Consider the following 60,948-nt stretch of genomic DNA (forward strand, 5'->3'; position numbering starts at 1 on the left):
AAGAAGGTAGGACCATTTAATTCGAAATGTTTATGGATTTTCTTGGGGTAAAGTGGGTGAATCCAAAAAAAAGAGTAATTAATTGATCAATGAAAAAGAGAAAGAAATTTTTGTTGAATTGTATAAAACTTATACGTTCTTTTAAATTTAGAACCGTAAATGAATTAAACATGAACGAACAAACATATTTTTGTGATTTGTTTGTTTATTTTTAGAGTTGTTCGAGCTTAGTTCATGTTTGATAAGAAATTTATTAATTGTGTTCGAGCTCAGTTTGTTTAAATAATAGAAGATTTGCATTTATTTATGTTCGATTCATTTAAATTAAATGAGCTTATTCATGAATAATAAACGAATATATTTAAGGTATTTTTAATCAAAAATGCTTTGAATAATCTTTTTTAATTTTTATAAGGGAATCATTTAAGGTATTTTGGTCAAAGACACATTGAATAATTGCTTTCTATGTTTTTGGGGATTATTCAAGGCATTTTTAACTGAAAAATGCCTTGAATAATCCCTTACAAAAAATTGAATGGGGTTATTTAAGACGTTTTTTTTAATAATTTCCTTCAATTTTTATGAGAAGATTATTCAAGTTATTTTTTGCCAAAAACACCTTCAATAATCCCCTCCCATTTTTTGTGGGATTATTCAAAATATTTTTTGTCAAAAAAAGTCTTGAATAATTTTTTACAAAAAATTAAATGAGGCTATTTAAAGTGTTTCTAATAAAAAAAGCCTTCAATAATCCCTTCTATTTTTTTTTTTTTTGGGATTATTCAAAGCATTTTGGGACAAAAACACTTTTAATAATCCTATTTAATTTTTTATAAAAGATTATTTAATGTGTTTTTTTTTGTAAAAAATACATTTAATAATCCTCTCATAAAAATAAAAAAGGATTAATCAAAATATTTTTTGTTAGAAATATTTTGAGTAATCTCATTTAATTTTTTGTAAGGGATTAGTCAAAACGTTTTTTGGCTAAAAACGCCTTAAATAATCTCTTAATTAAAATTGAAGATCATATTATTCAAGACGTTTTTGGCTAGAAACATTTTAAACATGTTCGTTTAATATTCACGAATAAGCTAGTTTAATTTTTTTGGAGATTATTCAAGGTTTTTTTGCCCATAAACCCTTTTGATAAAAATTGAAAATGATTATTTAAGGTATTTTTGTTAGAAATGTCTTTAATAACAAAAAAAAAAAACACATTGAGTAATCCCCTCATAAAAATTGAAAGGGATTATTCAAGGTATTTTTGGTCAAAAACGCCTTCAATAACCCATTCAATTTTTTGTAAAGGATTATCGAAAGCGTTTTTATGCTAAATGTCATATATAAACCAATTTTTTTATCAATAGAAACTTATAACTGACTTGTATTTATTTTTAGACATGCTTTTCAAAATGATAACAACTATTTTATAATATTTTAGTTAGGTCAAATTTAAAAATAATGCTACTTTTTCCTCCGGAATCCTAACATACCACAAGTATAAGTGAATTTTTTATTCCGAGACTTTGAGTATTGTTAGGAATCATCAGTTTTTCTTAGAATCAAATTATCTTGAACCAAATGTTGAAATAAAATACCTAACAATAAGATTCCGGAGAAAAATATTTAGATTCTCTTGAATCAAACGTCCGTTTATTTTTATCAAACAAACGAATAATAAATGAACAAGTGTTAAACGAACCTTAAACGAGTTTATTCGTGAACGTAAATGAACGAACAAATAGTTATTCATGTTTGGTTCATTTAATAAACGAATATACAAATGATATTCAAGATCATTTGTTAAGTTTAATAAACAAACAAAAATCAAATATGTTCACGAACGGTTCATCAAAAACTCTGTTCACTTATACCTCTACTTTTAATGAAAAACGTATAAAATATTAAATATGTATAAGTATTAAATGGACAACATTTGGATGAGGTTTTTTAGATGAAGTTTATGAAATTTTTTTTAAAAAATGATTTGAGAAAAACTTTAATAAAAAATTCAAACCAATAGACTGATAAAATTCAATGTGAATATCAATCATATGTAAAAAAATTATTTAAAATATCGTTTATAATTCAAATTTAACTGGTATTTATTTAACTATAAAATTTTATCAAAATTTTTACTAAAAGTATCTATCTAAAAATATATCAAAAATATTAAAATTTTTTTAAAAATTTATACACTTAATCAATATAATAGGATCTTTTAATTTATTAATTTTAATTTAATTATTTTTAATATGAAACTTCGTAAAATTCATCTAAAAAACTTCATTCATATAAATATTTTCTTGTATTAAATAATATGCATCTAACATTACAACAAAATTATGATGGATAAAAGTTTGTCTATAAAAGCGGAAAATCATGTGGCAACTAGCACGTCTTAGGTTCAATACTCTCTTAAATTAATAAGACAAAGTCAAGCATATGAAACCATAAGGAAGAGTGGTCTAAATAAGTTCTAAGGTACGTCATTTGTACGCTATTTGTCCTAACCAAGCCTCATTCAAAAGTGAAGAAGATAGACATGTATTATTCCTGACACTAGCCATACAATTGTGTCTTAAAGTATAAGAACTAGAAGGTAAAGGGCTAAGAGAACGGGTCCACTTGCCTTACTCTCACTCATAGCATTTTTCCCTTACATAGTTATTGATTTGAGCGTTGAAACGAGTTCTTAAATCTTAACTTAGGCGTTCTTAATTTTGACTGTCTTCTCTTGTTTGACAGGTTGAGCGATCCCTCTTTCTTAAGCTTTCTACGAATTTTATCTTGCAAATCCAAAAACATCTCAGCAATATATCTCCAGTCAGAATCGTTGAACAAAATTTTTTTATTGCTTGTAAAACGTATCGACGGGATTAAGACAATGTAAGAACCATATTTAGCAAGCATCTTCCTTAATTCCTTCAAAACCGTCCCTCCTTAAACTGATCGAAATATTTTTCCATTTTAGAGCTTGTCTTACCTCAGTCAGTATAATTTGCTTTGGTTCTAATCATGCAGTTCTTGTTATTGTTAAAGATGTGAATTTGACTCAACAACTCAGGTATAAAATACCAAACTAAACTTATTACAGTAAAAATCAAGGTTTTTTTTTTTTAAAAAAAAGGAAAAATTTGTTGTATGATCGCTGATGATCAGTTAAATTTGCATGACATTGTTAGGTTTTTATAGTAGCTTAAGTGTTTGATCTTGTTTTACTATATTATTACGTTAACAGGAATGTTGAAAGAAGATTTTCAAACATGGATTTTCCTTAAAATCAAACGCTACAGATCACTGGGATTCAGACATTTAAACTGAGCCAACCGGAAGCGAGATTCCGTAAATATAAGGGAACATACGAAGGTTCACCTTCTTAAGGTTAGGTCACATGATTGCCCGAACCCGAAAATGGTCAGGTGGATTATCAAATGTCTCTCCACTTCTCCTCTCGACACGTAGCACTGTTCCTAGCACTTTGCACTCATTGATTAAGGTTTCCAAATTCTTCGTCTTTGCTCTTCCTTCTTAATTCCCCACTTTAAATTCTTTTCTATTTCATCATTTCCTTTTCACCTTCTCATTTCCACCGTTGGATCACCCATCCAACCACTAACATTAAGTAAACTTAAAAATTAGAATGAAATTGATTTAACAATTTTAGTTATGATATGTCAGTGATATTATATGAATATAATATAAAAGTGATACGTTTAAAAGTTTAATAAAAATTATATATATAATTAATAAAAATAAAAAAAATTATTTTATATTTGATATATAAAGATTAATTATAATATGATGATTTTATATTTTACATATATTAAACACTAATAGATGTATATGAATTGAAAGCTATCCGAGAGATATAAACTTTGCCTTTGCTACGTCTTTTTTTAGGCTGTCTTATCATTTTGTTAGTGTGTTAAACAAAGCAAAAGATTTTTAGAGTTTAGAAGTAGTAGTACATTGTTTTTCCATAATTATTTCTGAATGGTTTTATTAGATCATCCGAGATTCTAATGAAGTTCTTAGCCGAGACTATCTAAAAAACTAAGAGTATAAATATAGAAAGGGTTATTAAAGATCAACAAGAAGAAGAACAGCTACACCCCTTTCTTTGGTTTTCTGGGAGCGATCGGAGGGAAGATTTTTAGTTTTGGGGTTTGGTTGAGTTAGCGGAAAGGAAAAAAAATTAGGAGAGGAAGGAGAAAAACAAATGGGGAGAGGTAGGGTTGAGTTGAAGAGGATTGAGAACAAGATCAACAGGCAAGTAACTTTTGCTAAGAGAAGGAATGGGCTTTTGAAGAAAGCTTATGAGCTTTCCGTTCTGTGTGATGCCGAGGTTGCCCTCATCATCTTCTCCAATAGAGGAAAGCTGTACGAGTTTTGCAGTAGTTCAAGGTATCACCAAAACAACTAAAGCTTCTTTGTACCCTCTTTCAAAAGCAAAACCAAAGAAAAACAAATACCACTTCTACACTTCAGAAATAACAAAGTTTTTTTTTTCCTTCATAAAACAAAGCAAGCTCTCTCCTTTTTTTTCTCTCTCTTTTCTTTAATTTCTTCTCTCTTTTTTTTTTCTCTTGAATATTTTATTTTCTTTCTTTCTTTTTTCTTGCTTTGAATTCTGACGTTAGATCTTGAAAGGTTGAAGAAGTGGATTTTTTTGCTGTTTTGAGTGATTGGGTATTGAAGCTTTGAGAGAAATTTTGAGAAAAAAGAGTAAAAGTCTAAGCTTGTGTTTCAGTTTTGCCGTTTTGGTGAATGTCTCGGCGTTTATAGCAGGGCCTGAGTGTTTATCCTGTTCTTATAGATGTTAGATCTGCAACTGAAAACCTTAAAAGAAGATCACTGTTATATTGACTCTAATTTCATGTCTTTCTTTCCCTTTTTTTTTTTTTGGGTTTTCCCAAAGCCCTTTCTTTCCTTTTTTCTGTTTTCTTCCTTGTTTGTTTTATCATCTGAATTTGTTTTCCTTTCTTTAGCTTAATCTTTTCTGCTTAAATTTTTATCTCTGATCTAAAGTTTTTCAAGTTTAACATAACTAAATTGAAGAAGCTCGGAGATCTGTTCACATATTTGGTTCATGAATGAGTTTTTTGTACTTTCTTCTTCCTCAAAGATTAAAAAAAAAAAAAGCTGAATACAGGCTTTTCTTTTCTACTTCTTTTTTTTTCTTGCTTTTCTCTCGTTCAAGCTTTCATTAGATCGTGTTTTCCTTCCATTTTTTCTGTTAATCACCATAAATCATGGTTATTAATTTCTTAGTGGCAGTGCCTTGGAGATCAGTAAATTTTGTGTTGAGCAATTCGGATAGATGTTCTGATTGTGAAAAGTGAAACATTTTTGAAAAGCAAAACAGAAAAGGAACCAATGGATCGTAGTTAAATGGCTTAATGCTCTATCTTCTGATCCATACGAGCAGTTTCAGATGTCACTAATCAGTAATCAATCAAGCAGCGAAGACAAATCAGATATTTTACAGTGTCGTATTTCTATTTATTCGGATGAGTCTTTTCTTTCATATACAAAAACGAACTTCCTTGTTTCCGGAGGATTATGTCTGCTTCTCTCTCTAATTTCTGGGAATTATTTCAATGATCAGTTAAAAGTAGATGGAGACATCTCCATGAATGCGTCTGAGTTTCTAGGGTTTCGATTTTCCCAAAGCTGCTTCCCAGGTTAGGGTTTCAACTTTCAATTCTTTAACCCCCTCTCTCTCTCTCTCATCCATAACACCCACAGTTTCCCCAATCTGAATCCGTAAGAAAAATTGACTCGATCCGCCCGTTTTAGTATGCAATGGTGTAAAACTTCAGGACATTTGTTTGGTATACTTTACCTATTTGAGGTATCTTGCATTGTGAAAAACTCACTCAACCAATGTAACAATTTCTTTTTTTTTTTTTTCCACTCAGTCTTTGTGCTTAATTTCTTGTTTTCTGGGATCCATCATTGTTCATTGAATATTAACTATATTCCTGTCATTATGTTTATTAATGGCTTGTATCCTTTTAACTAAAGTTTACCTTGACATGTAGCATGATCAAAACACTGGAGAGGTACCAGAAGTGCAACTATGGAGCTCCAGAGACAAATGTTTCAACTAGGGAGGCTCTGGTAATGCATATACTGCCTTCTCCTTGCTTTTTGTTCTTTAGAGTTTAGACTGCTTCTCTATATTACATAAATAAACTTGACTTGGAAACAATTTAGGTATAATTTATGGACATAATTTATTACCTTCTTTTTTGAGAAGGGTTGTAATTTTGAACTAAATAAAATTACTCATCGAACTCAGGACTTAGCTCTGTTGGTCTATGTAGCTAATTTAAGAGGTGACATCCAATAGATTTAGGTTTCAAATCTCAATACTTGCAATTGTTTCCCCTATTCCTAATTAGCTACAGCCTTCATTGCACCAAAAAATTTAAAATTATTCATGTTACTCTTTGCAATCTAAGAACTAATTTTGTTTATCTTAGAAATGGAGACGTGTAGTTAGAAATAGATATTTTCTCATAAATGTTAGCGAGAAACATATGCCTTTGCTACAACTGAGTGCAGTTTGGATCTTGTTTTTCCCACTTTGCTTTTTACTGTTTGTGTTTGCTTTATATCTATCCTATATTTGTTGGTAAAAGGTTAAGCAAATAAAATAAATAACTATGATCTACACCCTTATTAAACTCTAATCAGTCAGTAGATGATAAAAAAGGGGAAGACAAAAAGAATTAACCAGAGAAAATGCAATATGGGAATACTTATTAAGATCAATTTTGGTGTCCTAATTAATGTCCTCTGAATGATAAAATTTGGTCGAGAATTAATTAACCCCATATTTCCATGAGTTATTAGGCTTAAGAGAACTGTCTACAAATTGAATCATTCTACCAAAGGCTAGCATTTGTTAACTTTTGCTAATTTTAGCTGAACCCTCACCTATTTATGTTAAATTTATTCGAGATTTAACAGCTAAATTAGACTGCAATGACAATTGATTCAGTTTGGATTGGGCAATGATACTATATTTCATCCTTAAAATGCCATGTCTAGCTAATCGAAGATGTTGCAAGTAGGGATAAGAATGAGCATAGTCTAAATGCAATGTTTTTATAAAACTTCCTTTGCTTTCAAAAAAAGAAAAAAAATGAAGTTTCATGACATCAAGTTCAATTTTTCATGTGTATCTCATATTGCAATTCCCATCCATGCTGTCTTTATAGGAGATAAGCAGTCAGCAGGAATATCTGAAGCTTAAAGCACGTTACGAAGCCCTACAGAGGTCCCAAAGGTGAGTCAGCAACCATTGAAATGACGAAAAGTCTTTGTAATAAATTTATGCTCACAGGCAAAGGATGTTTGGAGTATGGACATGATTCATTATTTCCTTGATTTGTTTTGTTAGGAATTTACTAGGAGAAGACCTGGGCCCTCTAAGCAGCAAAGAGCTTGAGTCGCTTGAGAGGCAGCTTGATTCATCATTGAAGCAGATCAGATCAACGCGGGTACTTTCACTCTAGAATCCACTACATAAATCTTCTATAATCTTCTATACATTAAAAAAAAAAAAAAAAAAAAGAGAGAAACTGCATTCATATATTAAAGCCATGCATCTCTTTTATTCTAAAAACTTATTTGGAGAGTGGCCAACCTCTGCGTTTATATATGCGAAATAGGCTGGATGTCCCAACCCTTTCTTACGGTGAAAACAGCACTTCTAACATATATAACATGTTCGATTGATATCACAAGCTGTTGGGCTAAAAGCCTTCAATCCAATCACACTAGCGGAAGCGAAATCAAACAATAAATCAAACACACAAGAGAAAACAATTTAACGTGGTTCGGTCCGACTGACCTACATCCACGGATGAGATACAAGATTCACTAGTTGTAGAGAATTACAAACATACATCATATCATCAACCCCACTCAACAATCAATACTCATAAGACACTCTCAATCTCCTCTAGTCCTATGAAGTATTCTCTACCCAAACAAACACAAACCCAAACTCTTGTGCACCTTTTCAACACAACCAAACACATACCCATATATTCCCATACATTATACTTATGTGAACCCTCTCAATCTCTTCTAGTCCACTCACAAACAAACATACACACCCATAAGACATAGAGCCCCAATACTACTACGAGGTGTCTATCCCACAAAACCCTACAACTCTCTTACATCTTTTTCTCATACCTAACCCTATAGAAACTTCACCTATTTATAACCATACAAACTTGCCCATTAAGAATCTCTCTCTCTTAGAATTCTTCTCCTGTAAGTCAAACTTACCTATTAAGAATCCCTTTCCTTTTAGAATTCTTCTCTTGCAAGTCAAACTTACCTATTAAGAATCCTCTTTCTCTTGGAATTCTTCTTTTGCAAGTCTTCTTGTCCATCAAGCAATATCTGACAAATCCCAAACAAATCTCTTATGGGATTTGAGTCAATATTCCCAACACAAGCATGCTTATAGAAATCATAACAACAGTATATACACGTGAAGAGCAGTTTTGAGAGATTTGTTCAATGTTCTTTGTTCTTGTTAGCATAGTATTAACTGAGGCTTCTTTGGTTCCTGAGTTCTTTAAAAATGTTATGAGAAAGAACAAAAAACTGTTAAATATTATCTACCAGACCTGGAGATACTACTACTAGTTAAGATTAGCTGCTGTCTTGGGAAAACACATAAGATTGAAGTTCAATTTTTGTACATGTTCTTTTTCTTTTCTTTTGTTCATGTGTTTCTAATAAACATTGGATATCTCATTTGACTATTTTCCTGTTGTAGACCCAATACATGCTGGATCAGCTCACTGATCTCCAACGAAAGGTCTGCCATTATCTTAATCTAGATTCTTAAATTTCAAAGTCAGATTCTTGTCTCTCTCACCAATGCAACATCTTCTATTCTCTTTAATGCAGGAACATCTGCTTAATGAAGCCAATAAGACCCTAAAACAAAGGGTAGGTTACTTTTACAAACTTTAAGGGCATACCAAATTAATCAGGAAGGGAATTGCCTTGTATGCTATATATGCTCAGTTACTCAACAGTAGTATGCTACGTATTTATGGATTTTAACGTGTCTATTTAAAATGGTGACATGCTCCAATTCTGGTTAAGATTTCCTCCTTTTTGCTCACCAATCTTAACTTATTCAACTTTATTTGTTGAGACAATCAATATCAAAAGTCCATATTTAATGACTTGTGAATCGGTGCTTTTGCAGTTGATGGAAGGCTACCAAGTAAATTCACTGCAGTTGAATCCAAATGCAGAAGATGTCGGCTATGGCCGACAACCAGCTCATCAGCCTCAGGGTGATGGCTTCTTTCATCCATTGGAGTGTGAGCCAACATTACAAATTGGGTACGACCTTCTGAATTTAAAACAAAAACATCAGTTCCCTTTTTTGCTCTCTTAAATTTGTAGTGATAAATTGAATGACATAATACTACTTCGCGGTAATATCATATTAAGTTACAAACTCCGGATTCTTGTTACCATGAACCTAACCAAATCATTGCAGATAAAACTACAATATATCTTACAATGCCGACTTTGTTGAATTACAGATATCAGCATGATCCCATATCAGTCGTCACCGCTGGCCCAAGTGTGAATAATTATATGACAGGATGGTTACCATGATATACATAAGAAGAGAGCATGGGCAGATCATTCATGTATGGTATGCATTCCCTCATAAGAATCTGTTCGTATGTTATTTGATGAAACAAAATATGTGTAATGGCATGGATTTAATATTATAAGTTTGTTGTGTCTTTAATTAGGATGCACTGTAACTCCTTGTATGAGTGCTCAAGCACTGCGCATCTTTCTTTGAGCAGTTTAATTTGTTTGAAATAATGTCTTGTTTGCTTTGTAAGAGGATTCAAACTGTGTTTTTGCTTAATTTGTTTTTGCATCAACAAACACATGCGTTCCCTTTTCTTATCTCATCAACCGTAAATTCAATCAGAAATCCAGATATAACATCTCAATAATAATTGTCGTTTTAACATGCATGGATCCCATTTTTTTTTTATAAATACAACCACATTATCATTATAAGCATATGAATTCATATGTATTGATATGGTAAAATTTTAAAGATATGATGCATTTTGATTGATTGGACAGAATTAAAATGATTATTATAAATATGTGGATCTATGCATGCTTATATAACAAGTTTTAATTACATATGTTGCATCTTGGTTAGTTGGACTCATACAATTAACATCATAGAAAAAGATGTTATGTAATATATAATTACTTCCTCTATAGCTCTTTTTCACCTGTTATATTAGATTTAGGGGAGATCCACCATGCGAGGATATCCTTGTGAATGTTGTAATGTAATGAAGTTTATTAAGCATAAATTTTTCATTGAAAATTTTTTTTCAATCACAACTATAATAATTTAGTTTTTTCAATTGCAGTTATAATAATTTTTATGATTGATTTCAATCTTATTAAAATTAATCTTACCATCTATCCAAATATAATCTTAGTTAAGGACATGCAAACCCAAAAGTTTTAGGTTGGAGGGCAAAAGCCTAGGTTTGTTGAAACCGCAGTTCCACTTGGGGGTGATGAAGACAAATGAGATATATTATTTTACAAAAAGAAATTAAATTATATTAAGATAACTTTAAAAAGTTTTTTTTTAATTTTCATGAAAACACATCATACATATCATATATAATATATAATATTATATTATATTATAAAATATATAAAAATATGATAAGGTATGTCACGTAAATGTTTATGTGAATAATTTATATTTTTGACACATAAGAAATTATTTAAAAAAATTTGCTTAGGTCTATACTTACTTAAATGACTTTTAAATTATTACCGACAAAATCTAATTTAGTTATATTATCTTTTTAAATTTTAAATAAATTTTCTAATAATCTAAACAATATCTATTTAAATTTAAAAATCTAAAACATAATGATATTTTATCATTTAAAATGGATTTTCTAATAATCTAAATATATATTTCTTTAAATTTAAAATTCTTATTATATCTTTTTAAATCAAAGTATAGGTATGTAAAATTAAGAGTATATCTTATTAAAAAGAAACATATATTTCAAATAGGATAATATCAATTATATATTATTCAAATTCAAATATCAAAAATTCCAATTGATTAACAAACAACAAAATTTGTTAATTAATATTTCGACCAATTTAGATTTTAGGCTATGAAATGGATAAAACGACCTATCTAGATTTAATATTGAATTCAGATGAATACTTAATAAAATTTGAATAGATTAAATTGTAATAAAAATTTAAAACTTAATATTCATTTTATTTGATTCAAATTTTACCTATTTAGAGATTTTTTTTACATTTCCATTTTTCAAAAAAAAAAATATTTACCTTCCTAAATTTCTCGACAATCCTTTAGTTTTATTATTGTAATTCAAAAACATAAATATCACTTATTATATTGTTTTTAAATTCCAAAGATATTTGTCACTTTAAAAGTTATCTAAATATCCTAATTATCATCCAACATCTATAAATGATTTGAGATACATAGTTTTTTTTTTATCTAATTTGCAACTTTTCATGATTTCGTTCTTATAAAAAAAAAATACAATTCTTTTTCATTAATTTTTTTCTTTTTCTCTTTCAAATATTGTTTAAAGATCACAAGTGAAGGCATGTAGATACTACTCTTATGGTCTAATTCATTATTCAACTACGTGTATTTATATTTTTTTAAAAAAGTAATAGCATTTTTTATTTTTTTTCATATATTTTAATATTTTAATATTTTGATCACAATCATAATAGTAAAGGTATGTATAACTTTTTTGTAATTTAATTAAATTTTTATTCAATTACTTTTAGAGAAAAGAAATTGAAATGATAATATATAGATTGTCCATATAATCCAATAGTCATATGATGTTAAAATTTTACATAATATTTACTATTTGATGTAAAATAAGTATTTCAGACGTGTCTTTAGTAGTATAATCCTATTAATATTTCAAACTAATAAAAAATTCTTAAATAATACATAATTGGTCCATAAATTATGAACATCACATTCTTTGGTTTCTTCTATTGGCTAGAAAACAAATGAAAACATCTTTATTTATTCTCATAATTTCTTTTTTTTTTGTCATTTTTATTTTGTAAAAAACATTTTTTCATTAATACACATGTTTCTTCTATCTTTTAGTATTTTTTTTCGTAACACATTGATTAAATGACAAGATTAAATTATAATAATGATATAAAATTTTTAAAATACTTTATATTTGATGAAGTTTAATTTATATATATACACACATTTAAATAAATAAAGTTAATCCGTACATTGCATAGGTTATAAAACTAGTTTTGTATAATTCAAAATCACATATATATAAGAACAAAACAAGCATTCATCTCAAGGGATCCAACAAAAGTGACTAAGACAAACAGAACACTGGAATAAGTAGCTTAAGTAGAGTATGTAAACAACAAAACAAACATGAGTTTAGGTGCAAGACATCAACAAATGTTAGAAATTAAAGTCACAATCCATAACCATCAAGCAAGACTTTGAAATCTAAAGCAAAACAAAGTAAAAAGCTCACACATATTTTAGAATTATACAATCCACCACCTGAAATCTAATGCAAACAAATAAAGTAAAAGCTTCCATGGCCTAAAAGCTTTTGCTGATTCATCCATCATGAGAATCTGCTGCATGCAATGGTTAAAAATTGTATGAGTACTTAACAAATAGAGCTGAAAATTAATTACTAAATAAATAGAATATCATAAAAAATAATATATAAATGTTTTATATCCAAAAAGATAATACTCCCTCTGTCTTATTTTTTATGTTCATTTTTTTTAGATATCATAAAATTATGTCCTATTTTCTTTTTTTTTTTTCCTTCAAGGGAGGGCATAGCCCCTATAAGGGGAAAAAAAAGAAGAGATCATGACTCGAAACCAGAACCTTTACATTCTTATAAAGCATTGTTGGTCACTAAACCAAGAGGTGTAGGATTTCTCTTTTGAATATATAAAACTCTTACTTTTATTTTTAAAAGTTATTTTTTATGATTTTTTTTAACTTTTTGATATTGAAAAACATGAAACTTTAATTTTATAAAAAAAAATTTAAAATTTAATATTAAAAACATTAAAGTTAATACTTTTTTTTTAAATTTCATAAAAGTCAATACATAACAAATATTTTGAGATGAAAAGAATAACTAATAACGATTCAGTTCTATTAGTTGACTTATACAATTTAAATGTAAATACATGTTTCATGACAAAATTAAAATGATTAAAAGTATATAGGTCCTTGAAAAAAAAATTATTACTCCATAAAATGAAAGTAAATAACAAAGAAAAATTATCTTGTTTGAAAATGTACTAAAGCTAAAGAAATTTTATATTCTTAATTTGTGTTCAAATATTACCATTTTTTGCCCTTTTGTTTTATCATTTCACAGAAATTCTAGGTGACAAAGGTTGCAATCAAATGTAAGTCTAAAAGAGTGATGGACTATATTTTTTAAATATTCTACTTAATCATTGAGTTTTGTTGGTGTACGTAGAAAGAAAAAAATTTGAAAAAAGATCGAAAGTTTCCGACAAAATTTGTCATATATATCTTAAAAGACATGTGACATTCTATTAACTCGCTTGCAAAATCTAAAACCTTAGCGGATGGAATAATTTCTCTAATTATAATAGTTAAAGTAGACTGTTATGGCAGTAAATGAAAGCTCACCTCCTTTTATTTTGAGTGAAAGCTAGCTCCAAATTATATACCTGCAGCGACTTGAATCATAAAAACTTTCCAATTAAAAGTAGTACATTTTAGAAGAGATTAAAAGAAAAAAAAGTTTTATATGACAACCTAAATAATGTAGGACACTCTAAATTAGACTTGATATTTTAAAATATGACATAATGACACGATACGAAAATGATACAAATAAAAGATATGAAAATAACATAACATAAAATTTTAAAAAAATCATAAATAGATTTAATAAAATTAAAAAATTATATTATATATTTTCGTATCGATATTAACTATAACACGTGGTTTTTGTATAAAATATTATACAAATATATATTTTACACGAAACAATAATTGTCAGGCCAACTCTAAATTCTTATTGTTGACATACAACAACTTTTTTGAAAAAAGAAAAGAAAAGGCCTCTCGGTAAGATTGAAAGATGCAAAACAAGAAAGAGAGATGTGAGCAAATAAAATCTGATAGAGAATTTCAAAATTTACTACATACCTTTAATTATCTATAATATCAACCTCTTGGACGTGTGCAATTTTGTGCCAATCTGCACCCCCATCTCGTCGGCATCTTTCACTCAAGACCGGACATCCTCTAATTTCTAGTTGTCTGAGTTCAGTAAGGCGATCCATTCCCTCCGGAAGAGATGACAAGTTTAGGCAATGACTGATCTCAAGTTTATGAAGTGAAGTGAGATTTTGTAGCCACTCTGGTAGTACCTCAAAGTTGTTGCACAAACCAATTTCTATATGCTGCAAAGTGGTAGAAGATCCTTCAAGAAGCAATCGTGGCAAATATGTCAAGGCACCTGACCTCCATACTGAGAAAGTTCTAAGGCTCAAGTGAAGGTCTTTATCTTTTTCCTCTTCTGGTTCCATTTGTAAATTGATTACACGGCAACCAAGTATGTAAAGGCCTTCTAATTTGGTTAGGAATTTCAGGCTTCGTGGCAATGAGACAAGTTTATAACAACGAAACAGACGAAGTGCTCGAAGTGATGTGAGGAACTGCATTCCTTCAGATAAACATTCTAGATTATCACAGGAAGACAAGGTTAAGTATTGAAGAGAACTCCAACATCCTGGTCGAATTTCTTTCAAATGCTTAGCTCTAATGGTTTTTTCCAGATATCTGAGCTCAATCAAGCTTTGCATGCTGTCAGGCAACTGCATCAAAGGAACACCCTCCATTGTTAACGTTAGCAAGCTCCGTAGCTTATAGAAAGAACGAGGAAGTTTTCTTATATTATAACATTGATTCAAGTTAAGATATCGTAAGTGCTTCAAGTTACCAATGGAATTTGGTAAGGCCCCCAACGATGAATTACTTATATTAAGTTCCCGTAGATACTTGAAATTTGAGACACAAAAACTGATAAAAGATTTATCAATAGTATTTAGTCCCTCTGAAGTCTCTGGCACAATTACAGTTCGAACATTTTTTAGTTTCTTCAAAATTTGCGGAACTTTTAGCGGCTTGTCCTCGCAAAATGATAAATGTCGAATTTTTTCCTCAACATTTTCTGTTTGGTAATTCACTGTTTTACACTCTTTTTGTGACACATCTAATGCAAGATCATGTATCAAATCATGCATTTTAAAGTTAAAACCGAAGCGGAAATCCCCAACCTTCTGGATGAGGCACCTCGACAGTAACTCATTCAAATAGCGCCTCCCAACATGCTCCCACTCTTGCTTTTGCTTTGAATACTCAAGCAGTCCATTTGCCATCCAAAATTGGATGACATCATAACTAGTATAGATTTGATCCTTTGGGTACAAGGACAAAAATGCAAAACATCGTTGCAAATGAGACGGCAAATGGTTGTAACTCAACTTCAACACTGGTAAAATATCATTTTCACTTTGCTCAAGTCTCCATATTTCATCATCTCTAACAGAGATCCAATCGAATTCATCAGTTTTTGAAAAAAGTAGGCTCCCCAATGTTCGCACTGCCAAAGGAACCCCTTTGCATTTTTTTACAATTTCTTCTCCGATTCTCATGAGATTTGGATGCTGTCTCTCATCACCATCATTAAATGCCCATTTCGCAAACAAAGTCAAGCATTGTTCAGGAGGGAGACCATCCAATTCGTAAGGGTGTATTGAACTCATTATTTTGGCAACCTTCCGACTCCTAGTAGTCACAATGATTTTACTTTGAGAAGAGTCACCCATTGACTTCAATAAATTTCTTAACTCAATCCATCTCCCACGATCTTCATTCCACACGTCATCTAGGATGAGCAAAAACTTCTTATCATTCAAAAGACTTCGCAAACAGGTTTGCAAGGCCTGAACTGTTGAAACATCACATTTTTCTTCTTTATTTATGGAGTGAATAATAAGCTTGAGCAATCTAGTAAGATTAAATTCCTCTGAAACACAGACCCATATTTTCGATGGGTAAAGTCTAGTAACCCGATCATCATCATATACGAATTGAGCGAGTGTGGTTTTCCCTAGACCCCCAATTCCAACTATGGGAATGACAAGGAGGTTTCCAGCCTCACTTGGATTTGTCAAAAGTTTGATAATGTTCTCTTTATCCACATCTCTACCAATGACATCAGAAGAATTCACAGAAGAATAAGTCTCCCTGTGAATAACATGTCGTTTATCCCCTCCCTGTCCTACATTAAAGCTGTTCCACTCAGTGGCAAGTTTGTCTAACGTCTGATGGATCTCTCTGATTTTATGACCCACTTTTAAAGAGAATGAAAGTGGGAAAGAGCAAGAAGCCAAAAATCGTACCTTTATGCTGATGCTTGGATGATTCACAACCTGTTTCCGTATAGCTTCACACTCGAATTCATCAAGCACATCTTCGGCATCACAAAAGATGTCTCTGAGCTCCCACATACAGAGGCGTAACTTTTCATTCTGCTGCTGCTGCCGCTCAGCATCCAAAAGCACAGCTTTAATGCTGCTCATGGTCTTCTTCAGCTTTCTCAAATCACATTTGACATTAAACGCCAAGTGAAGTTCATCTACAGCGAGTAGTTCTAGTTTCTGCAGAACCCTTTCTGCAATATCGAAGAGAAATGATGCCATGATTGAACTCCAAGAGCACTGCAAGGAAGGATAAATGAAAGGCGACCTGAAATTGTTTTAGGTAAACAAAGGTAATCAAGCGCTCAAAAGTATTTTTTTCTCAGCAATATATCGTGTGGTGCTCTTTATGGCTTTTTCTAATCCTGTTCACCAACTAATATATTTTTATTGGACAAAAGAAAAATATCTTTTTGATAGTTGATTTCCCGTCTTCGGGGACGCCAGTCTTTTTTGATATTGGACTTTTTTTTTCAGTAACTTCTATTCTATATTCGTACAAAACAATATCTTCTAGATTGTTGGATTTGTCGCCAGAGCAATATTTGTACATAATAATGCAGATATGAATCAAACATCCTTTCGATTGGACATTTTGCAGTCTTAATTCCATCTAATTTAGAGCTTTATAACAAAAGAATCTGATAATCCAAAGTTGATGCATTTCTCTGTCTCAGTCGGAATCAAAGAAACCACTGTCTTTCATCTGTGAGTAGTATGCATGTCTTCCTCCCACACAAATGTAAAAGATGAAATATTGTAAAGCTTTGCTAAAAATCAATTAACAAGATGGAATTATTACTATGAATCTGAAATAAAAACTACAAAGATTGGAGGGAGGGGAGGAGATCATAATGGTTGCAGATAATGATTACCTGGAAAAATTCTGCCAGAAAAGTTTTTTTACAGCAGAGAAAGGTACAAGGCATAGTCGCACACAATTGTGGCAGTATACAATTAGGTAAATAGCCTAAAAGAGAGAAAAAAAAAAAAAAACCCATTGAAATATTGATATCATATGATATAATGCATTGATACAAAAATGTAAACAAGAACTCAAAGTGGTAAAAAGACAAAAAGGAATAACATTATGTGTCTTTAAATTTTAGAAGATAAAAAAAGCTTAAGTATCTATATGAAATAATACTTCACATCTAGATTGCTAAAGAAGTCAAAGTATGTCACAATCTAAAAATAGCCGACATGGAATGAAGAATGTGCTATGGAATTATGAATACTAAAGTTCACTGGGGAAGACTGTCATGTCCTTCCATCTCCATCTTATTCGTGATGTACATGTAAAAATAAAGATGAGATTGATTTTGATAAAATTAAAAAATAATAATAAAAATTTTTATAATTATGATTGAAATAAAAAATTATTATAATTATGCTTAAAAAATTTATATAAAATAAATTTTATTAAAATTGATATTTAAATTTAAGTAATGATACGATAAATTCAATCATATCATATTAAAAATACGATGAAATCGAAACCTACCTATAATCAACAATAAATATTTTTATAATTCCAAAGAAGTGTCACATCTAATATATAATAACGTACATAAATAAATTTGTCACATAAATGCCTATGTAGATAACTCCCTTAAATGACACATGTGATAATTTTTTAAAAAAATAAGATTTTTTTTAATTACAAATTAGATAATTTTAAATTTATTCAAATATCAAAATTATTCAAATTATAATTACAAATTAAATTAATTTAGAGATATATTTTTTAAAATAAAAAATATGAAATATGTATTTTTTTTAATAAATATTTTAGTTGTTTACTAAATAACATTGCTTAAAAAAATTATTTAAATATCAAAATCTTTCAAACATGTTTAAAATTATAAAAATTAAGTTTATCTAAATCTTTCAATAATCTTTTTTATTTTGAATTAAAAATGATCTTTTTAAAAAATTTACGTAAGACATTAAAAATTCAAATAATTTTATGTAAGATTTTGAAAATTTAAAAAATTTTCATTTTAAATTTTTAAATAATATGATCATCAAAACCATTATATCCATTTGAACTCTAACTATCAAATTTATAGTTAAAATAAATGCAAAAAATTTAATATTATCTTTATAACTTATTATATCTATTTTAAATTTTAAAAAATTAATTTAAAATCTATCTATTTAATCCTAATTACCACTAAAAAATTCTTCTACAAATTTAAAACAACAAATATAATATGTTATACATCAAATTTTTTTATTTTTTCAATAACTTGTTTTAAGGTATATTCTATTACTATTGTACTTTTTTTTTGCTTATAACTTTTTTTCAAGATATATTTTATTGTTATTACAGTTTCATTCTTATAAAAAAAATATTTTTTTCAATTTATTTTTTTTACATATTTTCTAATATTCTTCATATTTTGCATAATAATTTAGTTAAAATTATTAAAGTAAAAATATGTTAATACTTCTTTTATTATTTAATTTATCATTTAATAATATATATTTTTATTTTTTTAAGAAAAGCATAAATTATTTTTATTTGATATAATCTTCCAGGTGTATAAATATTATTGTAAACAAAAATATCTAAAGGAAAGACATAATTTATTTTTGCTATTTTTAAAAAATTTATTTTTTAATAACAAATCAATATTTATAAATTTTATACATACTAAGTTTTAAATATTTAAATATAATTTTAAAAATATATATTTATATTAAATAAATAAATTTATTTAATGTATCGTACGGGTTATAATCTAATTTGAGAATAAAAAAAATACCTTCAAAAATAAGTCCAGATCAACAATTAGCCCCGAAATAACAAATGTTCATGTTAATGCTCCTAGTCTACTAGCATAATTTCCTTGAAGCAAAAATGCCACCAAGCTAACATCCAGGAACAACATCCAGAGCATTTGGCAAAAACTTGTCACGTCATATTTTATCAAAAGTTTATAATTAATACTATACATTTATTAGTATCAAATTAACATATGTTAATTTTTTTAATCGCATTTGTAAAATTAAAAAAATTTATTATAAAATCACCCAGTCATTTTGTTTGCTTCTTCTTCAAGAAGAAAGAAGAACTAAACATGAAATAGTGAATACTTTAGTCTTTTTCTCTTTCACTTATTTTTTTGGTATTTTCATGATTTCATCTCAAGGATTTGAATTATTGGTCAGCTCTAACAAATTCAAGCCCATGATTTTTCAGGCAGGGAATGGAGAATTTTAATTTCTTAGCTAGTATCCATTAAAATTTAAAACAAAATTTGTTTATTTTTATTTTTAAAGAAGGAATCTTTATATTAATAAATTTTGTTTTATTCATAATTTGTTCTTATATTAAGAAATTTTAAAATAGTATTAATCATTGTTTATTAAATTTAATAATTAGCATAAAAAATAAAATTTATATTTGTTCACGAATTATTTTTTTTAATGGTTTTGTTCACTTATACATCTATATCAATCAAATTACTTTAATCCAATAATTGCGTATATTATTATTATTATGAAAATTATTCTATGAAAATTATTCTAAGAAAATTCTTTAAAATTTTTAAAAGAGGGCAAATAAAATTAGCAAATAAACGTATTCATAAATTAGGTAGAGTCGAGTTTGAATTGATTTATTTTGGGTATTAATAATTTATTTATTTGTTTAAATCTAATTTGATTTAACATTTTGAATCTCAAAAAAAATTTTTAAATTCGATTCAAAGTAAAAAATAAATTTCAAATTCGCTCATTAATTTAATTTTTATAATAAAAAATTTTAAAAAATAAAAATTCATATATAAAGAATTATAATGTTTTAATTATATATAATTTATTTGAATTGAATCGAAATAAACTTGAGTTTTAATTTTTTATTTAAAATTTAAATAAATTTAAAAGTTATACACAAAATCATTTAATGAGTTTTAATTTATTATCTAAATCTTTTTAAAATTTAGATGAACTTTAGAACTTAAACAGGTAGCCCAACTTGAACAGATTTATTAGCAAACAACTAATTCGAGTTGAACCTAATTTAAGGTCAAAATTAGTTTCTTTAACAAATTAGAAAATCAAACAACCTTAATTAGCAAAAAAATAAAAAACAAAAGACATGAATCAAAGGATAAGGCCTACGTCAGCTGTCCCGACCTAAGACCTCCACGTCCGCTCTAATCCATTAAGCGTTTTCACCACACGCGCCCAAAATTCATAAAAAAAATAAGAGCTGCATAATAAAATTATAAAAAGGGAAATCTCCTTTAATTTTCTATCAATGCTAACTTCGAAACCTTTTTCTCCTTTTGGTTTCTGAAAATTCCAATTCATCGAAATAACAGCAACGCCGCTGCCCGCTTTACTTTCATTTTGGTTTCCCTCCAGAATTTCCTGAGAAACAGACAAAACTTTTCCTATCAGAGCTCCCCAGTTGTTAATTCTTCTCCAACCAAACAGCGATTTGGGTAACTGTCCCTGAGTTTATCCATTTGCCTCGTTGTTAGCAAAAGAAAACCTACTTAGTGTCTGAAATCCTTTAAAATTTTTCTTGGGATTATAGGGTTTAGAAAATTTTCATCTTCGAACTTTTAATCGGGTTTTGAGGAAAAATGATGAGAAGACAACAGCAAAATCATCGACATCAGGATCAGCTATCAAGGGTTTTCTACGAGCTGTCAGCGCTGGGGCTGAATCTTCTTCGATCGCCGCCGGTGCCGATGCCTTTCGCGGACCGACCACTGGATCCGGAGACGAGACCACATCCCCGATCGACATCGAGGACGATAACGCCGGCGGGATTCGCTTGGCTGATGCTAGGGATATCGGTTTCCTTAATGCTGTGTGGATCAGTTACTTTCTTTATAGGGTTCATGTTGATGCCTTGGGTTCTTGGTTTGCTCATGGTTTTTTACGTTGCTGGGATTGTCTCCACGGTTTCCGTGTTAGGTCGTTCAATTCTTTGTTACGTCATGGCCCCTCCGTCGCCGCGAAAAGATATTCCTGGTAATTTGTTATTTTTTTATTAATTCTTTTTAAAAGTATTCTTTTTTTAAAAAATTAATCAATGCTGCATACATAGGTTGATTTGTCTTTGACATTTAATTTTGTCTTATGTTAGGACTTTTAACCTTTTTATTTCTTGGTTCGGAGCTTTCAAATCTCTGAGATAAATATGTCTTGTTTTTCTCTGATTGTCTGCTTTGGGCTGTTGCTTTTCTTTTCCTTTTTTTTTTCTTCTCTATTTTAATCTCTTTAGTTGACATGTCGTGTTTGATTTTCGTAAAGAACTAGGGGAAAACGTGTTCCCTTTATTTTTAATTTTTTGGATTAATTGAAAAATTATTCATCTAAAAGAACAGAGAGAACATTACTTCTTAGGGTCACAGGAATTAAATCCCTTCAGTTCCTTTTTTTGCATTTTTATGGCAATACATATGATCTATTAGCCTTAGCTAAATGGTTTTTTACCTGTTCTGCTATGTGGCATTGGATATTTTAAAATGGAGGGTCGTTGCTTTTTTTTGTTTTTTTTTTAAACTGGAATAGTGGTTAACTGGTTTTAAGAGGTGAGCACCAAACTTAGGAAAAGAGAATTTGCAGATAACCTGTGGAAATTTAAGAAACAAGGGCACAGAGCTTAATCACAGCTCTCTTTCAGGTAGTTTCTTTTATTATCCTTAAAACAAGAGGTAACTAAACCTTTTATTGGCTGAAATAACGTGATTGGCTGGATTTTGGAAGCCTCCGGGAGATCAGATTATTCTCCTGCATGTTATATTTGGAATATTCAGAATTTTGAATTAAGTTGCTTAGTCTAAGCAAAAAATGCTTTCTGGTTTGTCCAATCTTTATTTAACTTTATCCATAGATCTTTGGTGCATGCTTCTTGAGAACCTTTTATGCAACCAAATGAAGAACTTTTTCTTCCTATGACACCAGAAAACTTTGTTAAGAGTAAAAATATGTTTAAGAATGAATTAATAGGTTCATATGTTTGAAATATCTCCATGTTTTCTTTACTTTGTTGGTTAGAAGTGTAATGGATGCCTTATCTTCGTTCTTTTTTCGGCATCCATTGACATTATGGGTTTCACAAGTTCAGTATATGACAAGTACTGGTTTGCGAGCTTCTTTGGCGAGTGGTGGAATAGACAATAATTAGTATTGACTTGTCTCGACATTTTTGGTTGATCAAATTTGGGTAAAGTTTGAAACAGACTGGCTCGGTTTGACTTTGTGTTTGAGCTTCAGATCTAACTCAAGAGATAAATTGAGCTTGAGGTTGAATGGTATGATGTTGGTTAAGGACTTAAGGTTGTAGTAGGTTCATGATTTCACATTGTTGACTGTTTTTGCAGTAAATGCAAATCGGCTTAATTGACTATGTTTTTATCTTACAACTCTGCTCTTCAGTATTCATTTGTTGTCAGTTATGTCTTGCACCGTACAAGAAGTTTTCAAATGCTTGTTAAGAAACAATAGATTTCTGTTTGTGCTGCTAATATATCCTTGTTTGCATGAGAGTAAACATCGTACTTTGATGGACAGACTGTTTTTTTGTTTTATTTTTCCCCCTCTTCGATCAATTAAATGTGTAACATTTATGAGGTTGCTGATAGATTCTTTTCATTCGAAACGATTTGGCATTGCAGCGTGGAAACTTTTGTGAAGAGAAAAGGTGGTTTAGACAGAGAGTTGGATAATACACTGGAGAATTAAGAGTTCTTGGGAGTGGTGAAGCATTTTGCTACATACCAGGAAAACAAATTTACCGGGTTTCTTCGAGTATTAATGCAGGAAATGTGGATAATTCTTGCTTCAAATGTTACTGAAATATGTGGATGTGGCTTCTTTGTCTAATAGAGGTAGTGACATCGAAGGATTTAACTGTCAATGTGTACTGTATTCTTATTTGCGAGGAGAAATGGGACCGCTGTTTCCAATTTCTTTTCTATATTCAGTTTCTATTGGGTAAGCCTCTGTTTTTTTCTTTCTTTTCTTTTGAACTGTTATATTGCCACAATATATATGATCTTAGATAAGGCTGGAGATAAAAGAAAAAGGAAACTTGGATGGAACACGGCATTCTTTCAGCTGAAAAGCAGTCGAGTTGAACACTATCTTGGTGTTTTTTGATGGCAGATTATTTTCAGTAAATTATGTAAAAGAAGTATTGGGGCAGGACGGTAGGTTCCATGGACGATAAGGTTGGCTGGAGCTAGTGTGGCAGGGGCGGAGCTGCTTAATCAGGATCATCCCTGGATGAATCAAACCATTTCAGGCAATGAATAATATAGTTTATTTGTTGCTTTCCCAACCAGTGCGCCGCCATCCCACTTCCGTGCCTCCCTCTCTTTTGTTGCTTTTCTAATAGGCATCGATATTCTTATCCAAAAACGGCAATTTAACAATATCTAAGGGACAAGCGTTCTGACAGTCAAAACAATGTCCTGATATGGTCAGTTAGTCAGGCAAGAACATAGATAATTCGATGTCTTATCAAAGGCAAAGACAAAATTGGAACCTACGCTGATTAAGCACACTTCTATTATTCGTCCAATCACTTCTATTATTCTATAACTGTATCCCAAACACTCACATTAAAAGGAACAGATCGCATTCACAACAAAAAAAAAACAAAAACAAAAAGAAAAGCAAACATCATTTTTCCACGAGAAATACACTAACCAATCAGAAGGGTGACCAAAGACGCCAAAACGATCAGATCCTTGTACAAATGAAATACAAATCCAATAGATTTTGTCGAATTGTAAAAGTGGCTATCATCCATGTAGATGAGAACACCTATGGCTATGAGGAAGATTGTGATAAGTCCAAAGAAGATTATGGTATGGATAAGAATCGAAATCCCAAACTCCACGACTTTGTTCCTTCCTGGCAACTGAAACAACAACCCTGGACTTGACATCATAAAAAGCACCATTGCTATCACCACCGGGCCCCAACCCACCATACTTTTCCAATCTTGACGAGTAAGGTATCAAAAAAACAAAAAGAAGAGAAACTTATACAGCTGATGAAGCAATGAAAAGATGGAACTCTGAGTTGTCGTCGAAAGGAGAAAAGCAAGGAAGGAATACGACCAGTTTCGGAGCAGAGGAGTACATCTGAAGAGCAAGAAATCGGGTTATAGGCAAAGTTCAGCCAAACGTACACATACATTGTGGCTTCTCGACAGATGCCAGTCAACAGCTATGTGGCTGCATTATGGACCATCTTCCATTTTGAACGACTGTGTAATTGTATGTATTTTCTATATAAAATCTTTTTATGATTGTGATTTCCTTTTTCTTTTTCTATTTTCCTTGGAAGAAATCCAAATTGTTGATTAACTTTGAATTAAGCCCTATAAAATCTGGCTGAAGCCTACATCAAAAGTTGGTCCATTATATCAGAAACTCCAAAGTCAAAGCCTGTCTAATCATTTTCTATGATTTCATGGCTGAGCTTTCGAAGAGCAAAATTTTTCCTTAATTTCCTATTGATGTGCAATTGTGGTTGTAAATTCATTTAAAGAAAAGATTTTACCAGGAGATATAAGTTATAAAAAGAACCCTTTTACAGTATTAGTTGATACAAGTTATAAATAGGAAGTCAGTCCAAAAAATATCTTGAAGAATATATGTGAATTTAGTCCAATCGGTTTATTCCTTGGGAACATTTAAAAGAACTACATGAAGAGAGCATCTCTCTTTTGTTCGTTGCCTGTTCCTAATTATTTGCTAGCCATGAAAACAAAAAGAGACTATTCTTTGGCACATTTGATCATGGAGGATGGAGCACATTACGGCAACCAGTCTAGAGTAGATATTCCCTCCTCTCGAACCGAAGATAACTGACTTGAAGCGATCCTTTTCATGGTCAGCTACATCACTGTTGAGGGAAGTTACACCCGTATTGCTTGCTTGAATCTCCGTCATTGCAGCATCTGATCTAGCTGGACTGACTAAGTCTGTGTGCTTACACGTTATAGAGGCAACCATGGTATCAATTTGAATAACTGAATGATTTAATAACCCGACTTCTCTTGTTTACAGTACATAGTCCAAACTCCAAAGAGATGTAATGGATTTTAAACTTGAAAGCTTTTGAATATTGGTTGTAGTCCGAACAGAGAGATTCATCTATCTGCAACACTTATTTTGAGCCTGTCAGGCGCTTGGAAAGATTTATCCTTCTTTTGGGAGTCGGAATGAGAAAAAAATTTAAGAAAATAAAAAATCAATTCAAAATCGTAATATGTATATTATATTTGAATAAGATTTCAAATCAAAAAGTAAAAAATAAAAAAAAAATTGAATCAAATTATATATATTTATTTTTATATATATATTTAAAATTTTTATAAAATAAAAATAATAATTTTATATTAAAATTTATTTAAATATATTAAAATTTTAAATTAAAATAATATATAAAAATAAAAAAAATTTTAAATTTTAAAAATGAATAAATCGAGTCAACTTGATAAAATTTAATTCAAATTTAAATTAAAATATAAATTTTTATATAATATTTAAAAAAATTAAATAAAATCTACTTTAATTCGAATAGTTATTATCTCATTGAAAAAAGAAAAAGTTCATAATGGAGTGGCATTGTTTGGATTCAGCCCAGACTTTTGAGAGTATAGACACTAGATGGGGCCAATGCAAAGTAGTACGTCCTTGTCAATGAAAGAAAAAATGAAAAAAAGGTTAACTCCTTCTGCAATCCAAATGTTCAAAAGCACTCAAAAACAACAGGCACCTGCAATTACGGAGGCCTCAAATAAATTCACTAGTCCTTTCGTTTACATCAACACAAAGAAACTTCCAGTCAATCCTACTTTTCAACTTGCACTATTTCTTTTAGCTTTCAAGGACAATGGAAATTGGTTAGGGAGCATGAGTTCCCGATCACCTAATCAAATTAATATCGATAACACTGAAACAAAAAGGTCCATTGTATGTACCTTACAAAATCACAATCTAACTCTCCCGCATGAAAAAAAAAAATAAAAATCCAAGACTCAAAGAGCTAGTAATTCATGTAGAAACGGATCACGTATGATGAGTGAGCAACATCGTTATACAGTATGTAATATGTTATTGTAATTGGACACTAACTTTAAGCTTGTATTATGCACGGGTAAGCAAACAACTATAATATTCATTATATATAATATATTAATTTTTACAAATTTGCATAAATAAAATATTGGAAGGTTTATATTGGCATAATAAATACATGATTATATTTAACATACCTATTTTTTTTATAATGTTAAAAAGTCAAGTTTTGATTTCTATCAAATATTTAAAAATATTATGTAATTTCAAATTTTTAAAAGGTCAAGAAAATCATTATTTTTTTTAATTCAAAGAAATTAATTGACAGATATTACTTATTTGAATATTTAAAGTTTTATATTTGTGTTATGCACATGATAAATGTATCTATAATAATTTTTGTAATATAGTAATATTTAAAATTTTAATATAATTATAATTTTTAGGGAACAATTTAAATTTTATTTTCATGATTACAAAAATATTGATAATAGTAGATAAAAAACTTAAGTCACCCTAAATAATTTTTTATCATCATTTTATTTACAATTTATAAATAACCTTATTTGATTATTCAAAATAAAACTATAAAAATACAAAACAAAAAGGTGTGATATAGATTTTTTCTTATTCAAAAAGATAATTTCATTCATAAAATTGACGGATTACAAAATTTAAAAATCTCATCAAAGAAGGCTCCAATGCGTAAAAAGAAAAACAACTTTAACAACACTTAATAATACACACAATTTAATTTTTCAAAAAAAAAAAAATCACAACCTAACCTCTTTGGAGTCTACTACTGCTCCTTTAAAAGTCGTGAATCTGTGTTGAATATCTATGATATAATTATAACTTTAAATCTAATTCTATATATATTAACATGATTTTAAGGGAACATAAAAATAATTAATTATATAAGTTACATGTATAAAAAATCAAAGTGGAAAGAAATTTTGATATTAATTGTAAGACATTTTTTGTAAGATTAATATATTAAATTTAGAACTTAATTGTACGCATGCTTTTTTCAAATGGCTAAAAGAGTTGTATTAATATATATATATATATATATATATATATTTATGAGGGAGTTGAATTTATATTAAACCCAAACTGTTGGCATTTTTATTTCGACATTGTATGTGTTTTTATTATAAAATTGATGGCATATCAATAGTATCTTAAAATATCTATTTATCTAAAAAAAAATTGAATTAACAATGCTATTTAAAAAAATATATAGAAGAATATAGGAAATTGGGTATAAAAGTTTCAATTATAGTTTTAATATTTCTAAAATTTTAGGATTTGTTAAATGAAATAAGTGGTAAATTTCACAAAATAAAGGATTTTGTTCCATTTTAATAAAATTTTTTAAATTACAATTTAACACCCCTTACATCATCTAAAACTTTGTTCACTGAAAACTTATAAAATAATTTTTTCATTTTCAATTAAATTCAATAGATGTTTAGTCAAGTCATAATCAATTATATCATTTTTTTATCAATTTGACTTATAATATAATATTTAAGAATCTTTATGATTTGGCTCCCAATTAATGCATAGTCGCACAACATGATAGCATTAAAATTAATCAATCATTTTTGTCATCAAATTGTAAAACCTTACAAATCAATATAATCTTATCAAGTAACCTCCTAAAATAAACCAAATTCATTAAGCCTATGTTAATTAATACCTTGTAAAAGAAAAGAATTTTTTAGTAACATCACATTTAACATATATATAGAAAATATCAAAGTTTCACTTTTAAATTATAAATTAGAAAATAAAAAAATTATACTAAAATATATAGTTATTAAAATTGTTATTCTAAAAATAAAACCTAACAATTGCGCAAAAAAAAAAGAGAGAGTAAAATCTCAATAAACTTATAAAAGAATAGCAAGCAAGACTACAAAATAAAATTTTTATAAGATAATAAAAACAAAATTGTAATAAAACAAAGTTGGAGACTAGTCAAATTTGATTTGTTTAATATTCTTTTTGGAATAACATTTGTATTTATATTATTATAAAAAAATTATCGTAAATGTATTAAAAAGTTATTATTATTATTTGTCTAATGTAATAAGCAAAAAATGACATAAAATTAATGCAATTTTTTCTTCAACATTATAAAATTTGATTTCTTACCTAATCTACTATCTTTTTAAAAGAAGAAAACATATTATTCCTTAACTTAATTATATCATTATTGTCAACTCATTAAATGGCTCATTTTTATTTCCTTATTTATCACACTAAATTTCATTCAAATTTTCATAGGTAATAAGAAAATATGGAAATATATTCATTAGTAATTAACTTTTTATTTAGTTTTTTTATCTGTATTATTGATCAAATTAATTGTAACTTATTCATATAAGGTAAAAATATTGGATATTTAAAATGTAATAAATGTAATTAATTTAGTCTAACTAATTATTTTTTAAGTAATAAAAATGTTACTATAAAAAATAATAAAAAATATTTTAAATAAATAAAATACATTTATTAGAGAATTGGGTGATTTTAAAACCCATCCATATATAAAAAATATAAGTTATCCACATTAAATTATTTTTTTATCAAAAGTTTTGACCTTTAAATATTTATATAAGATAAACAAAAATAAAATTATTTATGTTGCCCATTCCTTTAGGAAGCGAACTATATTGCTTTTTTTTAATAAAGATGAGAGTGAAAAAACATGATTATTTTATTTATTACATTATTTTTCATGAGTAATTAGAAGATATGAAAATATATTTATGAGTAATTAATTTTTATTTAGTTTTTATTTTTATTTATATTATTGATCAAATTAATCTTAACTTATTCATATAAAATAAAAATATTGAATATTTAAAAAGTAATAAATGTAATTAATTTAGTCTAACTAATATTTTTAAATAATAAAAATATTTTGAATAAATAAAACTTATTAAAAAATAATTGATAATTTTTTAAATCTATCTATACATAAAAAATATAAATTATTTACCATAAATTATCTTTTGTACCTACATTTTTACTTTTTATGCATTTATGTAAGATTGTACATTATTGAACGGGTTCGATGATTGACGAATCAAAGAGTTGGCAGTTAGCACCTTTTGCACGTGTTTTTCGTTGTTAAAATGTCCTAAAAAAATTATTTGGAGCGTTATCTACGAGGACTGGCGATCACTAGCTATTTGCTTTGGTCAAGCCAAACGACCCTTTCGACTCAACTTCTTACAAATAAATAAAAATATTCTCCGTTAGCAATCAAAGCCATTGGAAAATTTCCCCTTCAATTCATCATCTCCACCGTCGGTTGTCAACGAATCAACTACTACAAAGACTCTGTCTCTGATGCGGTTGTTGAACGTCGCGAGCCAAAGGAAGTATCCGACATGAGTAGGCTGAGACAGCCGAGAATCTTTTAGTTGCAGCTGCCGGCAATTTATCTCACACTGGGTCTGAGCATGTTAAGTGGAGGGTCTCGTTCCTGCAGACTTAACGGACTATAACTGCTCAAAACTAGCCACGTCATGAAAGACCCAACTCAACATTTCATACGGGCACCTGCAGATTCCGGCGCAGCTTCGTGCCTCGAGTGATTCCACGAAACAAGGCCCCGCCGTACAGCAGCGTAGAAAATTTTGAAGTCAAAATTCCAATCCCCTCTCTTTTTGTATGACTTACTGTTTAGACTTTAGAGCTTAGACTTTTAACCCGGTTCAAGTGTGATCATCCCCTCCAATAATTCCTTCCTTATTCCGGCCTCGGTAATTCCTATTTCGACCGGACCTTTGACTTCAGCTTCGTTTCGTCTTTGGTCCAGTAAAAGTCTCCGGTACAAATGACCACAATCGCATCTTATCCTCAACAGTTTGTTTGATTTTGAATTTCTTATAGGAATTGAAGATGGCGCAATCAGGTAAAAAAATAATAATATTTTGTTTTTGAATTTCTCTTTTTTCTGTTTAAGTTAGATTATATCTGATTTAGGGTTTTATCTAAATTGTAATAATTTAAAGAGAAATTTGTTCCTTTTTTATTTCAATAATAATCTCAGGGTATGATATTAATAATCTATTTCGAGAAGCTCAATCTCGGTGGTTGAAGCCAGCGGAAGTACTCTTTATACTTCAAAATCATGAAAAGTATCAACTCACGCAGGAGCCTCCTCAAAAGCCAACAAGTAAACCCTTTAAGTTGAACTTCAAATTTCGTTAATTTTAATTTTAATGCCATATTTACATGTTTAAATGTCACTATTGTGAACTGGAAAATTTTTTTTTCCTAAATAGGTGGCTCTTTGTTTCTTTTCAACAAGAGGGTTCTTCGTTTCTTTCGCAAAGATGGTCACAATTGGCGTAAAAAGAAGGATGGAAGAACTGTCGGCGAAGCTCATGAAAGGCTTAAGGTTTTGTCAAACACCCCCTGCATTTTATTTATTAGCCTTTTACTTGTGATATCTTCTGTGTTGTGAGATGCAATTTCTGTAAAATGTGTGTGTGTGTGTGTGTTTTATTTAGAAAATGAAGGAACCACTTGAATTCTGGGAACATATCATAAAGGAAAAAAATTGGCTAATTTATTGATTTAAAATAAACTCTTGCTGCATATCAAACATATATGTGAAAAAATTAAGAAATAAAACTGTGTGAAAAACTAAGAGTAAAACTAAATGTATATTGAAAAACTTCTCATAATGAATTATACAAGCACCTTAGGTTTATATACAATTAACTACTGGGTAAACTAGGAAACTAAATCTTCCTAAAACTAATCCTATAATTGAGGGATTGCCTATCCTAATTTTTTATCATTAATTCTAGGGATACAAATACTTAATTATAGAGATACAAACATAAATATACAGATTACAAGATTACAACTAGCTAAGTGTTTTCCCACACTCCCTCTCAAGTCGATGAATAGGTGTTTTTCATTCCCAACTTAGAAATAATTTCTTGAAATGTTGCACTGCTGGGACCTTTAGTCAACACATATGCAAGTTAACCCTTGGTTGATACATACGAAGTAAAAATCAACCCACTATCTAGTTTATCCTTTATGAAATGCCTATTTACTTCAATGTGTTTTATTTTGTCATGTTGTGTAGGATTGTGTGCAATACTTATTGCAGACTTGTTATCACAGTAGAGTCTTATTGGTTCATCCCACTTGATCTTCAAGTTTTCTAAGATAATCTTTAACCATAGTGGTTCACGAAATTCCTTAAGCCATTGCTTTGAACTCTGCTTCAGCACTTGATCTTGCCGCTACATTCTATTTTTTACTTCTCCAAGTCATAAGATTACCACCTAGGAAAGTGCAATAGCTTGAGATGGTTCTTATATCAGTCATTGAACCTACATAATCCGCATTTATATGTGTCTCTAGAACCAGTTCCGAATATCTTTTAAATAAGATACCTCTCCCAGAATTGGCCTTCAAATAGTGCAGTACACGGTAGACAGCTTGTAGGTGCACTTTTTTTAGAACTATACATAAATTGACTTATCACACTCATAGCATATGCTATATTAGGTCTAGTATGTGAGAGATAAATGAGTCTTCCAACTAATTTTTAGTACATTTTTCTATCTACAGTAGCATCTTAATTAGCTTATCCAAGTTTATGATTAGGATCTATAGGGGTATTTGCAGGTTTACATGTGAGCTTCCCAGTTTCCTTCAAAAGATCCATTACATATTTCTGTTGTGAGATAAAAATACCATGTTCAGAGTGAGCTACTTCAATTCCTAGGAAGTACTTCAATCTCCTTAGCTCTTTTATCTCAAATTCTCTTGCCAAATATTGTTTTAGAGATTCTCTCTCTTTTTCATCATCTCTGGTTACAATTATATCATCAACATACACTAATAGAATTGTGACTCTCCCTGAATCAGAGTGCTTGATAAACAATGTGTGGTCTCCTTGACTCTGCTTATATCCTATTGCTAGCATCACTTTGGCAAATCTCCCGAATCAAGCGCTAAGAGATTGTTTAAGGCCATATAAAGCCTTTTTCAGCTTGCATACTTTGGTTGCTTTTATATGACCTTCAAATCACGGTGGAACCTTCATATATATTTTTTCTTCCAAATCACCATATAGAAAAGCATTCCTTACATCAAATTGTTGAAGCTGCCAATTGTAATTTGCAGCCAATGATAACAAAATCCTAACTATATTCATCTTGGCAACTAGAGCAAAAGTTTTCTAATAATCCACTCCATAAGTTTAAGTATAGCCCTTAGCCACCAACTTGGCTTTATACTTTTCAACAGTACCATCCGCTTTGTATTTTACAGTAAAAACCCATTTACGCCTAACTGGATTTTTTCTTTTAGGCAACTTTACCAGTTCCCATGTATTATTTTTCTCTTAAGGCCTATTTTCATGGCTTCCCTCCATTTCTCACTAGATAATGTCTTAGATAATGTAGTTGGAATAGAAATAGTATTTAGGTTCACAAGGAAATTTTTGTGGGATGGTGAGAATTTTTCAAATCACACATACTTAGAGATTGGGTATAATGGATGCTTAGTACATTCTCTGGTTTCTTTCCTAATGGCTATAGGCAAATCATAATTACTAGTTATAATTTTAGGAGATTCATGCTCATTTTGAGAAACAAAGTCAAAGTATGTAGTTGTCTCATTTCTAGAGTTAGGATCAGGTTCTTAGACTTGTACTGGTTTAGGATCTGGAACTTTTCTTCTTGAGTACACCTATAATTCCTTCATAGAATTAAGAACAATATTATCTTTTGTCACATCTTCTATGTTTAGAATGGGTTCAGACTCAAATTTAGTGTTTGACTTGGACTCAAAAGAAACAGGTTTAGACTTAGAAGAATTAATGGGTGAAAATGTTAAAGAGAAGGGCAAGTCAAGCAAAAAGAAGTTTTTATCTTTATCTTCCATGAATGAAGTCTCCCTCTGAAGATAAGTTTGAGTGAAAAATGGTTTACTTTATTCAAAGGTAACATCTGTGGACACAAAATTTTTTGGTAAGAGGATGATAACCTAAGATTTAAATAGCAACCTGGTAGTGGTTTAACGCTGTTGTCCACCACCGCTACTGAAGAAAAAACGGATGAGAATGCCGATCATGATGGTTGCGGCCTATCGCGGACGTGAAAAGCTGTGTAATGGTCAATAGCAGTGATAACGGTCCATTATTGCCCGCTACTTCGATTTCCATCCAAAAAATATATAGAAAAATGAAAACAAAACCATTATGCCTGAGTAAAATTAAGAGGTTTTCATCCGAGAAAAACCCAAAAAAGAAAATAAATACAGTCTCAGTCAAACTCAAACACTAAGTTACGATAAGCATAATCAACTAATTAAAGGTAAGCATTGCAATTTAACTTAAAATTTCTTTTTTATTTCTGGAATTTTTGCAAAAACTGTGTTTGTAAACTGGTGAGTTATATAGTGAGATCCATCTTGAAAAAACTGAAGTTGGCTGCACTAATACTTGGGCCTAAAGTGAGAAGGACACGACTAGGTGATTGGAGCCCTTTGTTTCTAGAGGGAGAAAGGGATAGCCGATTGAAGCTTTCAGGTTTCAGGAGAAAAGAAAGAAGATGAAGGATAAAGGAGGAGAAGAAGAGAGACTGTGTTTGGAGCTGGACAGCGAACAGAGCATTACTAGTAGAGGGAACCTAGAGGTTGGAACTGGAGTTTCAGGCTTGGAGGGAGGAAAGGAATGGTGCCGTTGGTGAGAGAAGAAAGATAAGAGAAAGAACAAATGGATTAAGGTTTTATGATTTTTTATTCATACCTAAGAACATAAGTTTTGGGATTAAAGAAAAAAAATGTAAAGAATTGGATGGATCTTGGCCTTGCATAGTAAATTTTGGCCCAATAGATGACAAGCTATTTGATTTATAGACTTATTGGATCCTTTAGACTTTACATTAAGACTTTAATAAGTTTTTATTTGTATATTTATTTTTAGTTCTTGTTAATAATATTTTTAAAAATGTTTATAAAAACAAATAAATTATGAATGATTGTATTTATTGTTAAAATCTTTTTTATTATGAAATATTTTTAAATGACATATTACATTATTAATAAATAAAGTAAATTGGAATCATTGATGATAAAATTCTAAGAAAATTTAGGTATTGATTCTATTAAAATTTCTAATAAGAAGAATCTTTAATACAAAAGTCCCTCATTTACTCCCAATGTAATATTAGTATATATGGATCCTTGACATTTAATATATTTTATTTTATTAGTTATTAATATTGATAAAAATTCATAGTTAAGAATGAGTACTTTTCTAAATATGAATATTTTACTATAATGACATAAATTATAAATATTTTTTCATATAAATAAATGATCTTAGTGAGACATAAATTACTTTAAAAATCATTAGAAAGGAATTTTTACGATCATAAGTATAATTACTATGTTTTACAATAAATTGTGCAAAATTAAAAAAATTTCTCGACCGCAATAATCGCAATAGCAACCGTTACATTTGCAATAGCAACCGTTACATTTGCAATAGCGATAAACGTAACGTAATTGAAAATGTGATTACAGTAGCAATTTAAATCCATGATGATAGCACTTATACTTTTCTGAGTTGATGAATACCTAAAAAAAATGCACTTAATTGCTCTAGGATCCAATTTTCTCCTATTATGATTGTGAACATGAACAAATGATGTACAACCAAATGTCCTAGATGTGAGGTTGTTTGTGGTATTAAAGTTGGGATAAAATTTGTGAGAATAGTTCTATAGGAGTTTTAAATCCCAAAACCCTTGAAGGTAACCTATTTATAATGTGTTTGGCATTAAGAACAGCTTCCCCCTAGTAGGATTTGGGTACGTTTGCTTGAAAAAGTAAAGCTCGGGTTGTAGCTAGTAAATGGTTGTTTTTCCTCTTTGCCACTCTATTCTGTTGTGGAGTATTTACACAATATAACTCATGGATAATCCCCTCCTTTCGGAAATAGGTAGATAAACTCTGATTGAAATAGTTGCTTGTATTATCATACTTAACTCTCTTGATTTTCACTCAAAACTGATTTTGGATCATGTTTTGAAAGCTTAAAAACTAACTTTTCACATTTGATTTGAATTTAAGTAAAAATATCCAAGAGACTTTGGTACAATTATCTATGAAAGAAACAAACCACCTTGTACCAAAAATATTAGGAATTGTAGAGAGACTCCATATGTCACCATGAATCAAGTAAAAAATAGTAGAACTTCTTTTATTGCTAATTGGAAAAGACAGACGTTTATGCTTTGCAAGTTTACAAATATCACAATGAAAAGTTTCAACATTTAATTCTTTAAACAAAGAAGGAAACATATTTTTCAAAGTTCCAAAAGAAGGATGTCTAAGACGAAAATGAAAAATCTAGATTTTGTCTCTATTGGGAGAGTTTTCAGAAAGAAATGACAAAGGTAAACTATTTTTGATATTACTTGTATTGTTTGATGTCTCAAGATAGTATAGTCCATCATTCTTCTTAGCAAGTTCAATCCTTTTTCTCGAACTCTAGTCCTAAAATTCATAATAAGGGAAATAAAAAGTCATTTTGCAATTCATATCTCGTAAGTTTTTGTATAGATATCAGTTTAGTAGACAATCCAGGAACATGAAGAACATTTTTAAGAACAAATGAGGGATTAATTTGAACATCTTCTAATCTTGTCACTGTAGTAAGTGAACCATTTGTAACAACAATTTTCTTATTACTAGGACACGGTATATGTGCTAAACTTCTGCGAGGAATGTGTCATATGGTTTGTGGCTCCTAAGTTAATGACCCAAGAACTCGTAATAAGGTTAATCGAGACATTTAATCCATGAGAAGAAAAAGCTTTACTTGAACTAGAGAGTTTACCCAATGAACATACCCCAGCAGGCTTTTCAAGAGTTTTCAATAGGCTTCTTAGTTTTTCAATCTTTTCTTTGTCCAACTTTCTTTGTTCCCAAGATTTTTGTAGTACTCCGGTGGTTTTACCAGTTATCACTTCCTCAAATCGGGTAGTATTGGCAAATTCTGCTATCTCTAACACGGTTATCTTTCTCAGCACTGAAACAAGTCTTAATAGTAAATGTGTAACCAGATACGATTCTAGGCAATGAAGGCCAAAGAAAGAAAAAATAAAACTGAAAGATATAACAAAATTTGGCTATGAAGGCCTAAAATAGAATTTAGTAATGAAGGCTGAAAAAATTTTCTTCATAAGAGGAGCCTAAAGCTCTGATACCATTTGAAAAAATTAAAAAATAAAACTGTATGAAAAACTAAGAGTAAAACTAAATGTATATCGAAAACTGCTTATAAAGAATTATACTAGCACCTTAGGTTTATATACAACTAATTAGTGCGTAAACTAAGAAACTAAATCTTTCTAAAATTGATCCTATAATCATGGATTGTCTATTCTAATTTTTTGTTCTTGATTCTAGAAATACAAATACTTAATTCTAAAAATACAAATGTAAATACACAGATTACAAAATTACAACTAGCTAAGTGTTTCCCACAATATATGTACATAAATACTTGAAAATCAATGGCTAATTGTCCTGAAGAATGCAAGAAGATTTCTGTGTTAGCATTAAACGTTCAATGCATTTTATTTTTCTAATATCCCCATGGAGTTCTATATTTATTTCTGTAGTCTGAGAGGTGATATGTTATATGCATGACCAGGTTGGTAATGTTGAAACTTTAAATTGTTACTATGCTCATGGAGAGCAGAACCCCAGTTTTCAGAGACGTAGCTTTTGGATGCTTGACCCGTAAGTGTGCTCGGTGGTTTCTTTGTTTACAGCATTTCATCTCCTGATATTAAATATTTAGTGACGGGGGGGCATATTTGCTAATATTTTGGTACGTTGGCAGGGCATATGAGCATATTGTTCTCGTTCATTATAGAGAAATAAATGAGGTAAGTTTGGATGTTTGGACTAATCATTTCACATCGTCCCTTTATGATCATTTTATTCTTTCTGCTTAGAATTAAATATTTCCAGCCCAAAGTGCTTACCCTAAGCATGGTTTCAAAGCAAGTTCAGTGGAATTTGCTATCTCTTTCATGGTATTAGTTTTCTTAGAACTTCGTCTTCTTCTCTGTGTAGCTGGTATCCAATATAACTTCACCGTTCACCATGAGAGATAGACGTGCGTTACTTTATCTTCTAAATTAATGTTACTCTTCACATTTATATGCAGGCTAAGCCCAGTTCTACATCCATTCTTCAGTCACCTGTATCCTCTTCTGCCTTTAGTCCAAGTCCAAACTCTTATACTTCTCAAAATCCTGGATCCAACTCTCTAGCTAGCGATGTACATGAACCATATCAGAATTTATCTAGTCCAGGGTCTGTTGAAGTTAGTTCTGATATTGTCATTAAGAAAAATGGGATAGATAATACAGTGGAGTATTCCAGTCCAGCTGATCTTGAGGTTAGTCAAGCTTTAAAGAGGATTGAGGAGCAGTTAAGTTTAAACGAGGACAGCTTCAAAGAAATGAGTCCATTCTGCAGCCTGGATGGAGATACTGATGATTCAAAATTTCTGGAATATGGAAGTGGGATCGACAAGCAGGACCCACAAGCAGATTTACTTTACAAACCAGATGATATCATTCAAGATCACCTTTATTCTCAACCTGCTAGGGTGGAAAATTATTCAAATAGTTTTGCGCTGCTTCCAGGTGGAGGTTTGTTACTTTGTCATTTCTTTGGTGCTCAGAACTGTCAAAATTGACATCCTGTATTGATTTTTTTATCCTCCATATTTGCTTGGACATGATTTGTTTTAGTTGACTTAGAAGTATGCTTTTTCTTACATATTTAGTTAGCTATCCTGAAAAGCAATTTGCCAAGGTGAAAGATAAAGCTTTTTCTCTTAATTTTGTTGGTCATGATAGCTTTTTAGCATTTATATGTGTGTGTGTGTATAGTATAAAAGTTGAGTATTGTGTAACCTTTGTTTCAGAAAAATATTGTGGCCTGTTAATAAATATTAATCTCAACTGCATACTTACATGCATACATGCATGCAACTGCCATAAGTTGATGCCTAAAATACACTAGTATTAAAATTCTGCAAACTCACAAGAAACGCTGAGGATGTTGGATCAAAAGGTTTAGAAGGGCCCTAATGTTTATTGTTTTATAAAATAGAGGCGATAATCCCAACTTTGGTACTATAAGAAATTTAGGAAGATGAAGCATTATAAATTTCATAACCTTTTATACCATTATAAATTGGAGAACTTTTGAGCGATATTTGATTATATGCGGAGATATTGTTCAATTTTAAAATTACTATGTAACCAAGTTCTTTGCCCCTATATGTTTGACCCCTCCGCCCCTCTTTCAATTAAGGGAAAAGAAAAGGTCCTATGTCTACCGCCCAAAGTAAGAAGAGTAGAGCAGTTGATATCATGCACAAGGTATACCCTGTACTTGGGAAAACTAATTTGAAATTGGCCTCTGCACCCTCTCACTCTCTCTCCAGTCTTCCCCAGAAAAATGCAGAAGGAAAATGAAAGGAAAGAAATGAAATATAGAAGAAGTGAAATGTGAAAACATAATTTATCAGCTAGATATTACATATTGTCAAACATGGACATCAGACGGATTTACTATTATCAAATTTAATGGCTAGCCTCTGTTTCTGTATTTCTTGGTTGATTCTTGAATATGATGGATGAGTAAAGAAGCTAAAAACAATTACTAAACTTTTTCTGTAGGTAAAAATGGAGAACCTAATCAAGCGTATGGCAATGATAATTCAGATGGAAGTAAGGAATCTCTATATTGGAAAAATGTATTAGACTCCTGCAAGAATCAATCAGGTGTTGGCTCCCAGGTAAAGACTTTTCCTCATTAGTATCTGCATGCTTAAGATCCTGTGTTATATATATTTTTTGTCATGACATAAAGGTTCCCTTTGATTCCGAGAATCTTGTTTCCAACCTTATAGTTCATTGCTGTGTGAGCATAAAACACCAATACCTCTACAATTAGCTGTTAAATATCCTAATATAATTATTCAATCTAGGTTACTTTTTAGCTGAGCTTATATTGCTGGATCTGGGGTTTGGGCCCCAGACCTATGGTAACTCCCCTTCTTAAAGTTGGGGACTTGACCGAGTTTGCCAAAGCTCACAGTCTTTAGGTTACTTTTTGGACCTAATACGATGCCAATCATTTTTTTTTTCCTTCTATAAGGAGAGTTTCTATGTCCTTGAAGCAGGGAAAGCCACCATCTTGTTCGAGGACAGAACCAGCAGATCAACAAGAACAGTCTTATTGGCTAAATTTCAATGGATCTCACGTTGAAGACTGTATGATCTCCTTCTACTCTTGATAGCAATTTTGACACTAGAAATTCTAGTATCTAGTTTATTTTGTTAAAGTCTTACTAACTCTTTCTCTGCCAGCTTCTGTACTGCTACCTCAAGAAGTTGAAAATGTTGAACTTCCTTCATATTCTTCTGCAATACAAACTATTGACACCAATTCTGATTATTATACGATGTTGTTCAACCAAGAGGAAATAGGAATTCCTCTTGTAACAGATTCAAGCTTGACCGTTGCACAGAAGCAGAAGTTTACAATTCGGGAAATTTCTCCAGAATGGGGTAACTACAGTGAGGCTACAAAGGTTTGTCAAAGAATTCTATTTCTTCTGTTCTTTGTCGCTAAAAGCTCTCTTGTTTCATGAAGTTCTTTATCTTTGCCACTGCAGTTAAAGCTTGAAAGTTTAAAGCATAATTTCCAAATGCAGGTCATCATTGTTGGATCGTTTCTCTGTGATCCCTCAGAATCTGCCTGGGCATGTATGTTTGGGGAGACCGAAGTTCCACTTGAGATCATTCAGGAAGGTGTTATCTGTTGTAAAGCTCCTCCTCACCTTCCTGGGAAGGTCACGCTCTGCATCACTTCTGGCAATCGTGAGTCCTGCAGTGAAATCAGAGAGTTTGAGTATAGAGTTAATACTAGTAATTGTGCTCGGTGTTGTTTATCCAACACAGAGGCTCCTAAAAGTCCAGAAGAGCTATTGTTACTTGTTAGATTTGTACAGATGCTTCTGTCTGATTCCTCAGTGCAGAAAGACAGCATTGAATCAAGAATGCATGTTCTGAGAAAGTTCAAAGCTGATGATGATTCATGGAGTCATGTCATAGAGGCTCTTTTAATAGGCAGTGGGACTACCTCTGGTACTGTTGATTGGCTTCTACAAGAGCTTTTAAAGGACAAGTTGCAGCAATGGTTATGTTCTAGATCCAAGGAAGCAAGTGATCAGTCAGGCTGCAACATGTCCAAGAAAGAGCAAGGAATGATACATATGGCTGCTGGTTTGGGCTTTGAGTGGGCCTTAAATCCGATTCTAAACCATGGAGTCAGTATAAATTTCCGGGACATTAACGGGTGGACTGCTCTTCACTGGGCTGCTCGATTTGGAAGGTAAACTAGAATCTTATTGACTTTTGTAACCTTAATCTCTCTGTCTACTTTTGCAAGTAATCTTTAACAAACCATTAAGGATTATAACTTTTAAAAGATATAACAATAGCATTGAGACTCCCTAATTTAGCATATGCACTGGGGAATTTTTACCAGAGAAAAAAGGGGAAGGGTCGCACAGGGAGGGAGGGAGGGAGGGTCATCAACTGTCTGATTAAGGTTGATTACCAAGTTAAGGGGGTGTTGCTGTTACACCTTATACAGAATGATTTTTTTATGCTACAAACTTATTAAGTGGTGTGAAAATTTTCTTCTTAAAACAGAGAAAAAATGGTTGCTGCACTTATAGCTTCTGGTGCTTCGGCTGGGGCAGTGACAGATCCAACCTCACAAGATCCAAGTGGCAAAACTGCAGCATCTATTGCTGCATCCAGTGGACATAAAGGACTTGCTGGTTATCTTTCAGAGGTAGCTCTTACTAGCCATCTTTCATCCCTTACACTGGAAGAAAGTGAGCTTTCCAAAGGCTCAGCTGCAGTTCAGGCTGAAATGGCTGTGAATAGCATCTCAAAGGAGAGCCTTGCCACCAGTGAGGATCAGCTTTCACTTAAAGATACCTTGGCTGCTGTCAGGAATGCAACTCAGGCTGCTGCACGTATACAAAATGCTTTCCGTGCACATTCTTTCCAGAAACGACAACAGAAAACAGTTGCTGCTTGTGCAGCTAGTGTAGATGAGTATGGTATCAGTTCAGATGAAATTCAAGGTCTTTCTACCATGTCAAAGCTTGCATTTGGCAATGCCCGTGATTACAATTCAGCGGCTTTATCTATTCAGAAGAAATTCCGAGGCTGGAAAGGTCGCAAAGATTTTCTGGCACTTCGCCAGAAAGTTGTAAAGATACAGGTATCTTACTATTTATCAGAATTTACTAGGTTGCAAGGATATGGGAAATTTTAAACATTTTCTTCCCTCCCACTGTCAAATCCTTATATACCATGTTGGCGTATGGGATGGAATGTTTCAAAACTGTATTCTTTGCTTTTTGTTTCAGGCACATGTGAGAGGTTACCAGGTCAGGAAGAATTACAAGGTAATCTGTTGGGCTGTTGGTGTTCTAGATAAGGTTGTACTTCGATGGCGACGGAGAGGTGTTGGCTTGCGAGGTTTTCGCAGTGAGCCAGAGTCCATTGATGAAAGTGAAGATGAGGACATTCTCAAAGTGTTCCGCAAACAGAAAGTTGATGTAGCTGTTGACGAGGCTGTCTCACGGGTGATGTCTATGGTTGATTCTCCAGATGCACGTCAACAGTATCGACGGATGCTTGAAAGACATCGCCAAGCGAAGGTAAGTTAAACAACTGCTTTGAATGATCTTATGATTGTAGAATTTGTGATATTGGTAGTGGCCACATAATATTTAAAAAGGGAACCCTAAACTTACATATTGTCATGGACGCCTTTGCTTTCGAGTGATAAATTTCCAGTTGCAAGTGTTATTTAAGACCCAAATTTTCTCCCCTCAAAAGTTGTGTTATTTTTTTTTTTGGGTCCTTGTTTCGGAACTCCGTTTGCAATGGGATTATAATTCTGAATCTATTCAATCATTCTTGCAGGCTGAACTTGTTAACACAAATGAACTAGCAGCATCAGCTTCTGTAGGTGATATTTATGATATGGAAAGTGATGATCTCCACTTTCCATAGGATCACCTTCTGATCACACCCGTCTTCCCCTTGAACCTAATTTGATAGTTTCCTGGATTTGTTGTATAATAGACTGCGTTTCGCCGTAGTTATATTACTTAGATTGATTTGCACATGTTCCCTGCACTTGTGCTGTATTCTTGTTATTGCTGTAATTGGTTTTTGACGGGGTTCTTTGAGCTTTTGTGACCTAAAATTCCCTCAAAGCTTGCTTGCCTTGAAGAAAAGAACATGTTATCGTTCTTACATGGGCATGTATTAGTCAATGAGTAGAAGTTCCAAGTGATTTGCTGGATGCTCTTTCCCATGTAGAGTTCCAAGTTTATAGTTGTAGTACTTTGGATCAGCCAGACAATCTCATATCTCAAGTGTCTTTTAGCTGTTGGAAGTTTTGACTTCCACCTGTCGAAGCAGAACTCCGTCCCCCCAAAATAGTGAAATTTCCATCTCCCAATCTATCAAATGGAATCAAGTCAAGAAATTGACCTCGCAATCCAGAAAGCCATAGAAGAAAAGAGAATAAAACATTCCGCTGAGGATAAACTCTCTCAGGACGATGATGAGCAGCTCCTCTCCAGGTTGCTCTCTCAGGTACGTACATAACAAATCTAAATCTGAAACCAAACAATTTATTCATAGCAACTTCACAGGAATCAACCAGAATCTCGTTTTTCGAGTTCATCTACCTACCTTTTCAGTAAGAGTCCTTTTCCTTTGTCTTAAATAAAGAAAGATGTGCATGAAATCACCAAACCAACCAACCCCATAGTTTTAATTCCCCCTATGATGATTTTTCTTGTCTATATCACTGTTTAACCAATTCAAACGTTCCGGTATATCTGCTTTTTTATGTACGATGTAAAGTTTTACATCATGGGAAAAACAGAAATTAATGTCGTTTTACTTTTGTTTAACAGTTAAAATCATTAGGAGGTGCAGGATCAACTTTACTAGAGGAAGTAACTTCGCTTTAGGTCGATAAATAAGAGGCAAAAAGCGGAAATGGAAATCCAGTGGGAAGTGGATGTGGGGAAGTTAATGTGTGTATGAGATAATGATAGAGCTTAAAGCGTTTAAGAGGCAGAATACCATTAACTCATTGCCTGGTTTCACTGATGAGTGTCGTCACTGTAATCTGGCAACTCTCAGAGATGTCCCTCTTTCTCAAGGTTAAAAATGGTTTTGAGTCACCCCGTTAGATCATTTGGAAGTCTTCTTGAAGGAATGTTGCCAAGTCCTGCAATTAATATCAATGAAGAAGACAATCATTCTTCATCCACAAAACACCACCATAATCACCTTGATGACCCTTCGCTCCCTTCTGTTGAAATTCGTCACGTCGAGTTTCCAATAATCAGGTTAGACAAAATCAATCTGTAATAGCAGAGCTTTAGATTAACGACAAATCCCTCTTTCTTCCTGGAGAAAAAAAGTACCAACATAAAACACCCGGCGTTTCAAGCGCACGAACAGGGATCAATCCCTCAAATGAAACCAAGATAATGGAAACAAAAATAGACCATTTACACATAAGCATACAATTGCAAATATCTGTGATCCATTGATGGAAGATCTGTCTCTGAGAGCCATATGATTAACTAAAAACAAGTCTGCCTCTGAAAGCCATATGATTAACTAAAAACAAGTCTTCGATCAAACACCCAACATCCAATTCATAAGACTGTCTTTAACCAACTCAACCAATCACAACAAATAAGTCTCTGAAATATGAAGAGATGGAAACCATAATGAAACAAGAAACATAATCAACCCAAAAAATTTTCCATTTTTCATTTAAAATGCTTAAACTCAGCAGAGAGATAAGCAAACTTGTTTAAATCCTTGGCATTGTATTCCTATCCCTTGATTAATCGTGGAGATTGTGTCTTCACGCATAGTTCAACCTGAATATGTCATTCAAGACATAGAAGCTTCCCTGTGGTGTTGGCATCAAATGAAACATCTGAGAGCAGAAAGCAAGACACGATACCTCGGTTAGTAATAAAATTGATGACAAAAAGAGGTCAAAATATCTGAACCAATGCATTGGGTGGATGACAAACCTAATAATTTTCTAGAGAGAAGATAAAAACATGCCTTCGCACAAATAACTAGGACAACATAAAAGGGTTAACGATTAATATAGATAAACATATATAAGTTTGCTCCACATGAAAACAAGATATAAGCCACAAGGAAATAATCAATGTCTCCTGATGAGGAGAACGGATGTCACAGTGGATTTTCTTTCGTGTCCTGCACAGAGACACAAGAAACAACATTGAGAGAGATTCCAGATAATTGTTCAGAGAGTAATCAATGAGAACGTCCTCTTGTCGCAGAAAAAATATATTAACAAAGGCTTGCTCTAGGATTACAAACATCAGAAGAAAGTTGTTGACTGCTGTTAAAGAAAGAGGATAGGAATATCCAGAACCCACATGTCAATAAGTATACGTAGAGTCTCCGAGTGCATAACAAAATAAAAAATAAAAAAAACAGAAAAAGTTCTTTGGCAACATCAGGATCCAAAATATCCATATCTTTCGATTAAATCGAAAATGTTTACTTATATCAATTATCTTACAGTTTTCTCCGTTCTTAATTCAATTATCACTACAGATTCAAAAAGAATGAAAAACATGCAATTACTGAAAATGTTATGAGCAGTAACCATTATAAACATAACGGTTAATTTGATTATAAAGATCCCGATGAATACATCAAACCCCATCGATACAATCCAAGCAGATCAATAAGATCGCATCGGGAATTCAACAACGCCGCGATGAAATCAACAGCGAAACATTGATTAGTCCTAGATCGATTACGGAGATACACATCAAAACCCTAAAACCCCTAAAAATCCAAAATAAAAGAGAGAGGCAAAGACATAAGAGAGTTACCTGGCTGAACTTAAGAGCATGCTGTTCGCCGGCGAGTTGGAGGGTACCACTGACGAAGACAAGCATGCCACCGGCGCCGGATGGCTGGCAATCGACGGTGGTGATGTTGTGCTGGCACTGCTGGAAAGGAAGGCTGGTGAGCTTAGCCACGATGTTCTGAGAGCCTTGGATCTTTTGACCTTCAAAGGTCAACATGGATCCTTCCTGGTAGAGATTGGCTAGACCGGCCCGGTTCGCATCGAATGTCGTGTAGTAGTGCTCGACGAACGCCCTCGCCACCGCGTCTGGATCCATCTGATTTTTTTTTTCTTTATCTGCGTCCGAGCTGTCGCTTCAAAATCACGCCAACGAGAAAGAGAAGGGCCGCAGCAGCAAAAGGAATGAAGAAAAGATATGCTAGTGAAGATGAGAGACAGGAGCGAGGGGTTTCCTTTTATAGGAGATTGATCTAACGGCTGATTTTGAATCACCAAAATAATTAACAGGTGGCTGCTTGCCTGGGTGTTTTAATTTGATTTTGTGATCGGTCACTGTAGAGGAACCGGCTCCTCTCCTTTTGTAGACGCTCCTTTCTTTTATACCCTCTTTACTGTCTATAAACTAGCGGATCCCTCTTTGCGTCAATGTAACGCAGCCAATTTTTCCTTTTTTTTTTTTTTTTTTTTTGCCACAATTTTTTTTTGGGAGGAGCAATTCAGACTTAAGTTAAAAAAAAAAAAGTGGTAAAAGAATATGATTTATAATTTTAAAATATTAATATTACTGTAGTGAATTAAAATATTTAAAAATATACATAAAATAATAAAATTTAAAGATACAAAAATAATAAATTATTTTATTCAAAAAGCTATGATTGATGTAAAAATACTTTTTTTAAAAATTATTATTTGGATTTCAAATTAAACTTTTAAATAAAAATCATATTTTTATTATTAAACATTAAAATTAAACAAAAAATAATTTTTAAATGAATAAATAATTTCAAAATAAATGGCAAAAAAGCATCAAATTCTTACTTGGTTTTTTTTTATTAAAAGTATAATTAAATGTATAATAAAATTAATTACGATAAGATAAAAATAATAATTATTATAATTATAATTAAAAAATTATTATAATGATGATTAAAAAAATTTTAATAAAAAATTTATATTAAATAAAATTTATTAAAATTAATATTTAAATTTAATTAAAAATATAATAAATTCAATCGTATTACAATTCTAACGGAACTAAATCAATTTAGCCACATTAAAAAAAAATTAAATAAAAAAAAAAGTCTGGGTGTGACATATAAGTATCACATCAGATTTGAAATAAGGACACTGGATGGCATGAAATTCAAAGGAGAAATGAGAAAGGAAGTCTGATTGTTTTTGAAGTAAGTGATTTAAAGCCATCGACGTGAAAAATGTGTAGTTACTGATAGGGGAAGGGAAGAGTTGGTTAGATGGGTGTCCTTTACTTCCAAATAGAAAAATGGGGGGCCCATCCAACTCACAATTCCAGACTTGTTCATTTCATGTCAGCTCTTCTAGAGAATTATTATTGCCAGCACAGGCGGCAGGTGGTAGTGATTAGCATCCCCTACTTCATGTTTATCTTATATAGTTTCTCGAGCTAAAGTCGGTTTCAACACGTTAAATTGACCGATATAAATTTAATTGATTCATATTGATTTATTTGATTTTGATTATAATTAATTTTTTAAAATAATTAAATTAATTAATTTAATAGATTTTTTTAAAATTAATAATTAAATTAATTAATTTTTTAATAAATAAGATAAAATAATTAAGACGAATATTTTTATTTATTTTTTAAAATATTATTAAAATTATTAAAATTTTTAATAATTTAATTTAAATAATATTTGAGTTTAAATTTATTATTTAAATTTATGTTTAAATAATTATTTATAATTAAAAAAAATAAAAAAACTATTTATTTATTCAAATAAAATTAATTTTAATCAATTTGATTATAATTAATTATTTAAAAATTTTAAATCAATTCAATTTTATATTAAATAAAAATCAATTAATTTATTTATTTATTTTTTTAAAATTGAACCTATGAAACTAATCAATTGCTTACCCCCATCTTTGCCCACCAAATCCAAGTGAGGAAAATAAATCTAAAATGGCTTTGAAAATTTGTAAATATTAGGAAAAAAAAAAAAGTCGTAAGATTGCTCAAACAAACTGATACATTGTTGTCAATCTACTAGTTACATGGATTCCTGTTTCAACGGAATGGTTAGAACAAAAGTAAAAAAAAAAACAAAAGCTGATACAAGAACACATCAATAATTTTTCTTAATTTACAAGGTGCAATCTCCCCTCTGTTGCTGAGACAAGCAAATCTTCAATTCCTTCAACTGAATTGGTCATTATGAGACAATGAATCATGTCCAGAGAAACAGCAACATATCTTTGAATTGCCCAAGTCTTTATTACTAACACAAGGAGGATGGAATTTCTATATATCAAACACTCGGAGGAATAGGATTTCTTCCATCCATTTCCAAGTGGTTTTGTTTTTAATCAAAGAGTTTTTAACTGCACAGAAATCTCAATTCACCTATCCTGCTGAAAGGCTGACAAAAACTTTACAAGCAAAAAAATCCACAGGCTTCGCTATCTGCATCGAAACATACAAGAAAACTCAATCCCATATGCAAACATTCACTCTATATACACTCTGCCACAAAACATGTTTCCCTGCAAAAACATCAAGCATGGCATGATGTTAACAAATTGGTAAACAAAAAATAATAATAATAAATAATTGCATCGTTTGCTGAGGCTGGGAGAGAGTAAATCTTCACCAGGAAAACCTTTTGAGGGGAAACACTTCAAAATGTAGAGTTGGAGATGAGGTTAAAGGAACTCACTCTTGGGAAGAATCAGAATTTGTTAAGAGTATCCCACTGCATGCCAGAGTAGGCACTCATATTGAAGCCATTGGGATGTCATGAACAGAAGTCATCCAACAGATTCTGATCTGATGCCTGGTGGAAAAATCGTGAAGCTTCACGGTATAATTGCTCAGCTTCAAATGGTTTTGACACATATCCATCCATTCCATACCGTAGGCATTCCTCATGTGTAGCCTGGATGACATCTGCAGTCATAGCCAAAATGGGTACATGCCATTTTGAATCATTGTTATAAGTTTCCAATGATAATTCTCCAAATTGAATACGATTATTGATATTCTGTTCCATAACCCGAATTCTCCTTGTAGCTTCAAACCTGTAGGGAGATGAAGAAAAGACAGCATTAAACATGACTAAATCAGAATATAATCGGTTGAGAACTATTAACAAACCAATAAACTACTGAAACATAAACAGCAGCCAGCAAAAATAAGACATCATAAAAGGCAACTTCAATGCTCCTTGTACCAACTAGAGAAAAGATTTTTTTCCCCCTTATTTGTTATCTTATTTTTTTAAGGTTTCAAAATTTAATTTCCAAATTAGAATTGCATAAGAAAGTTCTAAAAGTAACATGGGATTACATACCCATCCATTTCTGGCATTTGGATATCCATGAAACAGGCATCAAACTGGTGAGGTGGTGTAAGCAGTTCAATAGCCTCTATTCCTCTTGTGGCACTTACCACATCAGCTCCATATTTTTTCAATGCAAAAGCAGCTACTTTTAGGTTCACATTATTGTCATCTACAATTAGAATTTTTCTCCCAAGAAGAAGATTCCGAAGAGACGAGCAAGGTAACTCCCCATTATAGGGATTCCCTTTGTTCCCAACACCCATGGCCCGCTGTAGAGATGCCGCTAACATGCTAGCCCTCAAGGGCTTTGGGATGATGGTCAAGTTACAATCACCAGAAGAGGTAGTATTTGCTCTGGAAGAGCTGATGGAATTAGACAAAAGGAATACCTTTGGAGGAGTACCATGACCTGTTTTCTCTGAGTTATTTATAAAGAGAGCTAAACTGTTTAGATCCCTATCCCAAACTTCCTGTTCAATGAGAACCATATGGATAGCATTATTCCCCTTGCTTATGCTAGATAAACCTTGTTTCCAATCAGAAACTACTTCAACATGAATTCCTAGCCGTTGGATATGATATCTTGAAACCTTGGCACGGACAGGTCTGGTATCCATAACTAATGCTCTCATCCCATGAAACTCTGAGGAAACAGAGTTAGACTGGTTGTTGATTTGCTGGCTCTTGTACTCCTTTGAATTAGAGCAGCCACTGGTGAAAACAGCAGTAAAAGTAAAGGTGGAACCAACCCCAGGAATGCTAACAAAACCAATTTCTCCTTTCATTAGACCTACCAAATACTTGCTTATGCTTAATCCGATGCCTGTGCCTCCATGCGTTCGGGAAATAGAAGGGCCCACTTGCATAAAAGGGGTGAAAACACGAGACTGTGCTTGCAGAGGGATTCCTTCTCCTGTATCTTCAACTGATACGATAAGATTAATGCTGGCAGAGGAAGAATGCACAGATCCTTCTTGACTGAAAGTTCTAAATGCTTTCCAGCTCTGGCGTCTATCTGCAACAGGAAAACCACTCAAGGTATTCTTTGGTGAAGATTCCGTCTCAACTTCAATTGAATCAATCACCTCCTCCACAAGATGAACTGTAACAAGGATGTGTCCTTTCTCTGTGAACTGCACCAAATAAGTAAATTATAAGTTTATTGATTCTAAAGCATAGTCCAGATAAAACTGAACTTAAAATTGAAGCTTCTGGCTTCCTAGATATCTAGAAGGAAAAAAGAGAGGTGAAACATTCAAAGATTGGTAACTAGTAAGTTTCAGCATTCGTATATATAATGACTATTGGGTACATAATAAAGCCACGATACCATTCATCACAACTCCCACATGCTTGTAAATGTGTTAACTATTCTTACTTGGATACAAAGGAAGCAAGTTTTAGATACAAGGAATAATGTTCAAATTTGAAAACAGATTGATCAGGCATACTCCTAACTCTTCCTAATAGTATATAAAATTTAAAATTAAAAATAATAATAATAATAACTTTCTCAAGTCCAACAAGTTTTATGTTCGTTATATGGAGAACCAACCACATACTTTAATTGAGTTTCCCATGAGATTGGTGATGATTTGTCTGAATCTCCCAGGATCACCAATTAGCATCTCAGGCACTTGATCAGAGATGTAAACTGCCAACTGCACTCACCCACAAATTGATAATACAAAATTGGTAAGTTAGACTCTTAGATGAACACCATATGAAGGGTCAAAGAGAAAGAAAAAAAAAAAAAGAGAGAAGGGGGTGGAGAGAATAGGGTGACTCACTGAGATACAGGTATCTCACCTCTACTCCTTTGTCCTGAGACTTCCCAGAAAAGAGTGACAACACATCATCCAAGATTGCTCGTAGATCAAACTGCACTTCCTCAAGCTCTAGCCTACCAGATTCGATCTTAGCCTGATCCAAAACCTCATTTATAAGCGCAACCAGAGCCTTTCCACTAGCTTGTGCAGTTCTGACATAATCTAGTTGTGTAACATCTAAATCTGTGTCCATAAGCATATGCAACATTCCTGTAAAAAAAGAGTCTTCCTGTCATGGCTAAGTAAACAGTATTCTCTACCAGTTATTTTCATTTAATTCTCTAAGCATAATTACAAAATGCTTGAAGTAACTTCAGATAAATAAATGAAAACTTCAAGACTCACCCAGAACACCATTCATTGGGGTTCTGATCTCATGGGAAACAGTAGCAAGGAACTGCAAAAAGGTCACAATTAATTAGGACCAAATATCCATAACAGGCCCGAAGGCTAAGAGTATAGGTCAGAAATATCATTCACCTGAGATTTGGCTACATCAGCTGCCTCAGCCTGTTTTTTGAGCTCCATCATCTTATGGCAATCATCTTCCACCTTGGCAATTCGATTAACAGTTGCATGGAATATATGCCCAACAAGTAATGCAATCACAAGGATACCAATTGAAGTGGTTATTGCTAACCAAGGCCATGGTGGCTTTAGCTTGAACCTATATGAAGAACAAACTTAGTCCATGATTTATATTCAAGTTCTTTACATTTCAAATGTTTTTACAGAAAAAGTAAAAAAAGAGGGAAAAGGAATTTAAAACCACTCTTATAGATTGGTTATATGGACATAGATAGCACTTAGATAAAGGTTGACATGTCACTTGCAAAGGCCAATTTACAACAATCTTTTGTTTTTAGGATAGCAGAATTTATGTTGAATTGAAACTGGTCAAAAACCAACAATAAAGGCCCATATCGAAGAGAAGGTGAACCCCAGATCAGTTGGATGATGCAAGGTCTATGGAATACCTGCAGCGCATCTCATGCTTTCTGAAAGGATCTCCAAAATTAAGATGGCTGACATGCTCTAACCCATCATCTGATGCATTTGAGCCATACATACTGATAGGGTAAGACTGATTAGTTGTGTCGAAGACATTCACAAGGATTGTTTGTTTACTTGCAAGTTGTTGTAGCAACTTTTCCACAAGTGACTCGATATCAAACACTCCACCAAGATACCTGATTGAGCAATGAGGAGATTATGATAACTTCCCTTTAACTATCATGAATAAGATAATCTTATCGCAGCCAATAACTAGAGCATTACATCAGGGACATCTAGTTAAAAAGCAAAAAATTTGTTTCACCTTTTTATCCATGGCGTTTATTTTGATCAATGTATATGAATAATTTTAGAGGCCATAAGCTATTGGATTACTTCTTACAACTTTTACCTGTTTCGTGCATGTATGCATGTGTTTCCAGAGATTGGAAGCCAAATGAATTCATTTTCCAACTAACTTTCATAAAACAAAAGACATTGATTAAACATTCCCTGTCTACTTTTTATTCGTATTGGAAACATACCCATCAGTGGCTTGAATCCTCTCATTCGGAGTTGCATTTGAGGGAAGATCCCCTTTGTAGACAGCAAATGTCAAAATAACTCCAAGACGATTTGTTTTGAGTAGTCTAAAAGGAGCTGTTAACACTCCTTTTCCTGATTTTCTTGCACGTAATACATTCTCGCGATCTTCCTGTTGGTACACAAGAAATTAAAGATTCACAACTGAAGATTGTAATGAAAATTCTTTATTCAACCAATGTTAAAGCTCTTGAGAGATTGAAAATACTTTGTATTCTACCAAACTAGAAAGTAACAAAATTAACTTAAGCTTCTATGCTGTTTTCTTTAATTAGATATAGTACAACTTTCAGTGAAACTTAACAAAATAGGCTATGGCTACTGAAAGAACAATAAGAACCTTTTAGAAAATAGTAAAGGAACTCACCTTTCCTGACAACATATCAATAGAAACCACATGTGATATGGTATCCTGAGCAAAGATAACAGGAGCATATTCTTCCTGAATTGGCGACGGTTCCAAGAGGTCAGGATTATAGTCATCCTTATGAACCGGATTTTGTTCAAGAGTATCCATCCTCTTAATAGTCCAGCCCTGTTGCTTCTCAAATTGTTCCCTTTCAGAGTGGAGCACCCTTACAGCATATGCCACACCACTTGTGAGAGGCCTCTCAAAAGCAGTTCGTTCCGTGTACCTCGCAAAAGTCCCCTACAGGTTCTTAAAGTAAGTTTCCTTGTTGACAAAAAAAACAAGTGTTCATAATTCGTAAGTAAAAACGCTCAGATCGGGTTTGGTCTAGGTTTAAATAACCATGTTTAACATTCTGAAGCAGGAACGCCTATCAAGTTGGCAAAATTCTTATTTAATCTAAAACTCGGGAGTAACAATTTTGATTTGAAATTGTATAATTATAGGCAATCAATCACATCAAGTGAGTATCCCAGATTAATCCAGATCAAGTAGTTCAATTGCCAAATAGGACAAATTCCGTTCTAAATTAAGAAAAGAGCAGCAAAATTGACTCTTTCAATTGAGCACAAGAAAAAGAAGACACTAAATGATGGTAATCAAGCACTACAAATGTATAATTATCTATCTCAACTAGTTCTAGTATCCTAACTAAAAGTTAGTAGAAGAGGATTTGACTTACCTGATCAATAGAAGAGGGGTTTTTGCCATGGTGGAAAGTTGAGATCAAAATGGACATAGCCTGAATATGGTTCATGCTTACATTAAACTGATCCTGCAACATTCTAGCTCTCTCGTCACACATGCTAGCAAGTGTCTCCTTCCTCTTTTCGGTAGCCTGAGAGCACATATAACAGAAGATCCAAATAGAAGCTACGGTCCAACCAATTACCCAAGAAAACAAGAGCTTTCTCCCCCAAGTCTTGCTAACTCTCTTGGAACCAATATACTGGCAGTAGTGATGGTGGATCTTGATGCTATAGCTTGAGATTTTATCCCAGCATTTGAACCACATCTTGCTACCACTATCACCAAGGAGAGCAGCCTTGGCGTCCTTAAATTCACCATTAATGAACCAGCTCATGGAAATCATAGATGCTATCCAGCAACATAACATCCAAAGCAGATGCCCCACCTTTAAACCAAACCCAAATACATGGAGCAGACTCATCCAAGAAACAGTGACTAACCAGCTAACTAAGGAAACAGTACCCCTAGGCTGAAGTGGGTCTTACTTCCTTGTTAATTCCAGCTAGAAGAGAGAGACCCACTGTCAAATCTATAGAAACTGTCTAGTAAAATCCAACATCACCAGGAAATCAAGAACCTTGGGATAAGAAGGAAAACCCCGCAAACTCCAACTTGACTACAAGACAGATTGTTTGGAAGGAGTTGCACCCGTGAGGGAAAGAAAAAAGACGCTACCTTATCCAGCACTATAGCCTACTAACTGAGAAAAGCAAAATAGAAGACTCAGAATTAAGGAAGATAAGGAAAATTTTCTCAATAACCACAGAAAGGAATCAAAGAATCCCTCAAGATTCTGAGTTTCAAATTCTAAATAGAATTTGTTTTTATCTTGTTAACTACCAACCAGAGTCCAGAATAAGAAATAGACCAAAGTTTCCAGAAAACAAAGATTCCAAATTTGGATATCAAATCAAACACAAACTCGGACAGCTTCCCCCTTCCCACAGGCAACAGAATCTGACAGGAAATCTAGTTCATACGAGAGAAGTCCTTAAATTCCTCAAATCAAGCAGGAAGACAACTATCAAACATGTGGGTATTAAGGTTTGACCCCAGAGTTCACCTGTAGCAACCTATAGAGATCTATCAACAGATTGTACAGCTAAAATAAGATTAATACTATTACTATTATTAAAGTTTACACTACCCTTGCAAGTTGCTGTTGTAGTTGAAGAACAAGTGGATTCATGGACATTTAAGATTGAAAGAATCTGTGAAAGAAAGATGAGAGGAATATGGTTGTAGAAATGTCTGCTAGCACAGGCCATTATCTCTATTCCATACCATTCAACCCCCTTTAGAAAAAATACTAAAATTTTAAACTCAATGCTTGAAATGCATTTAATTTTATATTTCTATAGTTTTTTTTAATAGAAAATACAACAAACAGGGTAGAAAAGGGCTAAAGGTACAGTTCCACTCAGCCGAAATGAGAAAAATCAGTCTTTTTTTTTTTTTTGGGTTTTTTTCTAACTCTACTTTGAGTTGCGATCCTATCCATACTTGTCCTCTAGTAGACAAGTTCTACACGCTAAGTGATTAACTCTCTGTCTTTGTATGGCTGTATGTACTTTATGTTGACAAAAGTACCCTTGCATGAAAACAAAAACTTCAACTTTTTTTGCACCCGTTTTGGCATTAGATGCCCTGCTCTTTTCCAAAATTGCCATAACAGGACCATGAGTCAAAAGAGTTGGTAAAGAAGATGAAGCCAAAGCCTATCCCCCTTCTCCCCTCTTTTTCTCCATGATTGAAAATGAAGCCTCTCAAGGTGTTATTATGTCTTCTCCAAATAATGGAATCTAGGCCAGGGGCCTCTGTTTTGTTACACGCTTACCATTTTCTAGCTTTTTAGCACTTACATGCTAGAAGCCTAAAAATCCCAAACTCATATTACTCATTTCTTCAAATTTTTATATATATTTTGGTCCCACATGAAAAAAAAAATTACTATCATAATTTTTTAAAATTTTGATGAAATATTAAATATAATATTTAAAAAATTATTTATCATTAATATATTATTTTTTAAAATTAATCATATTTAAAAAAAATATTTTTTTAAATATAAATTTATAATTTAAATATTATATTATATTTAATATTTTATTATAATTTAAAAATTATTTCTACCATTAAAAATTTTTTTTACCAAATGTGTTTTTGTCTAACATGATGGCAATTGGCATGGCACTTTTACTCGCCATAATCGTAATAATTCTTCTTTCTTTTGTATGAGTGACACCTCAACAACTTTTTTAACAAGTTTAAAAACAAAAGTTAACCCCCACCAATCATAGAATAAGCTTTTATAGTACAAAAAAGAATAATGTGGTTGTAACCAACCTCCCCGGCACCTTTCATAAACCTAATTGCACCTATTGATGTTTAATAATTTTAAACAAGAAGTAATAATATAATATAAATTTTATATAAAAAATAAAAAATATAATTTAAATTTTTAAAATAATAATTTTATATTATATATTAATATAAAATAAATATGATATAAACATATAAATTATCAAGATTTATTAAATCTAAGATTTTTTAATTTTTTAAATTTATTATTATTTTATTTACCATCTAGGAAGCAACAAGAGGCAAATGGCGATTTAGGACGAGAAGTGGATTTTTCGAAATAAGGAGAAAGCTAGAGGGGCAATGATGTAAAAAGATGGGGTGATTGTTGGCGCCAACAGTGGCAAAACAGTAATTAGGGGGAAAAGGGGTGGCGAAAAGTAGGGGGGGGGGCGCTTTAATCAAGGCAATGTCACGACGGGGAGTGATTAGGCCATCACTACCCACTTCTTTTTTGGTGTCCTCTGGGGAGCTCTCTGCGATAGCGACGTCCCCCGTCAGCGCACCGGTTCTCTCTTGTTTCACCCAATCAGATACTCCTACGTGTAGTCTCCGTAATGGGCCTTCGCTTTGTTACGTGGCACCCGTGGCGTTTTCATTAATTACTGGCATCTATCTGCCACGTGTCCAATGAGAACTGCCTTTTATTAATTTTTTTTTTTTACCGCTTGTGTGGGGGCTCGCTAACTTCAGGTAACTTCGTGAAGGCTTCGGCCGAAAAAGATGTTCCCTAAGGTTTCATCGATGGTTTAGATTTCTTAATTTTAAACACAATTTAAAAGTGATGATATAAAAATATAAAAAAAAAAGTTAAACTTTTGATAAAAATTTTAAAAAATATAATTTTATATTAAATATGTTAACATAATTTATAACATAATAATTTTTTTATATTTACACATGCTTAATATAAAATTAATATTAATTTAAAAATAAATTATATTTATATATTTTATAATTAAATATAATTTGAATTTATCTTTGAGATTTAAAATATGACACATAATTATTTTAAAAAAATTTTTGTGTCATTTCGTTACTAATTATTAACATCATTAATGCCTAAATTGTATAAAACCTGTTCTTTCCTTATTTTCATTTTTTTTTTATAAAAGTTTATTATTATTATTTTTTAGAATTAAAAAAATCTAAAATCGTACAAAAAATTTATTTTGGTTTTAAATTAGGAAGTCGCATTACAATTAAATTTGATGTTCTCTGTATACTATGTGATCGTTTTCTTAATTGATTTAATAATAGTGAAGAGGAAGAAGATGAATTGAAATAATCTTTTTGATTCAAAATAAATAAGCTCAATTTTTTAATACGATTTGATTTACAATTTGATGTGGTTTTTGTTTTAAGCTAAATTTGATTGGAGTATTTTATTTTTTATATTTAATTTTATATTTTTATTGAATAATAAAATTTTTAGTCGAATTTTTAGATATGATGCAAAAAAAATTAATTTTTTTGTATATTTTGGAAAGTCAGTCATTCAGCACACAAGCAATTTTTCAACAAATCACCACAATTCAACAAGGATGCACTTTGACAATAAACAGAGTAATTTAGCAGTAAGTAGATCAAGTAATGCCTACTAGATTTGGGGAAGCAATACAACAAGCAAGAAGCAATTCAAGGAAGCAATCGAAGAAAACAAAACCAATTAAGAGCAATCAATCAAAGCATAAAATCCTGATATTGTCATATCACAACAGTGAGGTTTGCCCTTCAGGTGGTTGTGTTTTTTATGCAACACTTCGAAAACTTGCTAGAAGAAAAATGAAATGAATCTCAATAATTGACAAACTGGTAATCGAAAAGGCTTCAAGATTTGTATCCATCCTTTAATTTGAAGCTACCAACTTATTATGACTGTACTCTTTCCCAGACAGAGATCAAATTTTGTCAAGCTCTACCTTTGCTTCCTTTATAGATTATTTGCCCCACTTTTATGGTATTCTTTTTTCATTATAAAAGAATAATATCTACTTTATATATTTTTTTTATATTGATAATTGCGGAATAATTATAAATTTAAATAAAATTTTTATTTTTGTTGAACGACTAATAATAATAATAAATAGTGCTTGAATGTATGTGCCACTTGATCTATTATCATATATATTCTCATGTTTCAACAGCAAATTCTCAAACATTAAGGATGGATTAAAAAAAAAACCATTTAATCGAACATTCTTGATGTGTTGGGTTGTACCTAACAACTAATTTAGTATGGGTTCGTGCTCTTTTTGCTCATTAAAAGAAAAGAAAAAGAAAAAAGAAATTAGAAGATGACTAACTGAGTGGGGTCATTGAAATTATATTCCATCATTATTGATGCTTAAAAATTAAGATTTTTGTGTAAGAAAATTAAATCCAATGGGACATGCATGCTTGAAAAAAGGCAAAATGGAAAATTGCTGTCAAACTCAATGAAAAATTATCCCACCAAGCTTAGAAGGATTCCATTTCACTTTTGCATTTCAATTTCCACATCTTCAAAAAAATAAAAAAGATAATTACACTAATTAATTAAATTAAATTTTGGACTTAATTTCGGATTTAATATATTTTATTATTTTCACTAACATGAGCATTTTTATTTTCTTTTTGGCACGAAAATGTGCACACAGCCAGACTTTGGACATATAATTAATAAAATAAATAATGATAGAAAATTAGATTTATAATTATTTATTAATGTTAACCAAAAAAACAAAAGGGGGGGACATGTTTGCATCAACAGACAGAAGGTCTGAATTTATGGGGTCGGAAAGAATCAGAGGTTAGGCGGAAGGTTTAATGTTCTTTTTATTGACCAAAGTATATAAATAAGAATATGGTTCATCAAATTGATCAGCTCATTTTATATACGAAAAGTTTTGAAAAAAAAAAACAAAATTATGGAGTTTTAAACCTTTAAATATAGGGATAGCTTAATAAATGAAGCTTCTCTTGCTCATTGTTAAAATTTTGCGATAAAATAATGGCAGAAGCATGTTGTCCGATGATTCTCAGCCTTGTCTCATATGTACAAATAAAATAATTTAATTCATGACAAATACCTTGATTATAATATAATAATAATTGAAAAAGAATGAAGTGCAAAAAACATGTTTAGTCCAGTTGAAATTTCGTGTGCAAGTTGGATAAAAAATATAGACAGGGAGTTGTCTACGGGGGGTGGTGAGGCCATTGCCGGCCATCTATTTTGAAACGGCCAATGAACAATTTCACATTAATCTTTCATTCTTTTTTGTTTAACAAAAAAAAAAAAAAAAAAGCTTGTTAAAGGCCTACAATGGTGATATTGTCAAGCCATTTTACTCGAATACCTGTGGAATTGGAGGCTTGGCAAGGTGTCAATACCATAGGGAATACTGCAAGAAAGATATAAAAGAAAAATAAGTGAAAATGGATGGCAAAGTTTCAAACCTCGAGCAAAAGGGGATTGGCAAAGTTGAATGTCACAACAGACTTTGGTTATTCTCATGAACCCTAGCAAATGGCATATAGTATTTTACATTAAGAAACAAACCAAGCGTCAGAGATTACGGCGTTGTACCCACGGCCCACCCATTGTCCAAAGAAAGAGCTGACGAGTTGCTGTCGTCAAGTCAACAGATAGGAGGAATAAAGGCTTTTAAAGTTCCATAAAGAAAGCATCTCCCCATTAACCTTTCTCTTTAATCTAAACCCAACCTATTTTCCAGGTTTAAACACGTTTGCAAGCCGTGTCGGGATGCTGGCTGCTGCCAGGGCACTTACCAATTCTCCGGTAGTGCAGTACCTGGAAAGAACTGATCCGAGAGGAATTGGATTGTTAAGGATTAATCAAGTGTGAGTATAAAAATTTAGATAAGATTAATCATGTGGGGTTATATTATACATTTCCATGGTGGACCAACGCGATATTGATGCCTCCAAGTGATAGATAGGTGGGAATTTGCATTTGCTTGATACAGACAGGACTATGATTAATCTAAAATGAAAATTGAAGATAAGGCATATGCCCGCCGCATGAATTCTGTCAATTAAAATTGGTTGTTCCTAGTTCATCTTCTCTTTTTTGGATGACTCACGCCGCAATAACTGCACCAATCATAAGCAATTTTTTGGCTTATCCAAATAATGCAAAGTGACTGGAACTCTGATTAGAATTATACGAACCAGTTTGAAAGTTGATCAATGGAGGTTTACCGGACCGTGGTTCCTGTCCCTTAACGCGAGGTCAGACTTTGCAGAAAAGAATTATGTGGTCTGTACTCTGTTATCCATGGTTTAACCACAAATTCCAAACAGGTGAAGTCTAGACCAGTTAGTTGAACTGCAATAACCGCCAGCTACTACATGTCTCTCTGCTAAGAACAGTAGTTTCCAAATGACCAACATTCTTGTAACCCTGAAGATTAGATCCGCATGTAACAGTTATATCGCATCATTTTCAGCTTTTCATGTGTAAATCGTGATACGCATCTGAAGACTACATGATTCTTTCTTTCAAGGTATAAATTAAAATCCAACAAGAGGCATAAATATTTCAATGTGTAAATAGTGAATTCATAGTTGGAAAGCTAGATAAATACAGCATGCTTTCCCGTACAACACATGAAAAGGAGATGAATTTGGAATATACAGACATTGTCCAC

General features: G+C 31.7%; 7 protein-coding genes and 1 pseudogene across 17 annotated transcripts; 4 read left to right on the forward strand and 4 right to left on the reverse strand.

Moving 5' to 3' along the window:
• Nucleotides 1–3,991: 3,991 nt before the first annotated feature.
• Nucleotides 3,992–9,963, forward strand: LOC111281446 (agamous-like MADS-box protein MADS4). Of its 2 annotated transcripts, none has more exons than XM_022869172.2 (8): nucleotides 3,992–5,860; nucleotides 6,051–6,129; nucleotides 7,236–7,303; nucleotides 7,418–7,517; nucleotides 8,816–8,857; nucleotides 8,950–8,991; nucleotides 9,257–9,396; nucleotides 9,603–9,963. In XM_022869172.2, exons 2-8 carry the CDS (start codon nucleotides 6,052–6,054, stop codon nucleotides 9,676–9,678), a joined length of 546 nt encoding a protein of 181 aa, XP_022724907.1. In that variant the 5' UTR covers nucleotides 3,992–5,860; nucleotide 6,051; the 3' UTR covers nucleotides 9,679–9,963. The 2 variants fall into 2 exon arrangements, with proteins under 2 accessions (XP_022724907.1, XP_022724906.1); XM_022869171.2 differs by having other exon boundaries at nucleotides 3,992–4,410.
• A 4,365-nt stretch (nucleotides 9,964–14,328) lies between these two features.
• Nucleotides 14,329–16,981, reverse strand: LOC111281505 (putative disease resistance protein RGA1). The gene has a single exon (XM_022869253.2). It carries the CDS (start codon nucleotides 16,885–16,887, stop codon nucleotides 14,329–14,331), a length of 2,559 nt encoding a protein of 852 aa, XP_022724988.2. The 5' UTR covers nucleotides 16,888–16,981.
• Nucleotides 16,982–20,934: 3,953 nt separating this feature from the next.
• On the forward strand, nucleotides 20,935–23,632 carry LOC111282184 (uncharacterized). 2 transcript variants are annotated; one of them, XM_022870177.2, is made up of 2 exons: nucleotides 20,935–21,660; nucleotides 23,277–23,632. In XM_022870177.2, exons 1-2 carry the CDS (start codon nucleotides 21,267–21,269, stop codon nucleotides 23,324–23,326), a joined length of 444 nt encoding a protein of 147 aa, XP_022725912.2. In that variant the 5' UTR covers nucleotides 20,935–21,266; the 3' UTR covers nucleotides 23,327–23,632. The 2 variants fall into 2 exon arrangements, with proteins under 2 accessions (XP_022725912.2, XP_022725913.2); XM_022870178.2 differs by having other exon boundaries at nucleotides 23,310–23,632.
• Nucleotides 23,633–24,332: 700 nt separating this feature from the next.
• On the reverse strand, nucleotides 24,333–24,731 carry LOC111282185 (uncharacterized). The gene has a single exon (XM_089760668.1). The coding sequence runs from the start codon at nucleotides 24,629–24,631 to the stop codon at nucleotides 24,341–24,343; it is 291 nt and encodes a 96-aa protein (XP_089616794.1). The 5' UTR covers nucleotides 24,632–24,731; the 3' UTR covers nucleotides 24,333–24,340.
• A 5,206-nt stretch (nucleotides 24,732–29,937) lies between these two features.
• LOC111281753 (calmodulin-binding transcription activator 4-like) lies at nucleotides 29,938–43,229 on the forward strand. 5 transcript variants are annotated; one of them, XM_022869389.2, is made up of 13 exons: nucleotides 29,938–30,663; nucleotides 30,802–30,927; nucleotides 31,037–31,152; nucleotides 37,447–37,535; nucleotides 37,639–37,684; nucleotides 37,969–38,458; nucleotides 39,497–39,615; nucleotides 40,000–40,093; nucleotides 40,190–40,413; nucleotides 40,537–41,216; nucleotides 41,540–42,122; nucleotides 42,271–42,564; nucleotides 42,833–43,229. In XM_022869389.2, exons 1-13 carry the CDS (start codon nucleotides 30,651–30,653, stop codon nucleotides 42,920–42,922), a joined length of 2,964 nt encoding a protein of 987 aa, XP_022725124.1. In that variant the 5' UTR covers nucleotides 29,938–30,650; the 3' UTR covers nucleotides 42,923–43,229. The 5 variants fall into 5 exon arrangements, with proteins under 5 accessions (XP_022725124.1, XP_022725125.1, XP_022725126.1 ...); XM_022869390.2 differs by having other exon boundaries at nucleotides 40,003–40,093; XM_022869391.2 differs by having other exon boundaries at nucleotides 37,969–38,452.
• A 17-nt stretch (nucleotides 43,230–43,246) lies between these two features.
• On the forward strand, nucleotides 43,247–44,470 carry LOC149518689 (uncharacterized; annotated as a pseudogene).
• On the reverse strand, nucleotides 44,459–46,377 carry LOC111281754 (nuclear transport factor 2A). 4 transcript variants are annotated; one of them, XR_002689145.2, is made up of 3 exons: nucleotides 45,829–46,377; nucleotides 44,986–45,178; nucleotides 44,459–44,885 (listed from the first exon to the last, which is right to left on the reverse strand). XR_002689145.2 is itself a non-coding variant. In XM_022869394.2 (3 exons), the coding sequence occupies exons 1-2, from the start codon at nucleotides 46,120–46,122 to the stop codon at nucleotides 44,986–44,988; spliced, it is 342 nt and encodes a 113-aa protein (XP_022725129.1). In that variant the 5' UTR covers nucleotides 46,123–46,235; the 3' UTR covers nucleotides 44,459–44,885. The 4 variants fall into 4 exon arrangements, 3 of the variants coding, with proteins under 3 accessions (XP_022725129.1, XP_022725128.1, XP_022725130.1); XM_022869394.2 differs by having other exon boundaries at nucleotides 44,986–45,033; nucleotides 45,829–46,235; XM_022869393.2 differs by lacking the exon at nucleotides 44,986–45,178.
• Nucleotides 46,378–47,960: 1,583 nt separating this feature from the next.
• Nucleotides 47,961–55,231, reverse strand: LOC111281783 (histidine kinase 3-like). Of its 2 annotated transcripts, XM_022869447.2 has the most exons (11): nucleotides 53,865–55,231; nucleotides 53,141–53,422; nucleotides 52,716–52,885; nucleotides 52,155–52,367; nucleotides 51,658–51,844; nucleotides 51,523–51,574; nucleotides 51,158–51,387; nucleotides 50,911–51,009; nucleotides 49,358–50,481; nucleotides 48,725–49,085; nucleotides 47,961–48,551 (listed from the first exon to the last, which is right to left on the reverse strand). In XM_022869447.2, the coding sequence occupies exons 1-10, from the start codon at nucleotides 54,351–54,353 to the stop codon at nucleotides 48,803–48,805; spliced, it is 3,129 nt and encodes a 1,042-aa protein (XP_022725182.2). In that variant the 5' UTR covers nucleotides 54,354–55,231; the 3' UTR covers nucleotides 47,961–48,551; nucleotides 48,725–48,802. The 2 variants fall into 2 exon arrangements, with proteins under 2 accessions (XP_022725182.2, XP_022725183.2); XM_022869448.2 differs by lacking the exon at nucleotides 52,155–52,367.
• Between the last annotated feature and the right edge of the window lie 5,717 nt (nucleotides 55,232–60,948).

The sequence above is a fragment of the Durio zibethinus genome, chromosome 5, assembly GCF_047325235.1.
Source record: "Durio zibethinus cultivar Kanyao isolate XHJ-2024 chromosome 5, ASM4732523v1, whole genome shotgun sequence".
Classification (NCBI taxonomy): domain Eukaryota; kingdom Viridiplantae; phylum Streptophyta; class Magnoliopsida; order Malvales; family Malvaceae; genus Durio; species Durio zibethinus.

Excerpts from the sequence above, each read along its gene's own strand:
- LOC111281446 (XM_022869171.2), top strand. The coding sequence starts at position 4,226 with ATGGGGAGAGGTAGGGTTGAGTTGAAGAGGATTGAGAACAAGATCAAC. Across the intron at positions 7,304-7,417 it reads GCCCTACAGAGGTCCCAAAG|GAATTTACTAGGAGAAGACC; the intron begins GTGAGTCAGCAA and ends TTGTTTTGTTAG. Across the intron at positions 8,992-9,256 it reads ATAAGACCCTAAAACAAAGG|TTGATGGAAGGCTACCAAGT; the intron begins GTAGGTTACTTT and ends GTGCTTTTGCAG.
- LOC111281505 (XM_022869253.2), bottom strand. The coding sequence starts at position 16,887 with ATGGCATCATTTCTCTTCGATATTGCAGAAAGGGTTCTGCAGAAACTA.
- LOC111282184 (XM_022870177.2), top strand. The coding sequence starts at position 21,267 with ATGATGAGAAGACAACAGCAAAATCATCGACATCAGGATCAGCTATCA. Across the intron at positions 21,661-23,276 it reads GCCGCGAAAAGATATTCCTG|ATTCTTTTCATTCGAAACGA; the intron begins GTAATTTGTTAT and ends GGTTGCTGATAG.
- LOC111282185 (XM_089760668.1), bottom strand. The coding sequence starts at position 24,631 with ATGGTGGGTTGGGGCCCGGTGGTGATAGCAATGGTGCTTTTTATGATG.
- LOC111281753 (XM_022869389.2), top strand. Across the intron at positions 31,153-37,446 it reads AAGCTCATGAAAGGCTTAAG|GTTGGTAATGTTGAAACTTT; the intron begins GTTTTGTCAAAC and ends ATGCATGACCAG. Across the intron at positions 38,459-39,496 it reads TGCGCTGCTTCCAGGTGGAG|GTAAAAATGGAGAACCTAAT; the intron begins GTTTGTTACTTT and ends CTTTTTCTGTAG.
- LOC111281754 (XM_022869393.2), bottom strand. The coding sequence starts at position 46,122 with ATGGATCCAGACGCGGTGGCGAGGGCGTTCGTCGAGCACTACTACACG. Across the intron at positions 44,886-45,828 it reads ATGCTCTTAAGTTCAGCCAG|ATGTTTCATTTGATGCCAAC; the intron begins GTAACTCTCTTA and ends TTCTGCTCTCAG.
- LOC111281783 (XM_022869447.2), bottom strand. The coding sequence starts at position 54,353 with ATGAGTCTGCTCCATGTATTTGGGTTTGGTTTAAAGGTGGGGCATCTG. Across the intron at positions 51,575-51,657 it reads CTGATGTAGCCAAATCTCAG|TTCCTTGCTACTGTTTCCCA; the intron begins GTGAATGATATT and ends ACCTTTTTGCAG. Across the intron at positions 49,086-49,357 it reads CAAATGCCAGAAATGGATGG|GTTTGAAGCTACAAGGAGAA; the intron begins GTATGTAATCCC and ends ATCTCCCTACAG.